Source organism: Ambystoma mexicanum, chromosome 4p, assembly GCF_040938575.1.
Source record: "Ambystoma mexicanum isolate Mex_15411 chromosome 4p, UKY_AmexF1_1, whole genome shotgun sequence".
In the NCBI taxonomy this organism is placed as follows: Eukaryota; Metazoa; Chordata; class Amphibia; order Caudata; family Ambystomatidae; genus Ambystoma; species Ambystoma mexicanum.
This window is the reverse complement of record NC_090927.1, coordinates 501,398,692-501,470,780: the sequence shown is the minus strand read 5'-3', so window position 1 is coordinate 501,470,780 and position 72,089 is coordinate 501,398,692.

The window sequence follows — 72,089 nt, the reverse complement described above, 5'->3', positions numbered from 1 at the left end:
CATCAATTCTGCCACCTGACTACTTCGGGGACCAATTTTGTATCCAGCGGAGGGTTCTGGGGACTCATTCACCCATGCATTCCCTACGCCGGCCACCAGTTCTTTCTCCCCGTTGTTGTCAACATGGTACGAGCATCCATCCACATAGACAGTGAGCATTCCCTCACACTTGTCCTCTTCAAAGACTTTGTGGGGGGAATTAAGGTATGCCTCCATGTTGTCCTTTATTTTTAGACTTTCGTCCTCGAGACAGTTTTCTCTGGCACAATCATGCAAGTCAGCCAGACTTTGCGCGAGGGGACTCTTCTTGTTTTGGCCATATCTGACCTCCACAGGAAAGCCTTGCATTGACAGAATCCAGGAAGTAATTCGGGAATTACTCACATTTCCGGCCCGGATTCTGTTACTTTGGAGATATTGCAGAGGCTGGTGTGGAGTCTCCACTATGATGTGTTCCCCCTGGATAAACGGGCGGTAATTCTTCAATGCCCACACCGTTGCCAGGAGTGCCTCCTCACAATCGTTGAATTTTTCCTCCACAGAGGATAAAGTTTTGCTCGCATAGGAGATTACTTTATTGACCTTGTCATGCTTTTGGTATAATACTGCCGTCAAGCACGTATTAGAGAACCCCGTCTCCAGGAAGAACTCCTTGTTTCTGACAGGGTAAGCTAGGCAGGGCGCTTGTGAGAGGCTTCTTTTGAGTTGTCTTACTGCCTCGGCTTGTTCTGGACCCCATTCCCACTTGACCCCCCCCTTCAGGAGATGAATCAGGGGTCTGGTGATCTCTGCGTAGCCCTCCATGAACTTTCTGCTGTAATTAGTCAGTCCAAGGAGGCTCCTTAGTTCCCGCAGAGTTGTGGGGTCTTTCAGTTTTTGAAGTGCTTCCACTTTCTTTTCCTGGGGACAGAGACCCTGAGGAGTAATCTCATGCCCCAAGAAATTAACACGGGTTCTACACCACTGTGCTTTCTGAAAGGAAAGTTTTGCTCCGGCGGCCCTCAACTGGGTCAGAACATAACAGATCTCCGCTATGTGTTCCTCCACAGATGAACTTTTGATGAGGACATCATCTACATAAGCCAGGTTAACCCTCGCACCCATGTCGGGCATGGCCTTATGTAGGAAAATGTTGAATTCATTGCCGGAGTTAAGGTTTCCCAAGGGAGTCCGGGTCCATGTGTACTGCTGGCCCCCAAAGGTAAAAGCCAGTTTGTATCGGTCCTCCCTGCTGACAGGCACGGTCCAGTATCCATTGGTCAGGTCTATTGCAGTGAATACCTGTGACCCCTGAATCTGGGCCAGCCCTTGGTCAATGTAGGGAAGAGGCCATCGGGAAGTATGGACCCGTTTGTTGAGCTCCCTGAGGTCGGCGCAGAGTCTCCACTGGCCGTTTGGCTTTAATATTCCCAGCACTGGATTATTGAGGCTGCTGTGGACGGGACGGATTATTCCCCTGGACTCAAGGTTCTTAATTATTTCAGTAAGGGACTCCATTGATGCGAGAGGCAAGCGATATTGCTTCACAAACACTGGAGTCATGCCAGGGTCCGTGGGGATTGTTGTTGTGTGGATGTCGGTGCGGCCACAGTCATACGAGTCTACCGCAAAGAGATCTTGGAAATCCAAGAAAACTTGTTTCAACTTTTGCTTTTGTTCCAGAGTCACACAGGCATCAGCTAGGTTGACTCTCTCTTCCACCATCTGCCTGAAGCCTGGAAAGACTTCTGGTTTGGCTATTTCAGCGGCCTCCTCCAGCTGGGTGGGGAAGTACCTGGTCAGAGTGCTGATTTGGACTGGAGGCTTCAGGTGGGAAAGGCAGCCCTCATGGACCTGGAAAATCACCTCATCCCTCCTGAAGTCACAAGTCACATCTTCCTTACCATAAGGGCAAGAAGTGTACACCAGGAAGTTCCCCCCGTGCTGGGTAAAAATCCTGTCTGGTGTTGTATTGTCATCCCTGTCACTGTCAAAGCAGTCCTTGGGTATTGGCCCTAACAGTTCATTACCTAAATCTATGGAAAAATGTCAGTCATCAACCGCCATTCCAATAATGGTGCCTGCGGCTAGAGTAATACTCTTTAAGTCGCTGTTATCCACCTCTATTGGAATGGTGTCATGTTCTATGTTGACTAATGGAGTTGGGTTTACCCCTAACCCTTGCAGTTGGAGAGAAGCATTTAGATGTATGTAAGCATCAGGGTTTTGCAGATATTGTCCTCTTTTAACTTTCACTCCCAGGGAGAATTGTCGGGTCCTTTCTGGGATGGTGACTTCCTCTTTGATCTGAATTTCAACTGCATAAGGTAGCAATTGAGCTGACCTAAATGCTTTTTCTGGATCATCAAAGCCCATGGGATTATCCGCTAATCGGTACCAAGCTTTGAAGTTTATTAGGTCCAAACTAATGGCAAAGAGATTGAGAATGTCACTGCCTAAGTAAAAGGCGGCAGGGACGTCTCGCACGACCCAACAATTGTGGACTATGCTCTTGTTGCCAATGGAGATTTTGAGCATACACCTGCTTGGCAGGAGATGTTTGGAATTAGGCGCTTCCAGGTCCATTTCCCATTTGTCTATCAGTTTGAATGTGGGAATGGCTGGATCTTTTGGGAGTTGGCGGAACATGGCTTCGCTGATGAAGCTCTTACCGTTGTTCACACACACTCGAGCGAGAACAGAGTCCTTCCCATCATTTAACTGGACAGGGATGAACAACTGCTCTCCAATTTGCTGAATATCAGTCAGGCTCTGTGATGATTTCACATCTTTCTGGACTATAGGAGTGGGAGTTTCTGATTGTGGATTAGTATAGAATCTCAGAGTGTTTCCTTCCAGCGTGGAGTACCACTTTAGACTGGAAGGAAGGTTGATTTTCAGAAATAGAGAGGACCCCCCATCACCAGTCTGTTGTCCTACTGCTATTACTGTCACGTTTGCAATTTGGTGAGAGGAATTTGGTAATTCTCTCCCCTTCCTGCATTCAGTTCGTCAAAGGCCCTTCTGGACAGAAGGGTAGCTTGAGATCCAGTGTCCACCAGTGCCAAAATTGTACCCTGCCCCTGTACTTGTACCGGGGCATAGTATCTTCCCTCCTTCTCCTCAAGGGGGCACAGATAATGCACATTTTTGGACAACTGGTGGGCTAACTTTCTGGTTTTTGACATCGCTAGCGAAGATATTTGGGCAGTATTCTGTGGAGAGCCTTGGGAATCTGAAAGAAAAATTTGGCAACTGGAGATCAGAGCCATTGTGGGTTCCCCTGGCTCTGGTTCTGGGCCGCCCCCCCCCTTTGTGGAGGCAGTCATCAGGATGGGTTTGAACCAGGGGATTTTGGTATTGTGGGTTCTGGGATGAGATGATGGGCGGCGGTAGCTCAGTCTCCACATCTCCCCAGTCTGGATTTGCATCCCTAGGGACCCATTTTTCTTTGGGAGGAGTTCCCCCCTCTCTGAAGGAGAAGATCCTTTTCCCAGGATCCTCTGAGGGTCCCTCTCCCTCAAATTGGAAGATCTGTACCTCCTCCTCAAACTGAGTCTGTTTGGGTCTTTTATTTCTCCTACCCCACCTCTGCTCCTTAGGAGGCAGACTTTCAGGGGCAAGAGATTTTGTTTCCGGTTCCTGGGTTTCCAGGGGCTGTTTACAAGTGAGGAAGGAAGCTTCCTCCAAGGCTTTACACCCCCCTTCCCCTTGTGCCTCCTCCCAGGGAACCGGTGAGTTATCGGGGTGCTGCCCCCGTCATTGTTCTGGGGCACCAGGTCCAGAGTTGGGTGCGTTCTGCGCCGGCATGCCGATCTGAGGGTTCTGCTGAGCCCTCAGTATGTGACCCAGATCCCGCGCCATGTTTTGAACCTGGCGCTCTAACTGGGAAACCCGCTCAGGCTGATACGGGGCCCTGTTTTCTCCCCTGGGCTGATCCCGGGAAGGGTAGCTATCCCTTCTTTGGTAGTACCCCTGGTTGGGAAGATTTGGATACCCCTCCACCCTTGGCCTCCCCTCTCCCGGATTCGGTTGTCTGGGCTCAGGGAATTGGGGAAAGAAGGGTGGAGGATTTTGGGGCTGGAAGTTGGGTGGATACCTGGGGAAAAAGTTCTGCCCAGGATTTGGAGAATTTCTGCCCTCCTGGGGGAAGTTAGGAGGGAAGTTCCCTGGGTTAGGTGCTTGGCCGGATCCCCCCCCTTGGGCTGGAGGAGTCCACACATAACCCAGGATGGGTCTGTTTCCCTTGTAACGGGGGCTTACATAATCAGGAGAGCGAGGGACCCCATTTGTGGGGCTGCCTCCCTGGCTCCCTGTCTGTGACTGGCCCGAGGACCTTCTGGGCCTAGCATTATTAGGTGCAGGTAGGTTTTTAGGCCCCCCCATCTCCAAATCTAAAACGGGGGTGACCTTTACTTCTGCCACCTTGGCAGCAGCAGGGGTGCTGTTGGTTTTGGGGTTTTTAGGCTGGTTTTTGTTTTCCACCGGTTTCTGCACCTCATAGATGCGGGTGGCTTGTTCAATGACCCATTCTAAAGATCTTTTCTCATGAAAATCTCTCACGAGCTGGGTCATTATGTATTTGGGCAAGGCATGGAAAAATGTATTAATAAATTCTCTGCTATCCGTGCGCACCCTTCTTGTGGTCTGTGCAAAAGCACGCTTTAACTCCTGCACAAATTCTTGTGGGGCCTGATCCTCCCCACATTGTAAATTGTAGGCTGCCTTGCGAGCCTCTTGGGGATTTCTGTGAACAGAAAAATGTTTTAATATGGCCGCCCTATAGGTGGACCACCTGGAATGATTTTGGTCCTCCAGCCCTGCAAAGAAACTGGAGTATTCTGGGGAGAATGTCCATTTGACGTACTGGATGCAGCTACTGCTGTCCTTCAAATGGAAAGTCTCCATCATTTGCTCATAGAGCTCCAAGTGTTCCCAAACAGAGTACTTGGCGTTCTTATGATAAGGCGTGATGACACTCCTGATTGCCTTAATCTGTTTCAATGGGTCCTTAATCAAGGCCCTTTTTTCCTTATTGGCCTTTTTGGTTCGGGTAACCCTTGTCCATTCGTCCTCTGACTCAGAGGCACTGCTCCCAGAGGTTCCCGTCTGTTCTTCCAGGTTTTCCCGGATTCTGCGAGCCTGGGAATGGCTGGCAGAATGTGGGGACCTGGTCTCCTGTGTCCTGTACCGCTCAGAGGAGTCTTCAGATCCCTCCTTGCTGCCAGGATTTGATGGGCACCCCCCCACTGACCTAACTGGGCAGAGGTTTTCAGGATGCCCTTAATGGGCCTACTCACCTGGGGTTCCCCATCAAATTGCTCTGTGCTTGGGTGCCCATACCCGGATGCCCGCCCCTCCATTCCTGGGTGGTACTGGCCTATGAGCCCCATGCTTCTGGCTGGATAGTAATCTGCCATCCCTGTGGCCCTGTGCTCATGTGCGCCAGGGGACATGGGGGTGGCAGAGTCCAGTGACTGAGAGAAATAAAGGCCTCTGGTACTAGGGCTCCTGGGGTTATGCTCAGGAGTTTCTCTTTCCCAGCGAACCTCATCTCTATCCGCCCCTGCTCCCTGTTGCAATGCAAGAGCCTGCGCCTTCAGTTCCTCAGTTAAGGCCTTACTAGCCTCTATCAGTCTCTCCTGCATCGCTACTTGTTGTTGGAGTCTTTCATTGTGCTGGCAGAGAGCCTCATTCTCTCTCTGTGCCTCCTGATTGGTCCTGGAGCACTGGGCCAGTCTTTGCTGCAGGAGGGTTACCTCCTGAGCTGTGTCCCTATTGGCCTGCTCCTTTCTTGCCAGAGCATCCTCCACCCTCCTGGTGTGTTCTAACAAGTTCTGGCGTTCTTTTTGGAGGTCACCCAGCCCCTGGAGGGCCAAGTGATTTTCTTCTGTTTTTCTTTTTAAATGGCAGACTTCCTGGCCTAAGGCGTCTCTTTCCTGGCTAAGAGCCTGCATTTGTGCCGCCAGGTCGTCCCTCTGCCTTTGAAAGGCACCAGCTTTCTGGCGTTCTTCATCAAACTCTGCCTGGGTATCCAGGTCTTTCAAAATCAGCTTGTTGCTCTCTGCCTTCACTCTATCTAGATGACTTTGCAGGGTGGCTACCTGCTCCGTGCATGCCCTGTTAAAGTCTAATTGTTGCTCCAGCTTTTTCTGGCTCTGCAGTAGGGAGTCCAAACCTTCTTGGTACTCCCTCTGCAAGGCCAGAAATCTGGTATCCTGGTCAGCCTTTTCCTGTTGCAGGATGTCCATATCCTTCTTTATTTTAATGATGTGCTGTCTACTCTCATTTTCTGACTCCTGGCTCCCCTGCAGCCTCTACTCAGAAGAGACCAGGTCAGATTGGACCTTCTCTAACGCCATCTGTCGCTTATTCGCCAGATCTTGGCTTTCAGTACATTTATCCTGCATGTCTCCTATATATAGGTACAGGTATGCCGCTATCCTAACCATCTTCTTGTTCATCCTTAGCTTTAGGAGCCATGTATAGTTCACTCAGGGCCACATGTAAGGGACCCTGATCTCTCCATATATCTGACCCTGTTTCCGTGACCTGTTGCGTGATGGCCTGCAACCAGACCATGCGGTCCTGGTGAGTCCACTCACCTCTCACAAATAACTTATGTAAGAAGTGCTCTCTGGCTATTTTCATGTCTACTAAGGTCATTCTAGAGATTGGTCTCTGTCCTGACTTACAGAAATTAGTATTTTATTTTTGCAAAACAGACCTTTTTCTTAGAGCGTTCCTTTGAGGAGTGCTTTACAGCGTAACACAGCGTGGTGATCCGACCGGATATGTGTATCTGGTCAGCTGGCACGCTCTATTAATCTGCACAAGTGATAGATCTAACCCAAACGTCCGGCCCGAGCCCCCAATTTGTAAGAGGATTCAATTCAACACTACAGCTAAGTCAATGCCTAGTCTGGGATACTGAATGGAAACCCTTATTGATATATCTTTATGTCCAGTTCATGCATTCTGGATGACTACCCCTATATAACACCCATCTCTTTGAATAACCCTGACCCCACTGAGCCAAGAAGTAGTTCTGTTTTGCAAGTTCAAAGGTTTATTTGATAATTTAAACAATAGATATATATATCACACTTTATAATAATTTAATAATTGAATTACACACCTAATCTGAGCAGTAATCAATAACGGATAGTCTGGCACTAGCACACTTCTTTATAATCAATGATGAGTGGTTATAGGATGGATAAGATAGCAACAATACTTTATGGTTTCAAATGGATGCAAGGTGGAATGAAAATGCAGTACAGAAAATACTCAATATGCGTTCAACAAAACAATGTAATCACTTTTCTCTGGCAATCCCCTCCCCCCTTTCTGCAATTCAAGGAAATGGAAGGAAAGCACACAGTTCTCAGAAATGCAATCAAATGTAATTCAGTTCACCCCAGCAAGCTTACACTACAGAAGTTGGAAACACAGGCCCAAAATGCTTTTATATGTGCTGTCAATGAAGTGAAAAATATGCTAAAAGGCTTTTAATTCCCTCTAGAGGTTCAGGGTGAGTGGTATCAAGTTAATATTAGTCCAGGCTCACTTTAGCAAGGATCTAGGGTGTAACTAGCAGGTTAAACGAATTTTTGGCAACTGAAAGCAAGAAGTTTCTGTTTTCACACGTGGAGAAATTTGCAAATCGCGGCAAATTCGCGAGTGCGTTTTTCGCGATTGCGGAGGAACTACAAGGGCTAGCACTGTCGTTTCGGGGTCCTAGGACAGCCGAGGACCTCAGCTTCCAGATGAAAGTTACTGCAAGTCTCTAGGACAAACGGTTACGGAGATATGAGCGATTAAATAAAGGTAGTTTTTCGGATTTGGAATGTTAAAATTCAAAGTGACAAGTGCAGCTTGCAACTAGAAAATGACAGGTGACAGCTTTACAAATGACAGGTGACAGTTGGGAGGCAGTTCTACTTAGATTAAAATAGATTGGATTAGATTATTTTAACTAAGAGATTGGTTCTGCACAGTCTTGCTAGGTACTCACACTATATTCTTGAATTAAATGGGCCTCGCCACGGATCTGGTCAGGTTTTCTTCACTCGCCACGGACGGTCTCTGCGCACAGCGTCTGGGTCAGCTCTACTCTGCTGGTCTGGTCTGGGTCTTTGGTTTGGTCTCTGCACTTCACAGTGATCTGGGTCAGCTCTCTCTCTAGCCTCTCTGGATTCTGGAGATTGATGGATTTGAAGTCTGGATCTCTCTGCACAGCTTTCTCTAGAGATTGATGGAGGTAAAGTATGGATTTTCCCGGCAGAGCGTCCCGTAGCAGATGGAATTGAAGGTCCCTATCTGTCCTGTCTGTCTGCTTTTATGTGTTTTGAAAATGGGCGTGTGTGCAGCATCACTAGGCTCTACCCCTCTCCACTTGTCATTGGCCACTTCATCCGCTTCCCCTTGATTGGGGGAATGAAATGAAGTGTCATCATGATGGGGTCTGTTTATGGTACAGAGAACCCACCCCTGTCAAATTACACACAATCTATATTTTGACCCAAAAGACATATTTGCACAGGTACACATTTGTTTAAAATTACATGCACCCATCACATATCACAGGAGGTATCCCCTGTTCCAACTCTGCTCTTCCTGGGAGCTTGCATTCAGAAATGGCAACATATTTCACTTTTTAACTGGTTTCGTAATATCGGACATTAACCCAAATTTACACACATGTGCGCAAGGAGTATGGACATTAAGTGATGAAGTGTCAGATTTTTAACATGCATACATTTTAAGTAATACCCTCTTAACTGCTAGTTTGCCCCCAGAACATCACACAAATTGGAGTTTGGGCTTGAATTGAAGGTACATTTTTTAAATTAAGGCTCTCAAAGTTATACATTTCTGTCATTTGATTCCAAAGAGTTATCAGTGTTTCTGTAAAATATATATTTTACTTTCAATTCAGTTCGCAGAGTGTTGGAGTCCGCCTCCAAGACTTGGGTGGGTCAGTCACATGTGTCTTCTGGCAGGCAGGCCTTTGTTGACAGGAAACAGTCAAAATCAACATATCCTATTCAATTGCAAGAGCCTATTGTGTGGTCTCCAGGAGGCTCCCAGCCAGTCTGCCTTCTATCAATCAAGAGGTCATGTGAGATTCTAACTCCTGGTGTGAAGCTCTGGAGGTGAGAGGGTTCCCCAGGCTTCAGGCCTCTGGGAACAGCATGTGGCTAATTTTTAATTAAAATGCAGCCTTTGAAGTCAGCTGAGTCAAATCCCTTTGTCAGCAACTGCACTCAGTTCTCCTGTCAGAGTTTAGACCGCTAGCGCCGCCTTGAGGATTTTGTCGGTACTGCATGCAATTTTGGGATCTTTCTTGGATTAATGCATTCTAAACAGGAATGGTTCTTACATGGTAGTAAATCCTTGCTTAACATTGTTTTGATGGGGCTCCTTACAGTAAAATGGTTATGTGGAACCCCACAAAAGGGTTGAATCTTTAAAGTGGTCCAATGAGTCACGATTTCAGCAACTTTTTGACATCAGTAACAGTGGATTTTGTTAACAAAGACCTTTCTTTACACTAGTGGGTGGCAAGTTAGGTAACCATTTTGGGTGTGCGCACAAACTGCGTGGTTCTCCTGGATTCTGGCGCACTTGTGGGCTTTTTGGCCATCTTGGATTTTCTAAGCCCACAGCACCAAATGTTGCAGCATGATAGCTCAAACGTGGGTCAGGACACCCAACAGCATCACTCTCCAAGAAATTAACCATAATCATGCCGTCACTGCCCTACCCACTGGAAGCACCGGACCCTTGACTGGATCCTGAACATCAATCTATCCACCACAGTGTTATCTATCAACCCCGTGCCCTGGATGGAACTTACTTTGATCCACTTCATCATAGCCATTAACCCCTTCAAAGCCCACAAATCTACCATCCACCCCCTATCACGATGAGACACACTCGCAAACTTACGTTTAGAGATTATGGAACCCACTACCTGCGCTTCCCTGGCTCGGATGCCTGACAGCTCCGATCCTGAAACCATCCTCTCTGCCTAGAATTCCACCCTCCTTAATACACTCGATCTGCATGCTCCCCTTAAAACCACAAAAAAGAAGCCTACAAGCACTATTGGTTCACTGAGGAATTAACCACCCTCCAAAAACTGAAACGTGCCCAAGAACACCTATGGAGAAAAAACCCTTCATTGCTCCACAAAGAGGCATTTCTCAAAACCACCAAATCCTAAAACACACACAATTATGACTACCAAAGCTAATATCTACAATACCAGAATCATTTACGCTAGTTCAAATGCTAGAGTGCTCTTCAAATTCTCAATGACTCATGGTGGCCCTGAATCATGCTGTTCCCATCTTCATCTTGTATCCTGGCTTGCAACATTATGTGTTACTACTGACTTCTGCAATTGTATTCACTCTCCCCTCTTGCTTCTCCACTCTTTTGACTGCTAACTCTCTGTTCTCTCCTCCTTTCCCTTCTCCCTTTTCCTATCTCCTCCCCTTACTTTCTTCTATGCACTTACTCTATCAGAATTGTCCATGGACCTAGTATGATAGCAGCCTCGTCTGTCTCCTCCTCCCTCCACTTACTGGTCTTTTCCTCCCCGACCCCACTCCAGCACTATCTGAAATGTCGTCAGGCCTAATATGATAGTCGCTTGTTTTGTTCCTCCCCTACATTTCTGAACCCCTCTCCCTCACCTCTTGTTTTTTTTCCGGCTCTACCAGAAATGTCGTCAGGCCTAGTACGGTAGTCGCCTGTCTGTTTGCATTTCCTTCCCACTCTCCCCCTCCCTTCCTTATCTATGTTTTAGCTCTTGCACTATCTGAAATGTCGTCAGGACGAGTACGATAGTTAATTTCACATCCTTACTCTTCATGGCCTGTAAGAATGTCATTGTTTTTTCCCTTCTTCCCTCCCTTGCCTTGAAGCGCTTTGAAACACATTGTGTATTGGCGCTATATAAATAAACTATCATATCATATCAAGGAGCTTGAATCCCCAGCCCTGCCCATTGAAAGCTTCCCAAAAGATAAAGCCTGGTGCTCTCTGGTCCAATCCGCGCTGGCCAATAAAACCCACACCATCAGAGAGAAAACGATCCTAAATAAATCAGTGCTTCTTACCAACACAACGCCCCCACAAACCCATCATTCCCCCGGTGACCACTGTCCCCCTTTTAACATCTCCCCTGTCTTGCCAGCTGATGTGTTCACCACCATCAACTGCCTTTAAACGTCCAACTGCAAAGGAGACATCTGCCCTTCGCACCTCATCAAGCTATGCACAGCCCCCCTTGCAACCATCATTGCCCAATTTATCAATGCCTCTTTTGCCTCCACCAAAGTACAGAACTCCATCAAAGAATACTGGGTCACCCCCTCCCCAAAAAACCCTTGCTTGATCCTAGCCTCCCTACCAACTATCTGCCCATGACCACAGTGCCATACCTCCTGAAAATTCTGGACCGCGCCACCTACACATAGATCCAAACGCAACTGGAAGCCTGCAACCTTCTTTCACACACGCCAATCCAGATTTAGATTTACACACAGCATGGAGTCAGCCATCCTGTACCACAGGATTCAGTTAGACAGCATCCGTGATGCAGGGGATCTTGCCATCCTCCTCCTGCGTGACCCATACATGACATTTGATCTTGTGGATCACAAAATCCTATGCCACCCCCTCACCTCCACCTTCAACCTCTCAAACGATGCTGCCAAATGGATCAACTCCTTCCTGAGGGAGCAAACCTCAAGGATTTTCACAGGATCGGAAGCAGCCAACCCTATCCCTGTCTCTTATGGGGCCACCCAGGGGTCCTGCCTATCCCCCACCCTGTATAATATGTATACCAAACCTCTCTTCGACCACCTCAACCACCTTGAAATTCCATACACTAACTTCGCTGACGACTTGCAAGTACTTCTCAAACTCACAGGTCACCATGACCTAGAGTCTGCCAACATCACCCAAGGTTACATCATCATTCAGGCATGGCTGGTCACCCATCACCTACGACTAAATGATGATAAAACTGAGCTCCTCATCACTGGCTCCCCACATCGCATTAAGCTCCTTGACATGGCCTTCACCTCCTTCTCCATTGTTGGAAACATTACACCTGTTTCTAGCTTTGTCAAAACCCTAGGAGTCCACCTGAACTCTAAACTCACCATGCACAAAAACGTCAAAGCTGTCTCCTCCTCTGCCACCTACTCTACTAAACTCATCAACCTCTCTAGAAAATTCCTATCCCTGGATTGCTGCCTCACTCTGGCTAGTGCAATCATTGTTAGTAAACCGGTTACTGCAATGTAATCCTTGCAGGAACCTCTGCCAGAAAAGTAGCCAAACTACAATAGCTCCAAAACAATGCCCTTTGGGCAGTTTGGGGCCTGAAAATATCTGACCATATCTCACATGTGAGACGCGAAGCGCACTGGCTGCCTATCAAGGCACATATTGAGTTCAAGATCCTCTCTATCGCTCACCGTTGCATTCACAACACCACTCCTATGTACCATTCCAAGCGCTTATACAAAAAACTCCATCCTCACTGCCTGCGATCCTCAACTTCCACCTCTCTTGTGACACTTAGATTCACTAGAAAAAGAGCCAGAGGTCTTAGCTCGCACCTTATGTAACGCGTCCCCACTTCTTTAGACGAAGAGCCCTGCTACCTGATCTTCCACAAAAAAACTGTCCTGGTCAATGAATATGAGTAACACGCTACCATAATGTCATCTTATCTATCGTCACCCTCACACCTCTGTAACCGAGTGCCTAATTTTAACTGTTACCCTTCAAGGTTATTGTACTAATTGTACTTTTCAACCATGATTCTGCACTACTTACTTTTTTGCAACCAATGTAACCTAGCGCTATGATACTTCTGGGTCCCGGGCGCTATCAACAAATGTAATAAATAACATAAACACGATCACTCTTTCTCTGCCATTCTCGTTGTTTACAAAATTGCAGGTATCCATTACTGCCGGCACTACTCTAGAAAAACATCGCTGTGTTTCAAAGTTGACCCTCCATTTCCACACCTGTTCCTATGTCTGTGGTGATGATCCTAACATACAGGCAAGGAGATGAACAGCGCTTCATGGTATTTCAGTGCAGATGCAAGCAGAGAATCACTGTGTGCAGCAGTCTTTGCTTGCACCCACCATAGCTCCCACCCCATAATAGCCTTTGCTTACCATCAAGTACATAGCACAACGAAGTAATCTAAACTGCCGGCACCATAGACGGATAACTGGTGTGCTCCTGTGGCATAGGATGAAAATGTTGAATCCCATCACTGTGAACCCGAAAATGAAAGGGTTTATTTCTGTCAAGTTTCTGCACTTTTGATTGCAAATATACATATTAAGTGGGGCAGAGGTAATAATTCGGCATGGGGGAAGTGGGGTGGAGGTCTGCGGGGGGCTCCCCCTGTATTTATTTGAGAGAAAAGGTGCAAAGAATTCAAAAAAGAAATTTGACATTTTCGGGATTCGCAGTGAAAAAATCCACAGTAATGGCAAATATCCTGCTCTTGTTAGGTCTGCCTCCTGAAGACATGAGCAGATATGCTAGCTGGCATTTGACCATCAGAAGGATTCGGATTTCCAGACCACAAGACCCCCATGTCCCATTATTACCAGGCAAAAGAACCACGAGGAAAGACAGCAGCAGTAAGGGTTGCTACAGAGAACCTAAAATACATTAGTACAGTACGGTTACAAAAGCCATGGAAGGAGCATGGTTAGCTAGTGTGTGGTAGGCTGTTTGATGAGTCCTTCTCTGTTGCCTTTAAGGGATAATTTCACATGCTTATGCACTGTGATCCTGTGAGGTTGAAGTAGCACTAGGGCATACGCAATGGAAGCTGTACAATGTGCATAGCGCAAAACCATCCTCTTTAATACTACCCAGCAAGTCCCAGAAGTCCCGCTTTGCCACAGGAGACTCTGCTGCCGCTTTTGGATTTCGACTCGGAAAACTTTTGGACACTTGAAACTCCATCCTCCAGAATGTGAATTATCTTAAGGATATAGACTTAAGCACTAACAGTGCTAACAAACTCTCTAACATATTCTTTCTGCTTTGTTTAGGCTTTGCTGCACACTTAGAGGCGGGCTTACATAAGGGAATCTGCGCACACACCGCACGCGTGCACCCAGCAAGTCCCAGAAGTCCCGCTTTGCCGCTTAGCCACGTAACTGCGGCTCTGCGGCCCGGAGCTCTTGTGTTTGTGGTTGTGATTTCGGTGAGCTGTTGGTAACTCTAAAGGAAAGAAAGAGTGCGTAGCTCTGTTTTTGAAATTTTGACTTAACAGTTGTGATTCATTTTGATTGCTACTTGCTGGTTGCTGGTGGTAACTGTTTATATTTGTTATAAATCAGACTACTTAGAAATAAGTAGTCACTGCTCAGGCTTTACTTTTGTAATTATGAGTACGATTCTGTACATGTTAAAATCAAACATGCCTGAGACTACCAGAACTCTCGATTCACCCTTGTCTGAAGATTTTTTAACAAAAAAAACTAATGCAAAAAACAAATTGAAAAGAATGTCCACAAGCAAATCTATTATCCTTACACCACGAGCAATGGCACAGGCATCCATTAAAGATATAAGGCAGTTTTGCACGCCTTTTCAAACAAAATTGCCAGCTGCCTTGTCAATGGTTGCTCAAATTAATTCCAACATAAGCAGCTTAATACATCAACAAACAGGCCAAAGTCTTAAACTCACTACAAAGCTCTTTAACAACAGCAGCTGCCAGTGCCAGTGCTACTCAAATGAACAATGATCAAACTAGTGATGCCACAAACAACATAACGACTCAACAAGTAACCGTAGATCAAGAGCTTCAACGTTCTCTCATAGAAACTTCAGTAAGCATTTGTAATGCCACTCAGTCCACCCCAAATGATGATTCTACAGTAACCCCTCAAGCAGTACAAGCATCACAACCTTTAGAACCACAACCAGTCTCTGACACTACCATGCTACAGACCTTTAACAAAACTGAAAAGGAGGTGGTGATACGTCCGTCATTGGAATTAATTGAAGAAATCTCGGTTCATGACCAAAATGAAGAAGTATTTTCAACAGATTTGATTCATGCAACGCCAGGCGCGATGAGATCCCAATCAGCTAATACAGACTATCGTAAACGCTGTTCAATGGATTCTCCAATCTCTCTGGCAGCCTCATATATTCTTCCGATGCCTCGCCCCCGAGCATCTTCTAGGGAGCCACAAATAACAGCATCCAAGAACGGGCTGATTGAAATTACGTTGGTGGCAGTCAACTCCACAATACAATCATTATTTAAACTTTTTGAAACTCTAGAATCGAAACTGGATCAACAATCGACAAAAGTGGATCAAATGTCTAGTTGGATGAGAAATCATCCTTATCAAAAACAACTAGCTCCTGAGGAATCATTATGTGGAAATAAAGACCATCCCGCCTCTACAAGCACAACAACCTCAATAACAACCGACTATTGATACTATCATCAGACCAATTGAAAGTAATATACCGCCAAGAGCGGATCTTCAATCATCATGGGTAAGCGTTGAAAACGACCAAACGTTACACCCTCCATAACCACAACCAGCAATCCATGACATATTCAATAAACGTTTTCGAACCAAAGGAAAACCAAGACATCTGATGACCAAACCATACCAAATGAGACCTAAAACTAATAAGAGCAATTATTTGCACCCTGAGTTCCCGGTGGTGGATCTAACAAAGGGTAGTCAAAAAAATGGAGTCCATTCTAAGCCATCAGTTCAATGCATGCAATTACAAGTGATTATACCCCCATTGGAAAAACTCTCAGAGATACCTAATAATTACTTACCTCTGGATGAATTGGTGGATCTAACAAAGGACATCCAAAAAATTGGTGCCCAGTCGGTGATTCCCAATAATCACTCACCCCTGAATGAATTAATGACAGTGTTAGAGGCAAACGCTGAAGAACATCAGGCTGACACAAACCTACATTGTGATATAGAGGCTCCCACGACAACCTTTGGTGCTACTCCTGCTCAACAAGATCAATTGCCAAAAAAGTCAAATGAGCAGGGGGACCTGATCCAAAATGTGGTCAATGCATTTTTTTCACAAAAGGCAGCTGAGTGGAAAACTGCGTCTTTAATTTAATAAAACAGGCTGATATCTTCGGCTTATCAGAGAACTTTGAAGGCTCCAACCCAAGTGCTATACCTACACAACAGAATTAGCATTCCGAAAGATCAAAAGAGATCCAAAGTAGCACTATACCTTCTTCGTATATTACAGCAACGGAAAAAAGGATATCCTATGACTCTAACGAGTCGAATGACACCATTAAGAAAATAATTGACTCTTATCTAGCACAACACCTCCAAGATATCAACCTGTCATGGCAGCGAATGGCCAAAGATACACCTCCTCATTTTCATAGTAAGGACTCAGCACAGCTCCCAGTAACCTGTCAAAAAAATCCTATTTCAGCAGCAAAATATTCTCAACAAAGACCCTTGACTAAAAATATTAACTTCCAAACTAGAAAAGAGACGACTGCCCCAAAGCAAAAGAATACAGAACACAAGAAAAATAAGTTCTCTAATTACCATACCTTGATTCTAAAATGCCGTGAGGCCCCCCACCAGAAATATGATCTTTCGAGGACAAGTGTCCTAAACATCTTTAATGACATTCCGGAACTGGAAGATATAACATCAGCTGACATCGATCAAGTTGAGTTTCTTTGTGACGTAAATCTATCAATAGTACGCCTTTGGATGAAATCGGGCCTGGTCATGAATACCTTATGGAGGGCGAAGATGAATTTCTTCCGTATGGGCTTCCTCTTAGCCCAAGATCCTGAACGAAAGCAACAAGAGTCAGGTTCAGAAATCTGCTCAACTGAATCTCTGTGTGTTCCCGAATGCCAATGCACATTTTGTACAGATGAGCATATAGCATACACAGGAAATCAAATGAATGATCGAACATAACCATCACTGAATAATTTGGACGCTAAGTCAAAATCAGTAAAACCTTTAGTCCTTATAAGCTGGAACACTAGAGGTAACACTCACCTCCAACGAGAACTTGACGTAAATCTCATCGAAGCAGACATAGTGCTCCTACAAGTAACTTGGCTAACTGTACCTCCAATAAGGGATAACCATGAAATCGCTATTGTTCCAGCAATTGCCATTCAGAAAGGCCGTCCTATGCCGGGCCTTCTAGTCGCAGTCAAAATGAGTGCAGACTTGAAGCTAGTGCCATGGGCTTCCCCAAACAATTACATTCAACTCGTCAAAATCTCAGTTGATGCACAGAATCTCGCGATTATCAATATTTATAGAAACCCTGCTGCAATAAAGGACAACATCTTTTATAAAGACCTTGCCATGTTATTTGAGATGATAGCCGAATGTGAAGGAATCACAGACACCATAGTAGCAGGCGACCTCAACCTGGACTGTGTGCATAATTTACATGGAAAAAAATCTCATGAGTCTCATAAATGGAACAACTTTATGAAAAACACTAATATGAGAATGATCAATGGATCATTACCAGGAGACATCCCAGGACAAGCAACGTGGCAAAGCGGATCTTCGATGAGTACCATTGACTATATCTTTACCTCTAATCCTCTATTTATGGTGGCAACAAGTTTAAATATCATTCCTCAACCGCTTAGTGACCATCACATTCTTAAGCTCATTTGGCCAAGAAATTCTTATGGTAATACCCAGAAAAGACAATGGATGCCCCAAGGATTAAGCATTAACAATGCTAAATCCCGCTTCAAGTGGACGCCAAATACACTCGCTTCCCTTAATAACACACTGAATGTGCTTGCGAGAACGTATCACTCTGGATCCTACCTCGATGCTTTAGCGACTTATCAAACTTTCTATATACCTTCTCACAAGAAACATATACACTCTTTCAACCTCACCATGCAACAAGGGAAAAAACTATATCGGAAAGAACTCAGAGCTGTAAATCATCTTCCTTTATGTGAGAAAATTCAAGCACGAACACGGATCAAAACCCGTTTTAGAAATTGGCCCCAAGCACATAAAGCTAAACTCTTCCAACAAGATGGGGAAACCTTTCTACTGGCCACCACTAATAAAAATTCTCCACAAATTTGGCAACTTTTAAATTCCAATTTAGCATCTGAGCAACCTTCCATCTAATTAAATGGTGTATTGGAACATCAGTGGATAGCACACTTTTCGGCCCTCTATCAAGACAAAAGATTTGATGATTTTCTCTATGACACATCACTAAATCAACCATGGACCTTGGAATGTTCGACGTCTTTAATAGAAGAACTGATCCTCAAATTATCATCATCGCGGGCAGCAGGTCCTGATGGCATCTCGAATGCTATGCTTAAGCAACATCCAAAGCAGTGGGCTTGTATCCTTAATACCATCTTTCAAGGCATTTCGAAATTACAGGACATACCAAACTCTTGGCAAACGTCGCTAATAGTCCCCATATTTAAAAAGGGGAATCGTGGGACTCCCTCCAATTATCGGCCAATAGCGTTACTAGACTCACCAGGTAAAATCTTCTCTCGCCTAGTCTTGCGAGACTTTAATCAATCGGCTCAAACATACAACCATCGGGCCCAAAATCAGACTGGTTTTGTTGCCGATATGGGAACAGCGGTCAACCTGTTAATAATCAATGCCCTTAAAGAACAAGCTTACAACACAAAATCTTCCCTGTACTTTGCTTTCATCGATCTAAATGCTGCCTTCGATTCAGTATCGCGAGTGAAGCTGATTGAAAAACTACATAAAGCACAGTGTCCATCGTATTTGATTGACATAATTTACAAGTTACACTCTTTAACATCTATACGAGTGCGATTAACGAACATGGGGATGCTCTCCACAATCATAAAATATCACGGGGCTTGAAACAAGGCTGCATCCTTGCTGCAGCCCTATTCAACTTTTTTATCCATGACGTGAGAGAGATTTTTCGTGATCTATCATCAGACTCCCCAAAAATGAACAATTCCATAATCCAAGCTCTATGGTATGCTGATGATTTGGTCCTAGTGTCTAAAACTCCAACTGGTCTACAGAAGTTGCTATCGACTCTCACCATCTATTTGGACAAAAATGAACTAACGATGAATGTCAACAAATCACAAATTATTGCTCAAATGCCCAAATCTACCATCAGAAACAAATTTGTATAGAGAGTTAAAGAATATCATTCTTAATATTGTTCCAAGTTATAAATATTTGGGTCTACCTTTTGAAGAAAAACATGCTGGAGTAATTTTGGCAGACATAATGCGAAGCAAACTAACATCAGCTATTTCGCAAACGAAAATCATCTTATATAAATATGGTAAATTTTCCATCTACCCGGCACTTTTTTTCTGGCTACAGAAAATAACACCGACCTTGTTATATGGACTAGAAGCGAGAGATATTATTCCTACCGTCAGCTTAGATAGACTGGAAGCCATATTTTGGAGGCAGATTTTAAAAGTTCCACACTCCACCCCTGGTCCTGTCCTGAGATATGAGCTGGGTCTCACCTCATTAAGTGCCAAATATCACTGGCAGATGTGTGCGTTGCTTCGCAAATGTCTGGTAAATTCCAATGAAACATCTCTCCTTGCTGTTTTGTCAACTTACCTTTTCACTTCAACCCATAAGTTTGACATCAGGTGGACTAAATATGTATACAGAATCATGACTCTGGCAGATGTTAGTCTAGATACTCTGATCATGAATCCTGTAAGAGCGAAAAAAAAATATTCCTGCATGATTGGATTGACACTCGCGCTAAATGTTTGCTCTATAAATCCATGAATACTGCGCTTTTGGTTGAAAAAAAACTAGGGGTTGCAGAATCATACTTGTATAAAGCCCCTTCCCCACAAATGCGCATGGCAATCACAAGGATGTGTCTAAATTTATGGCATACAAGAGAGTTGTTATGCCTACGCAAACAACTGAAAGTGAAAACATTTGTAGATTCTGTAATATTCAGTCAATCAAGGAATCTCTAGAACATCTGGTTGTCGAATGTTCTGCATTGACCTTATTGAGATCAAAATATTATGGGAAACATATGGTGGTGGTAGCATGTGTTTCACCTGAGCTTAGATGGTCCTTTCTAATTAATTCTGCGAAAATGAGCCTAAAAATTGCTACAGTTAACTTTCTCAATGCGTTAGCCTTGTCGGAATGCCATACCCTAAACTGAACTGTAATTTGTATAATGTAAATAATGAACCTAAAACCTTTATGATGTTGTGGTCCAATAACCACACTGTATAGGTTGTGTTTAAACTTTGCCTATGCCACAGAATATGTGAAAAAGGGTGGTACGTTATTTTAATAATGTCTTGCGTTGTGTGCACAATCTAGGTTATTTCACCTCCTTCTCTGCTAAGTGTGTATTTTTGCAATCTTTGTAGTTCTGTAACATAGGTTTTTTTATGGAGAAAAAATATTAATGAAAATGTTTTAATTTTTGTTTGGAAAACAATCAAATTTTGTTGAAAAAAAATTGATTAAATTCAGCTAAATTTCAATAAAGAAAAAAAAAGAAAAATACTACCCCCTTGTAGGATCCAAAACCATCACAAGTTCCCTCATGCACAGAACCAGAAGAATAAATGCAGCATTGTTCTTCATCTAAGTCCATCCATCAGTAACAGTTATATTTGAGTGTTTTAATTCATACTGGATGTTATTTTGTTATTTTATGTGCAACTATAACACCTTTCTCCTTGCATTATGATAATAGTGTGGTCATGTTGTGGAAATATGCCTAAAATAACTCCACAATCCAGGTCCTTAAAGTATCAATGGGTGATGGCACAGGCTTGTTGGACACTTGCTTTAATTTCTTGTCACATTCCCACTTTTCCCGTGGCAACAGCAATGGTGCAGGGAGGTCAGCCAGAGTAGGGATTGAACAGGGACAGGAGAGGCCCCTAGCTGGCTGGATCCCCAGGTACAAGCACTCCTGCTTTCAAAGTTCACGTGTGTGTTGAATCTCCACTTTTCTGCACATGAAGGTCCACTTTGGTTTTTGAAGACCAGCTCCTCCAAAAAATACGGTGGAAACAGTGATAAAGGAAAACATTAAGGAGGTTATTTTAAAGTATATAATTGCATGCAGGGGAGCACCAACGCTTGCACTTACTCGTTGCTGGTAAGTCACCTGCATGACATGTTCAACACAAAACGGAGAGTAATTGTGAAGAGTAAATGAAGGCAAAATGTACTTTGATCTTCACTTTTACTCTCCGTTTTGTGGGAAATAAAAAGCAGCCTGCTAATTGTGCTTTGCAAGTGGTATTTTATAATGGATTTCTATGAAATTTGGCTTCTATACACCAGGCGTAAATGCAAGGTGTATTCGATAGGAACCCTATGGTTTCATGCCTGCATGAAAATCCCATGCAGGCGTAAAACTGTGTGCTCTACCACGATGTAAGGGGATAACAAAGCAGAGATACTGCCCTCCATGCCTTGTAACTGCATTCCCCAGGGCCAAATGCATGCTGCTTCTCGCCAAGTAACACAGGAAATATGCCCCTTGTAAATCAGGCTGTGGGCCTCATTACACGGATGGCGGAGAACCATGGCGCTGTTAGCGCCATGGTTCATGCCGGTAAAATACCGGCACCACCTTGGCGGAAAGGGGAATTACCGCCTCATTCCAAGGTTGGCGGGGGGGTAATTCCCCCTTGCACCATTGCCCTTCCCCATTCCCATTTTTGCCCAATAGGGCATAATGAGAATGGGGAAGGCTCTAATTACGGTACCGCAAATTGCAGTACCGTAATTAGCTCCCTGGGTCCCTTTGCGGGTTGGTTTTTAACGCCTGCAAAAAGCAGGCGATAAATTCCCCAACCCGCAAAGGGACCTCGTAGTAAGGCGGTAAGGATTTACTGGTACCGGTAAAATACCGGTACCAGTAAATCCTTACCGCCATCCGTGTAATGAGGCCCTATGTCCCTCATGTGCACTCTGTTAAAATTCCGTTCACTGGTTGCACTACAATCGCAGTCCACGACCTCATCGTCGATCAACACCTGTACATCCTCACCACCACTGAATCTTGGCTCCATAGTGCCTCTGGCCCTCTGCTTTCACTAGCCATTCTCCCAACTATGCCATTTGCCATTTTGTAGAGTAGACCACCCTATTATCCCTGCAGGCGGTGTTGCCCTCATTGTCAAAGCATCCCTCGACATCAGACAAATCCCTACACCACTGCTATCTGGCTATGAACTACTTCTAAAACTCACTATCAACCCCCAAACTACCTACAACTCACTTCTTCTCTATCGACAACCCAATTCCCACATCCCACCACTCCTCGTCACCCCACTCATCAAACTAGCCACCAAATTCATCATACTGGGTGACTTCAATTGAGGTTTTAATGACCCTGCAGACACTAAAGTAGCGGCCTCATTCACGCTCTTGGTGAAATGAATCTCACACAAATTGTTTACTCCCCTGCCCATGCCAAAGGACGCATGCTTGACTGGATCATTATGACCGATTTCCACATCAACGTCTCACCCATCAGTCCTGTCCCTTGGTCTGACTATTCCCTTACCGAGTTTGGACTATCTCACGCTTCCCCTCCGTGGCTACCTTAGGCAACCACCCTCCATCCCCCACTCAGAAATTGGTCCGCAACACCTGCAAGCACTCACAGGGGATCCTCTGGCCCATGCTTTAGACTTTACTCTCCCCCGTCATGATCACTAACAAGGACTTACAAATACTAGCAACCTCTACCATCAGTGCCTGGACATTATCATGGACCTGCATGCCCCTCAAATATATAACACCCAAAACACACAAACCTGCCAGCATCTTGTTCACAGAAGAACTGTGAACAAGAGTGCAAGAGTGCTAGAACACTTATGGAGGAAACTCCCCACCCCATCAACTATGAAACCCTCAATAACGTCACCAAGTCATACATAAACGCCATAATTACATTCAAAGCTAACTCCCACAATTCCAGAATTTCCAATGCAAGCTACAATATGTAATAACTATTTTCCATACTTAAAGAGTTTCAAAACCCAGTTCCCACTAGCATCCAATCTCGCTCTGACACGGCTTGGTGTTCTACCATCCAACCCGCCCTTTCTAACAAAGTCAACACCTTATGAGACAAAATTGCTGCAAAAAAAGCTCAACTCGCCAAAAAAGCCCTGCCCTCAAATGCGCTTTTGCTCCCAGCCACTCTCCCACAGCCCTCTCCCCCACTCTTCAGCTTCTTCCAGATAACCCAAGTGAATGTGTTGGAAACTATCTAATCTCTCAAACCCTCAAACTGCAAGGGAGATTCCTGCCCTGCTCAAATTGTCAGGCACTGAGCAAACCACCCTGACTCCCACCATTACTGACTTTGTCAATGCTTCCTTCCTGACAAACTTGGTCCCTACCAGAATCAAATCAACTTGGGACACTCCAATCCTTAAAAAACCTTTGCTCAACCACACTCTCCCCATGAACTGTCACCCCATCACCACAGTCCCATCCCTGTTTAAAATCCTGGACTGCATGGCCTGCTCCCAAGTTCAAATGTTCCTAGAATACCATCACCTTCTAGGGTTAAGACAATCTGGATCCTGCCCTAAACACAGTACAGAAACAGCTTTGCTTGACCTAAAAATCCAGTTAGACAATATCTGTGTTGCAGACAACTTGGCCATGCTCCTCCTCCTTTATCTCTCTGCAGCGTTCAACCTAGTTGACCATGACACCCTCATCCAGCACCTCAGTCCAAATTTCCACTTTTCCACCACATGGGTTAAATCCTTCCTTTGTGATCGCACCTCGAGAGTTGCCATTGGTGACTCAATGGCGGACCCATTGCGGTCCCTCTTGGAGCTTCCCAAGTCTCCTGCCTCTCACTGACTGTATAATACCTACACCAAGTCACTATTTGACGTCCTGGATTCCCTTAGTATTACTTATACAAATTTTGCTGATGATACTCAAATCCTCATCCCTATCACAGCAACCACACCACTGATATCATCGCCATCAACAGGGTGTACAGCATTCTCCAAAACTGGATGGCCACCCACAATCTCTGCCTCAATGAAGAAAGAACAGAGCTACTCATTGTGCGCTCACCCTACCGACTCAAAAACCTAGACTGCTTTTGCCTCCCTCTCTCAGTGGCACCATCGCTCTGGTCATGAGACATGTCAAAACATTGGTTTTACACTTGGATGCAGAGCTCTCTATGAACAAACATATGAACTCCTTGGACTCATCAAGGGCCTATACTGCGAAGCTCATCTCCTTGAGTAGACAATTCCTCTTTCAGAGCAACTGCCTATCACTAGCAAGAGCCATCATCCTTAGTAAATTGGATAGTTGTAATGCCCTTTTCATAGGTGAATCTACCACTAACCTCACCAAACTGCAGCTTTTCCAAAACAAAGCCCTCAGGGCAGCCCTTGGCATATGCCGTTCAGACCATATCTCAGCAACCAGATGAGACGCCCATTGGCTATCCATAATGGCCAGCTTTGAATTGAAAATCCTGTCTATTGCCCATCGATGTATCTAAAAAGTGTCGCCCCTCTACCTCAACAAGAGCATAACCCTGGGACACCATGTGGGCCGATTACGATCTTCCGCCAAACTCACACTGCACACCCCTCGCTTCAAATAGCAAGAGAGCAAGGGGCTCAAGCTTAGGTGTCACAGCACCCTTCTTCTGAAACTCCCTACCACCCAACATCGGAAATGAGTTATCCTCCACAACATTAAGAAAACTAGTGAAAACGTAGCTGTACAAACGCTGTGGTACCTCAGTGTCTGAGTGTTACATAAATGTCACAAATACGGTAGACAATGTTGAAATACGCATTTGTATTTTTTATTTTATTGTTAACGTGTAAGGCACTTATACAGGAAGCAAATACTGTTTCAAAGCACCCACCGGGCAAAAGGGAGGGGGCAGGGGATGATAGACAATGTCATTACAACAAAGTTAAATAATTAAATACAACAAAAGCAGAGACAATCGGGAGGGGAAGACAAACCTACTACGCCTTATGGGTGTTCAGAACGTGCAACTGCAGAGGGAAGAGGGTTATGGGATAGGTGCTGTGGTGCTGATGGAGTGCTATGAGGAAAGGTAAGTGAAACATGCAGTGGTGGAGGATGAGCCAACGAACATTCAGACAGCATCTGGGATGATAAGATGTGGCAGGTCAGGGCCCCGAGGATGCTTAAGGACCCTGCACACCAGTCAAGCTACTGTGAGATTAGCAGGGGAGAGATTAAGGGAAGGAAGAGTTCAAAAGGAAGGTCTTGAGGCTTTTCCAGAACTTAAGGAGGTCTGGCTCAAGACGAAGAGGGAGGGGGAAGCTGTTCCAAAGAAGGGAGCCCGCTGAGGAAAGCAATCGTCCACCTGCTCTCTCTTTAGCAAACCACTTCACATGCAAGGAGTCGGTGCCAGAGGAATGCAGGTGTCTAGAGGGGGAGTATTTGGTCAGAAAGAGTTGCAGATAGAGTGGTCCCCAGCCCCAGACAGCCTTGTGGAAGATGCAGAGGGATTTTAATTTAATCTGTGCTGTGGTAACTAGTGAAGTCTTTGTAGGGAAGGAGAGATGCGGTCCCTGGGCCTGAGGCCAAGGATAAGTCTTGCTGCCCTATTCTGAATTAGCGGGAGGGGTCGTAGAGTGGACAAGGGTAGATTAAGGAGGAGGCTATTGCAATAGTCAAGCCTAGAGAGAACCAGAGTCCCGGTAACATTGAGTCTATGGGGGAAGGTGAGGAAAGGTAGATTCCTTTCAGAAGGAAAAGCTGAAAGTGGGACTTCTTGGCAATGTCCTGAGTATGAGGTAGGAAGAAAAGAGGAGTTGAAGATGTCCCCAAGATTTCTGGCATCCGAAGTGGGAGCAGGGAGAGAGCCCATGGAAGAAGGCCAGAGGGAAGGGAAGAAGTCGGGTGCTGGGGTGCCAATAGGGAGGATCTCTGTTTTGCTGGCTTTGAGGCAAATATCATTAGAAGTACACCAGGCCTGGATGGCTGGGAGTGAGGTAGTCAGGGATGAAGGAGGGTGAAAGGGTGCCTGTAGAAAGTTTGAAGAAGAGTTGTGTGTCATCAGCATAGCACTGGAAGTTGGGCAGGAAGAGAGGAAGGTGCCCGAAACTCCATGTCCTTATTCTCCTTGGTTACCTGAATGCACCCAGTGCTGATTGGCTGGCTGGCTGTCCTTGGAGGACAGCCACCCTGCTTTGTGAGTGACAGCTAGGCTGTACATGAATGGTAGAAACCTGCATAAAAGGTGAGGTCTCTTGAACAGAAGGCAGGGATGACCACTGGAAGAAGCATCCAACAAAAGAACTTGGAAGAGAAGATTGCTCTACCCTCCTGGACCGTTGAACTGCTTGGTGAAGGCCTGCTGCAGTGCTGAAGCTCCAACTTTGTATCCACTAGAGAAGCCCGAAACAGATGACTTCTTCTCTTGGGTTGGTGGGACCAACTGACCCCAAGACAAACTTTGCTGGAACCCCTCTCCCTGCTGGCTGTACTTCCTTGCTGCACCTGAAACTGAGTACCAGGGGTCAGGAACACCGGAAATGAGTGCATTGTCTTTAAACGAGACCTGAGCTCAAGGGCGGCCCTGAGGTCCCTCCCAAAGCAGGACGACACAAGCCTGAGCCACCTCAACAGAGTGCTGGACCCCAGAAGCAAGGGAGCCCATGAGGTGTCCAAGAACCGTTGTGGTGCTATTTGCCGGTAGCTGAAACCGCAAAGTGCCGCTGATTTGGAAAGAGACCATTGCCTCCACCAACCTTCAAACTACAGTGCAGGAGTCCTCCAGATGTCCTCCCTCTTGTCCCCATGACTCCAGATGTCCTCCCTCTTGTCCCCATGACTGAGGCCCAGGATCTCAAGAACTGCAGGACTGCAACCTGAACAGAAGCCAGCTGGATCCTCTTCTTCCAATCTAAGGTACTGTCTTGACTGAAGCAGTACTCACCTCTTTGTTCTGTAGCTTGCTTGTTCTCACAGGAGACTTGCAGTAGCTGTCTTTTGCAGAGTTGCTTCTAGCTTTGCCTTTCACAAGCCTAACAGCTTGTGGCCCAACAGTGATTCTTTTTCTACAAACTCTCTAAATAACATTGTGCAATACTTTTGTGCTATCTGAAGAAGTGCCTCAGCTCCATAGACATTGTTTCAATTGACTTTGGCTGTCCTGGCTCCCTGCAGACTCTTCTGACCCACTGGCTTTGGTTTTAACTGTCCCTCATAGGTGGTACATAAGTTTAACTTGTATTGCTGGGAAAAGTCTAACCTGGACTTCATTGGAAAGATTGCAAAGTATTCACCTATTCTGAGAACCTGTTAACCTTTTTGCTTCCCTAACCTTTTCCTTTTCCTCCACCTCATTATTGAAATGTCAAAAGTGATATATCAGTGTTCACAGTGTCCTAGTAATTAAAGTCACCTGAGGGTGTAGGAAGTGTGTGTGTGATATCCCAAAAGGGTATCTACTTGCTTAACTTAAATCTGAGGAAGTGTTATGAAGTGTATTTGTATTGTTGCATATTTCCCTTTCTAAAGAAGGCTTATTTAAAATCAATCATTAAATATATAAATAATTATTTTACAATAATATTACATGTATACATACGTGTTATTTGGATACTTGTAACTGTGAAGCTCTATGTTGCATCTCTACAGCTCACATATACCCCTCTTGAGATAAATCTGGCTGCTCAGTCACTCTACCAACATGTGTAGTACAGACCTATACCAATAGGTGGGTTACCTATTGCCAACAGGATAAGGCTGGTGTAGTCTCCCACAGGGTTACTACATTCAATCTTGCCTAACACAGTGGTTCTTTAACAGTTCGTAGAAAACGATGAATACATGTTTGTTTTTTAATATAGCAGCTATATATTTTGGAACATAAATAGATAAATACTCAAGACATTCTACCTTGGTATAATCAATCAGAGAGATCGCCACGCAGCTGAGTACTCAAAGCACGTACCGAAAGCAGAAAGCACGAAGATTTCACAGGTTGCAGTTAGAAACAAGGCCAACATGACCAAGACCCAGATGCAAACTCCATCTTTAGCTCAGCATGTAAGTTTAAAACCAACTTCTCCGACAAGATCAGTAAAAATAGGCACTGCAGTGCCTCCCACGAAACTATCTCCACCACGGAACTTGTGGGCATGACTTCCAAATGTGCTATCTAAACAACAGAAAAGATAGCAACCCCTGACCCTCAAGCATGGCAATCCCCTTAATCAGAAACAGAATCCAACGAAAGATATAAAACTATGCGCTTGGAACACTAGGGGTCATGGCCATTTGACAGCACCTGGTGACATAAAATTAATGGAATATGACATTCTCTGTTTACAAGAGACCTGGTTGACCGACCTCCCATCGCTTGACGGTTACAAAGTTTTCCTTGCTCCAGCAAAGAAGGGTTTGTTTGGTCGACCCACTTCAAGAATCCTGACAGCCATACACTACAGCTGTGGCATGTTCGCTGCAGAAGTTTTGACAAGCAACCAATTCCTTCTAATGGTCAAAGCAGAGCTGCCAAAATCTGAGGCTAAAAACAAGAAGGAGGGAAAGTTGACAATAGTGATCATAAATGTTTATTGGAACCCCATCTCCATGGATACCAATACCTTTCTTCTAGCCATCGAACAAGCAATTGACAAGGCAACCTCAGTGCATCTAGCATCTCATTTACTGATCTGCGGAGACTTAAACAGCTTATGCTCCACGAAAAAACCTGATGAGTGTGCTGGAAATAACTCCTTGCAATCTGATCAGCGAGGAAAAGCCTGGTTAAAGTTAATGAAATCACGTAAGCTGCACAATCTTAGTGAGGTGCTCCCCAGCAAAAACATTGTGCCAACATGGGAGCGTGGGGCACTTCAAACTACGATCGACTATACTTTTGCCTCCAGTCATTTAGCACAAACAATTCCGGCATTTGAAGTGACACGAACTCAGGCTAGTGACCACAACTTGTTATGTGTCACTTGGCCATTAAATAAAACCCTGACAATAAAATCGATCAACCATCTGGAAACAAACTTCGAAGGTTTAAGGCTAAAAATGTCGATAGCAGCAATAAAAGACCTAAAGCTGACCCCGTAATCACCAGCCAGATTGATTACTTACCTCTACATGAGATTTACAAAAAGAAAAAGGGCACAAAGAAAGCCGTCGAGTCTAGGAAACATGTGTTCGACAAAATTCTGGTTGAGAAAAGGAAAGAATTAAGAAAAGTGAGGAGAAATGCCAAATATCTTGGACCACTAAAATCAAACCTGTTAGTGATGGAAGCCTCTCAGAGTTATAAATAGTGGCTAAATTACCATCGGTAGTTGCGCTCCAAGGAAATAAAAGCTGGGAATTTTGGTCACTCATCAACTCAACTAGTCCAAAAGAAGAATTCACTATTCTGAACAACATCGGTGAAACAGTATGGACGGACTTCTTCAAAACTTTGTTCTCTACACCAATCACAAACCAGATTGTCAAACAGAATACAAAAAAGACTGACCAGGTGGAGTGGGTTCCTTTGGATGACCATGAAGATATCATCTGGCAGATCAAGTCCCTCAAGAAATCTCGCGCGCCTGGCCCTGACAGCATTACAAACTTGGACCTCAAGGCTTGCCCCGAAGAGTGGGCGGCGCTTCTAAGTGAAATTTTCCAAAGATGCGCTGACCTTAAATCTGTCCCACTATCATGGAAATCAGCGACGGTGGTACCCATATACAAGAAAGGAAACAAAAGGGACCCGGCAAACTATCAGCCGATAATGTTACTGGACTGTATTGGAAAGGTATACGGGTCCCTTCTGTTAACCAAATTCAAAGCTTGGGTAAAAACAGCACCATGCGAAGTCTTTTTGCAAACAGGGTTTAAAAAAAACTGCGGCACATCAGCTAATATTTTGACACTGAACATCCTGAAGCATAAGGTCTTAGAGGGTGGTCCACAAACATTCATAGCTTTCGTATACCTCACCCGGGCATTTGATAGAGTGGACAGGTCGCTTTTATGGGGAAATCTATCAGCCTGGAACTGTCCACCCTCCCTGTTGGAGCTGATTAAAGCTTTGTATTCGACACCAACATGAGAGTTCGTCTTGGTCAACAGGGACTCCGCTCTGCCAAAATCGAGACGGAAAGGGGGGTCAAACAGGGATGCCCACTGGCACCAGCCTTGTTTCTGGCAATTTAGGGGACACCAAAGATCCAGAAACTGAATTCCGAAGTTTCCCTCCGAAAAACCTTACGTTTACAACCTGATCATGCAAGAAATAAAAGACGCTGGCTGTAAAATGCTAACTAGATGGGCGCAGAGAAATCAAGAGACTCTTCATGAGTTGGCCCTGGACGAGGAGGTCCTTAAGAATAACCCAGTGAAGGTGTTGAAATATTTTAAAGAGCTCGACTGGATCAAGACTGGGGAGAAAGCTTTGGCGAACAAACTGACGATCCACCTGCCTTGGAATTTTAAAAAACTGAACAAGATACAACCATTCATCAAACTATTTCCATCAAAAAAAGCTTGAAATCTGTTACTGAGAGCAAGATTGAATCTGTTATCTACCAACGAAATCCTTTCTATACGGGGGCTCGCAACAACAGACGGCTGTAGATTTTGTGGTTCTGTCGAAGTAGTGGAGTCTATTCGCCATCTACTTTTATCTTGTCCTTGTACTCTCAAGTCCAGATCTCTCTAATTAAAGCACCTATTTTCACACTTTGTGCTGCAAGACGAAGACCTTTTCTGGTCACTGCTGATGACGGGAGAAAAAAACACTTGGATGTTGGCAACATACAACATCCTACAAGACATTCAAAAACGCTTCCCCTCACAAACAGCACAGAAGATCGAGCAAACTATTTAACGATGCGTTGATCAATGGTACCCAGCTCAAACTGTTACTCTCCAACTTTTGCTCCTTTTATGAAATTCAGTTACTTTTTCTAATTGTAAAATTCTGATTAAAACATATAACATATAAACATAAAAGCACCCTACACCCCTGGGCATGTCCCGCAGGCAGCCCATCACCCCTGGCCATGCCCCGCAGTCAGCCCATCACCCCATGGCATGCCCTGCAGGCAGCTCATCACCCCTGGGCATGCCCTACAGGCAGCCCGCATGGCACCATGCACCTGGGAGCCTTGACACATGTCCCTTACCCCACCCACCATTGACGGGTACCTGCCAGCAGGCCCCAACTCATGCCCCCACCCCCAGTGACAGGTACCTGCCAGCAGGCCCCAACTCATGTCCCCCCACCCCCACTACCAGTGACGGGTACCTGCCAGCAGGCCCTGACTCATGTCCCCCACCCCTACTGACGGGCACCTGCCAGCAAGCCCCGATACGTGGCCCACCAAACACCATGTTCTCTCAAAACAGACCCATGGACCTAATGCCTACACAAATCCCCCCTGCACCCCAGTCCAAGCATGCAAGCATCCACTGCCCCCACTCACAAATTACCCATGCAACCCTCAAAAGAACCACCATGGCCATGCATAAATGTACAACAGTGCCACAAAGTGGCAACACATGACCGAGGCAATGCTCATTGAGACATGCCCAAAACTAATGAGAGTACACAACACCAATAATGAAGAAATATGATGTGTATTAAAATACGTAATTTAAAAACACAAAGAAAAATCAAACTTGTAAATGAAGAAAAGTCGAAATCAAAAAATGATGATGAATCCAATGTAAAACAAAAAAACACAAGAGGAAAAAAGGGAAGTGGTCCATTCCAAATGTCCAAATAAAGTACTTGAAAAAATGTTTAAAAAATCATTGATCCATGGGATGACATAACAACCAAAGTATGTACAAGTCTTGAATTATATAAACTGAAAGTTTGAAGGGTCCATGATGGCCAAACAAAATGAAACCTACTAAAAAACCCTATAAAAATAACTATGTACATAAAGTGGAGCAAAGTCCATGAACCCCAAAATAAAAAAAAAACAAAGGAAACCTAACACTAATGAACTATATACAATGGCGGCGGGCAAGTCCTATGGCTCACTAGTTGATTTCCTAGGCCAGGGTATCATCAAACTCCTGTTAAATGTCCTAGAGGTGGGCCTGTTCCCTGGCCCTGAGGTCTCACAGGGATAGAGCCATGTCCACCTCCAACTCCCTGCGAATTCCTTAGAGGCACTCAGCCCGCCTCAGCGCCCTGCGCATGGAGTTCTCCGCCCTGACCATAGTGAGCCGTGCCTCCTCCGCCTGCCGCCGCTCCGCATCTATCCACTGGCCCAACCGTTGCCAAACGGAAGACACTCCCATTCCAGGGTCCTCCTGCCCTCCGGCCGATGCCTGCCCCTGTGATGTTGATGGCCCCGAGCCATGATGCCTCCCACGTTCAGCCTGCTGCTGCCTTTGACGCAACTGCCTCTGCCAGCATGACGGCATCCAGGCTGATGCAATCTATCAGCGCTGTTGTGCACATGCCCTGCCCGATGATAACGGCACATCCTCCATCTGCTGGGGTCCAGTTGCTGGGGTGTCCACCCCTGCTGGATATCCGACTCCAGACTGTGGCAGGGATGGGATCTCCACCTAGCTGGCTGTGTCGGTCAAGACAGGTCCAGAGGGGGCCCTGGTGGCATCTGGGCCGGAAGACGGCATGGAGAATGACTGGCACATAGTCTGCACAGAGGAGGAGAGGGCCGCCAGAGTGCCCCACACATGTAGGAAACCCCCGACCATGGCCCCTCCCAACTGGGCCACGTTGGCACGCAGCTCTTCGTGACCACATGCGTATTCCCCCCAGGAAGCATGCACGTCATCACGTATGTCACGCGTGCATGACGCAACACCAATCAGGACAGTCTCCATACAGTCACGGTTCCCTCGTCCACAGGTAGAGGAGTGTCAGATGCCGTGGACCTCCCCCTACCTGCGGATGGGCCTGGGATGGGGCATCCCTGCTGGTGCATGGTGGTGCAGTCACAGTGTCAGGGACAGTGACATGCACAGGCCCCTCCACGGCGACCTGTGCTGCCTCCTGCCCCTGCCCCTGGACTGCACCACTTGCACCAGTGGTACCACCCCCACCAGGCCCCATGTGCGGCTCATTAGCGGCCTCCTCCTCCTCTGTGCAAACCACCAACCTGGATGGCTCCACACCGTCTTCCGCCGTTGCAAGCCCCTGTGGGGGCTCACCCACCCCTTCCGCTGCAGCGGTAGTGGCAGATGCGGCACCAGTCCCCTCGCTCCCGGATGATGGTAATTCCTGGGAGGGTGACTGGGCCTTGCGTCGCTGGCCGGTGGAGGCATCCCCAACGCCTTTGCTCCACAGCGCCGTCTCCGCCCTCTTCTTCACTCGCCGCTGTGTAGAGGGAGACATAGAACACAAGCATCAGGGTACTGTACAATAGTCCCCTAGACAGGAAGCAATAGCACATGAATGACACTGTCAAACGTCACTTCCATCATGTCCCTCCACAACACATGGGTCAGTGCAGGCAACGCACATGCAGAAACAGGCATGGCACATGCGACGAACATTTGCATACATGTCCAAGGAACTGTTGAAACATACAATGGTGGTTTGAAACTCACATGCATCATGGGTCATACTGATCACATGCACACACATCACCGTAGTTTCATCCATCTGGCCTCGTACACCCCAGACACAGTGGACACAAGGATGACTAGGCTGCATTAGTGAATCAGAACACTGTCACGGACATGTGTCATGCATCCATGGCGTTTACAAGTCATACACACGCTACTCAGACACACAGACATGTACACCATACATGTCCTTGACAGCAGCACCCATCTCTCACACCCCATCCATGTCCAAGAACAGAGACAGGCCTGCATTCATGTGTGCATTCCGCATGCTGCTCCGCATGTTGCATTGTAACACATGCACCATCCATGTGGTTCACTCATGACTGGTCTCACATGCAGCACCATAATGTCCCTGCACACACACATCCATAAATGGCCTATGTAACACATACAGGCAAGTAGCTGACTACCAGCACACTGCAACATGCCCTGTTTCACACAGCAATGCATGGCCACTTACCGCTCGACTCCAGATGGGCCTGCATCCTGAGGATCTGGTGGTGAAGCACTGGGTGAATGTGCTCCAGGACCCTCATCTGCTGCTTGGTAAGCTGCCCTGGCGCCCACTGCATCTGCTGCGTCTAAGAGGTGCCAAAACTCGTTGAGGGTCCTGGACTTTTAGTCCTCCCAGCGCTTCTGGACGTGTTTGATGTTGCGGGGTGCCACCCCCTCCTCGTTGATGGCACCCACTATGTCCGTCCAGATCCTCCTCCGTCATTCCTTGTCAGCGTGCAATGGTGTGAAGAGGGCATCATACTTCCCCAGGACTGGCTCCACCAGGATGCCAACTTCATTGGAAGTCAAGCTGGCAGCCCTCTGCCTCTCTGGCTGGGGGTTGCCACTGGTGTTGGAAGGTGTTGTGTCGTACATGGCAACCCCCGAGGCAGGTGTGGGTGGGCAACTGAGTCCTGGGGCTGGGCTGTGGAGTGATGGAACACCAGTCGGGTGTCTTCTGTTCCAGCAGGGGTGGTCACTGCAACTGGACCCCTGCAGATGGCAGATATGCAGGCACCAAATGGCAGGGCACAGTGGCAGCAGGCAGGCAGCAGCAGCTTGGGGCTCTGGGGGGCAGGAAAATGGCCTTCTGGACAAGAGCATGATCTTCCGTGTGTTATTGCGTGGCCAGCTTTATACGTATTGATTTGGCATGTGAAAAAACTGCACGTCAGCATGCAATTCGGGGAAAGGCCCTTAGCGACGTGACGCATGTGGGCGTTTCCCTCAGCACGGGTTAAAGGTGAGCGGGGCCAGCAGTTCGTTGTACCTGCCTTTCATGGAGACCGACGTCTGTATTGCTACTTCGTGTTGTTTCGTGCGCCATCACTACTTCACAGCGGATCAAGGACGTATCTCTTCTTTTGGCGGGGGTATTGGCTACGCGTGTTTTTCATTATCACGCTAGTCAGACAGTGAGTCGCGCACACTATTTTTCCCACTGTGTATCGTGTAGCGTTTTCGAGGTCATAGTAGCCTGCGTGTCCCATGTGTACGCGTTTTTGGTGTTCCTGGGTGCCACCACGTACTGCGGGAGGTTAATTCCACGCACATGGGCTGCCGGGGGTTGTGTGCATGGTTTTACAGCAGTTTTGGGGTTCCCGTCCCTTAATCACCAGGGTCACATACAGCCTTGCAGGTGCAGGGGTGCTGTTAACATCTTGTATCCCACCCCCTTCACCCCAATTGCCCAGGACAATTGGCGTGTACACCTCCCATTGGCACCACTACATCTGTGCCGGCACTAATCCATCTGTGCCATGGCTGGGAGGCCACGAAAGGTGAGGGGCACCTCAGTTGGGTGTCCTCCCCGTGGTGGGCATGGTTAGGGACGTGGGCGGGGTGACCAGGGAGTAGGGGGACTCCAGGTGTCCAAGGTGGCTGCAGAGGGGGAAGAGGCAGGGGTGCTCCCCTTCGGCACGATGTTGTGCCACGTGTTGGTGCAGTCATGCCACTACCCCCTGCAGATCCGGGAGGTACAGTTCTTGCATCTGGCACTTTCACCCATGTGACCCGGCACACCGTTTCATCGACTGCCACGGGCCCAATGGAAGTGGTAGCTGCAGTGCTGGCTGCGTTGGCACCTGAAGAGTACATGGAAGATTTCCAGGAGGTCAGTAGGCACACCGTAGGTGCACGCAGGGCTGCCCTGACCGAGGCACGTGTCCTTGGGGCAGTAATGTCATCTGCTGCCCCGATCTGCCGGGAGTTGGCAAGTGCATGGGCAGATGCAGCCGACACAAGCCCGGTTGCGAGTCTACCATCCAGGACAGTCCCGGTCAATGACCCTGGCACAGCGGATGTTGCTGCGCAGGGTCCATTCCAGGGCACCCAGCAGCCACTGACACAAGTCAGGGCTTCCGTCCTTGTTCCACCTTCCACTCCCTCGGTTCAATCCACCAGTGCCACTGCCCATACTGATCAGGGTGGCAATTGACCATCAGGGTCCGCACCACTGTCCAAGAGGAGGAAGGTTTCACCTGCAGTAGAGGCTGGGACCCCAGACATAGCTCCGGCCTCTGGCATGTCGAGGAAGAAGCCTTTCTGCAAGCAGGAACTGGACTTCCTTGTGGACTACGTGCGGGACCACAACCGTGATATGCTAGTGGAGCCCAATTGTGAAACTACGGCTGCCAATCATATGTCCCACTGGAAACAACTTGCGGATCATGTGAGTTCATTTGGCCATGAGGTGCGCACAGCTCAAGAGTGCAAAAAGCATTGGGATGACCTCAAACGCAGTACTAAGGTGAAGCGTGCCTCTAATTACAACATGACTCTGGTGACGGGCAGTGGGCCACCACCTGAGGAGGAAGACCTCAGTCCGCAAGAGTCTGTCGCTGCGGAGTTCATACCAGCAGGAATGGTCGAAGGAGTGGGAGAGATGCTGGACTTTGATGCCCCGTCCAGTGAGTGTTGTAGCGTCTTTGTCGATGACATGTGTGGTTTGCTTGTGTGATGTGTTGGGCTTGACTGCCACTACATGTCATGTGTACATGGTTCTCATGTGCAAGTCATGCAACGCTTCAATGATGCGTGCCTGCTGTGCAGGATACTGGACATGTAGAGCAGATGGGGACTGTCCTCATGGCCGCACTTGCACCCTACTCACATGCTACACTCCCGGCTGCCCCTCCGGTCCATGTTCCAGCTCACTGGCGATTCTGCATGTAGCCTGGGGTCACTTTTCTCTCAGCACTGGGACTATGTCATTGCATGATTGACATGCATCTGTCTTTGGGCTGCATGTTGGTACTCCACGTAGGCATGCTCCCCTGCCCCCCAACCCTCCTGCACCACAATTTCCCCATGGCACTGGTGTGTATCATGTTGGCATACTGCAATGGCCAGTTGAAGGCTCCTGTCTCCATGCAAACTTCCACCAGCCAACCTGCCAGACACATGCAGTGGGGTACATCCTCTGTCCTTGATGCAGGGTGTCTCACTTGGACTGTGCATATGGCAGATGCTCCACAGGGACATGAGTGCCCATTCATGCTCCATGTGCATTCCATGCATGCCCCTGTGTGTCCTTGACAGGATGATCACAGTAGTAAGTGTCCAGCCTGACTTACATTTCCTGGCATTTGATAATCAATTCCATGCCCACTCTGTCTCAGGCCGGCATCACACACAGGTTTAGGGTGTAACAGTCTGTGTGAGGCAAAGGCCTCACCCTGTTTCTGGCCCACTGACTCTGTTCAACTGGTGTAGTGGCTTTTGAACACATGGCTGTACTACTGAGGGTTCATCATGTGTCCTGCTTACTGTCCCATCATCATCTGCTGTGTCATCAGTTGAGTCAGATGATGCAATTGACGCTACTCAACACTGTCTGGCAATACACAGGTCTCAGGTCACCCTTTACTACCATGCAATGCCTCCCTGCATTTTCAGTTAGGGGATGTGGGGGGTTTGCTTGTAGCCATTCAACACATTGCATGCACATTGCATGTGATGCCTGAACTTGCCCTTGCACTGCCTTCACGTCTCTTGGTGTACTTCATGATGTACTTGTTCATGTAGATAGTGGCTCAAGTACACATGTCCTGCACTGCATCAACCCACGTCTGAGCAGGGTTTCACCCTTCTACATTAATACTCACTGATGCATTGTGAAAGTCACCTGGCATGTATGGACTCTTTTTCATCCCTTCTCTGTCATGTATGCGATGGGCACAGGTGCATCCTGTGCCACATGTACTCAGTATTTGAACTCCCTAGTGGTTGTTTAGATGGGTGTATTGGTCAATGTGCAGCCTATACCAACTTGCGTAGGGCAGTGATTGGGTGTAGCCTGCCAATCCTGTTGTGATGACTGTGCAGCATCCTTCACGTGTGTATGTGTGCAGTTCCACATACATCAAAGCAACCAGCGTAATGACTGCTTGCTTTGGTGTATTGGATGCTGGTCATGTTCACAATACAGGTGTAAGGGGAAATGGGTGTATCTGAACACTTTCACATGTACATATGCAGGCAGCTGCAACGTTGTGTGGTGCAACATTGCAAGTACTCACTTATGTGTTTGTGAAAGTGTCCATTTACACATGTGTCTTCTGCAGCTTTCTTGTTGACTGACTAATATGTAGTTGATAGACGTTTATGCTGTAGACATTTATGCATTGCACACGTTATGTGGAAGTGGCAGTATCCCAAAGGTTCAATGTTGTGCAGTATGTGTATGGCCAGGGCCACTTAGCTCCTATGGTGCTTCCTGGCCATGAACATTCCCAGAAGAAATGATGTAATAGGCACATTCATAGACCAATGTGCACAATCAGGCCGTGAGGAGTGTTGTGGAGGCCTCATGTGCTGCAGCTGGGACGGTACAGGGCGTTATGGTCCCTCATGCCTGGTTGCAGGCCCTTGCTTTGCTTGTGACATTCACTACGTCTACATGGCCCATGCCACCCGGTAAGGGGCGAGCTGCAGATGGATGTGGCTATATTGATGATGATGCTTCAGTGATGCATGCCTACATGCATGTAACTTGTGTCATTGTGTGTTTGTATTCACTTGCAACAGTGGTCAATTTGCCGTTCAGGCATGGTTATGGTGTGTTGCATCTCTTAGTCGCCATCTGTCTTTTCTGCCTGTGACATGTGCCTGACAGAGGCGGTGTCTGATGGAGTTCATATACTACATTTTGTAATACTGTAGGCTTTGTTATTTGCACACATCCATTTCTGCTTTTGGGATGTGTATGTATATCATGGCCACTGGATACATGCCAGGTTCTCCTTTGTGTGTGACATGTCTGCTTCATGTGTTGACTGTGTATGTGATGTCTATGTGTGTGTGTTTAATGTGCTTCTGACATGTGTAGTAATGTTAATCTTTTCTTCCATTTCCAGATGATGACGCAACGGTGCCAGAGGATGGTGTTGTCATGCCAGACACAGGGTTGCTATCACACCAGCAATCCAGCACAAGTGGAGGTCATGGGGTGGTAGGCCACAAGAACCCACTTGTGTTACAGACCATCTTGTCTAGGGCTGGCAATGAGTCTAGCTCAGATGATCACTCTGACGACAATGTTGAGTTGGATGTGCATCAGGTCCATTCGTCAGGGGTGGGTGATTCTGATGTGGACGCTCCTCTGTCCGTGACACCTGCACTGAGGGGCCAGACGGTGGTGGGACCTCCGCCTGTGGTGGATCGCGACGCAGGGTCACCCTCCACTCAAGTTGCTGATGTGCCTCGGGCATCAGGTCGACGGAGGAATGTAGTCCTGCAGCCGCGGGCGGTGCCAACCCAACAAGGACGTCAGCGCCTTGGGCCCCGCAGGTGTCAAGCCCAGCAATGCAGCGGCCATGCACCACTGGGGTATAATGAGTGGGAGCAAGCCATGGTTGACAATTCAGAACACCAGGGGGCAGCAATTGATAACATCGCTGAGAGCATGGAACGTGTGGCCAAATCCGTGCTATCCCCTGCTAGGCAGGTGGAACTCCAGCAGCCGGTGGCACAGTCCACGGCCCGTTCGCTCAGGCTGGGCATGGCGGCCTCAGACAGGGCACGCCGGGCTGAAATGGTGTCTTTGCGTCAAGCAATTGCTGCTCACGCAGAGGCGCACATGGAGGCCATGAGGGTTGAGTATGAATCCCTCAGATCTACTCTGGGTTTGCTCTTGATGTCCCAGAGGTAGCGGTCAGAGGAGAGGCTGGAGCAGCTAGAGAGTACCACCTCGGTTGAGCTACGTGCTTGCCGGGAGGTATACCAGTTGTCCAGCCATGCCATGCAGGAAGAACTCTGTGTTACATGTGCTAACTTGCAAGACGAAGCGCACTTATCACGCGAGGTTCTACATGCTGACCTATGTGTCATCACGGCACAGAACCAGGCTCGCCCGTCCCTCAGACTTGCTGCCGACGATGGGCTGGCTGCGCCTAGGCATGGTCATGGTACTGTGCCACGTCAACCTTTTCAGTAAGCGGGTGACTCGTACGACGAGATATCTCCCACACACGTCGGGCTGTGCAGGCGCTGAGCTCATGGAGGTTTGCACCCTGTACCTCCCCACTCCTGGGTGCCTCCCCCCCTGGGTGGTATGTGGCCATTTTTGATTTTTCATTTTAGTTTAGTTAGTTAATGTAGGTTTTTTATAGTTAGTTTAATTAGTTAATATAGTTTACAATTGCTTGTCTATTGTGCGTTCATGTGACGGTGTGGTGCTTTGTGGCTTTTGAAAGCATCCACTGTCTGTTCCAGCTGGGCCCTTCAAGCTTGTCTCGTGTATGTGTTTGCAGCTTGGGGTCCTGACTCACATAGGCCACTCTTACTTCCCTTATCCATGGGCTCGCAAGGATGGTTCGGTGTTACAGTCATTTACACAAGAGCTTTGGACTGTCATATCTGTGGCCTGTCTGCTGCTGTACTACTTGTGTTAACACCCCTAGTGGGGATTGTGGGGGTTTTATCCGCGGCATGTCTGTATTAAATTTGGGTGGGTTCATGATTGATGTGTCCATTAATTGATATACATTGTGATGTATGTTTTTTTCTTTGCTGTAGATGTGCTTGATGCACTTCATGCTGTAGACAGTGGCCTGCACCCTTTGCCTTTCAAAGTCACACTAATGGTGGGAGGAATTCTGATGTAGGTCTCTAATATGGCCCAGTCACAACCAGCATGAAGAGACACACACAGGGAACTTTCCAACATTAATTATATGTTTTGTGCCCTTTCTGCAGGAGAATGAGCCTCCAGGCCACCTTTTCCAGCAGACATGGGGCATAGTACTACAGACAGCAGGCCACGTTCGGTGGGGCAGACGTGCGCATGTGTGCGCAAGCAGTGGCACAGGGCTTGTGCTCAGATGTCCAACAGAAGCAGACATGTTCCCAGGAGCTCCAAACAAGGTGAGCAGCACAAGGGGGACACACTGCAGCTGACCTTCCACCAGGCCACTTGCACATGCATGCTAAGTAGCGCCACTAATGGGGAGCTTGGACAGATATTGTTGTAGAAGTGCACAGTACAGCTAAGATGCGTTGGGGGAAATATGGCAAGTTGCTTTACAAGTTGTCAGGGGCACACGCAGGGGCTGTCGCATATATCCTCCGGTCCCCCCTGCTCCATAGAAGCTGACTTATTAACGCAGTAGAGTTCCTAGCCAGATACTTACACAGCGCACAGGGACACACAGCGAGGCACAGACTTGTGTGCAGTGCATATCATTTGCATGTGCTAATTACAACTTGCACTGCAGATTTTAATCCACGGCTGGCAGGACACGACTTGTACTGAAGTCGCACCTTGCTATACACATCTAGCAGCTCGCCCAGGGACCATTCTATCATGTGTGAATCTTGAGGCATTGCTCTTCCATTTACCGCTTGGCCACGTGCGCTGCCCTTACTGCATTGACAGTGTATGAACCATCACGATGGCAAGCTAACATTTACGTTCATAGCACCAGACAAGAGTGTTTGTTTGTGTAGAGGTCAGTGACTTTGGGGCATTGATGGTGTTGTTTGTGTGTGTGTGTTGTAAACACACACGGATTAGTGAATCTCGCTCTCTTTGCAGTATGGAACTGATCCTGTTACCGGACCTGGGAGTGCGCAGGCAGGAGGCCAGCACTCACCCCAGATATAAGTCTCTCTTTGACTTGCATTTGACTCATTTAGTACAATGTGCATGTAGAACTTGGTTTCTCTGATTGAGTATGTTATTGTGAATTGTGGTGTTTTGTATTTGGCCTACTTTCCCTTGCCATTCCAACTCCTCTCTCTTGCCCCACTTTCCGGTTATCCTGAATAGCAATGCCTGTCCAACCAACTGATCCCTGACCCTCTTTTCCCATCGGGGTCTCGGCAGCCTGTGTAAGATTTAACTTGCAGGCACCTAGACCACGTAGGGGGTGGTTGGTTCGTGTCACTCCTGCGCCAGGAGACCGGAGCTGTGACACTACCCATCAGTTGTTGCATCCTCATTGGATGTGGTTTCCAGAAAAAGGTACCCATCCTGTTGGCCCATTGTTCAACTGTGCTACCTTGGTAGTTGTATCATTGTGCTTGTACATGTGCCTGGTCTTAATTTTGCACTTCAAGTAATCTACTGGACACTCTTCAAGGGGTTTTTGGTGCCTGGAGCCTCTTCCGATGTGTTTGGGGTTTGAGTCCTTTGAGTTCTCTGCAATTTGGTATTTGTACCAGTCAAAGAGCCCTCTGAGGGGGCTGCACACTATTTACATGCAAGGTGGAAATGAACACCAAGTGGTAGGGGGATCCTATAGCCAGGTAGAGTAGAAGGAAGAAGGCTACATACCACAGATACAGTTGTTCAGAAGGTCATGGTGATGTGTAAATGAGGGTGGGCCTTTTGTTGTTGGACAATAAGCCTGGCCTACAGGGTTTGGGCACTTTCTGACAATGTCATTGTGTGGTACTATTTACATGATGTGTTGTGCTGGTCAATGACTGTTCCTGTGTTGTATTTACTTTTCAGGTGTCAGGGGATTGTTGTGCTTTGACATGCTGGGGTGTACACATGGTCAGTGTTCACATGTGATGTGTACAGGACACTGAGGGTCACTTTATTTCACATACATAAATTGAGTGCATGTCCCTACTGACACACACAGTTGCACAATGCTCAACCACACGCGCAACCACCCTTCCATGTCCACAGGTGCACACATATTGCCTTCTCGGGCACGCTGTGTCCCTCCAGCGCATGATGAATTGCCATTTGGGGATCCTGTACATGCATCAATAGTTTATTTTTCACCTTAGTCCTTTTCATGTGATGCTGAAGGTGTATCCCCAACACAATGGCTGCTCACTGTGCTGTGTGCTGAGCAGTTGGTAACAGGAGAGGCACACAGCACACGGGTTGGGGAGTAGCGATGTTGCCTTGCCGAATGTGCATGTGACCAGGAATTCAGTGCTGTGTTGAAGCTACCGCTGGTGCAAAGCATTTGTGTATGACTTGGTATGTTTGGGAGGTTGTTGGTCAGTCATTTCATCTGATTCCATGTCAGGCGTCATTGTCTCAGGCCACTTTCCATTTCTCACATGTCACTCCGTATCTTATTGGTCATGTATTTGGCTTTTGCTTTTGCATGCCATGTCATGGTGTGGCAGACAAGGGTGATGTGGTTTGGGAGGGTTTGGGTGACATACCAGGGATGTAATGGCCTGTTTTGCGGGGGGTCGTGATACAAAGCTTACATGTGTTCCTTTTGGTCACACAAGATTGGTTATGTTTAAGTAGCTAGGGATGCACACAATGTAGCACTTCCATGGCAACATCCTCAGGGTGGTAAGGTTGTGACAGTTGATTGTCTCTTTGTCATCATCGGTTGCCACCTGGTATGTGCCAGGCCGGTGTGCACTCCGCAGGGGTGGGAGTTTAGGTGAAAAATGTGGCCACAAGCTGGGTCCGGGCTGCCTCGCCACTTGCCCTTTCCCCTCCCATGGGCAGCGCCGGTGCGTGTGGTTGGGGATGTGGACCGGTACGCCCTGCCGTGTTGCAACATTGTGCAGGACACATGCTGCCACAATGATTCTGCACACTACTGGGGGTGCATATAGTAGCTGTCCGCCAGAGCGGTCAAGGGAGCGGAAGTGTGACTTGAGCACTCGGAATGTGTGCTCCACTATGGCCCTGGTTGCAATATGGGCAGCGTTGTATCTTACCTGGGATGGTGTGGTGGGGTTCCGGTTTGGCGTCATGATGTGGTTGCTCAAAGGGTAGGCACTGTCCCCTGGGGAGGTGAGGATGGTTGTGATTAGTTGGGTTTGTGTATTTGTCTGTGTGTGACATGCATGCATGTGTATAGGCATTTATACTCACCTAGGAGCTATGTGTTGCCATGCTTCCAAGCTTCCAGGGCTCGGCTCAGGACGGACATTCTGTATATGAAACTGTCATGGGTTGAGCCAGAGTAGTTTGCATAGACAGAGGTGATGATTCCCTTTGCATTGCATACAACCTGCACGTTGATGGAATGCCAGTTCTTGCGGTTTCGATAGATGTGCTCAGTGGCCCTAGGTGGACGTAGGGCCACATGGGTGCAATCTATGGCACTGATAACTTTGGGGAAGTGTGCCAACCTGTAGAAGTCCTGGACCACGGCCTGCCTTTCTGCTGGTGTTCTGGGCATGTATATGTGCCTGCGGACTGAGGGGTGCGCAGTCATGATTGCCAACACCTGGTGTAGGCAGTGTGACTGCGTGGCCTGTGAGACCCTCCCACTATGGCAGTTGTCTGTTGAAATGACCCAGTGGCCAAAAAATGCAGGACATTGAGCACCTTCTCCAAGGGGCTCAATGCTTGGGAGCACAGGGTGGGGGATGTAAGGTCATCTTCCCACTCCCTGACAAGGTCTAGGATGATACGAGGTGGAAACCTATACCTGCCATAGACCTGGTCGTCAGGCATCCCAAAAAGGCTGGTCCGGGTCAAAAAAATGCAGGGCCTGGCTATTCTCCTCCTGCGGTGTCCCACGTTCAAATGGGGCAATCATCATAGCTATGTATACGTGTTTGTTGTTGCGCGCACTTTTATAGTGTGCGAAGGGACGCTTCCGCCTGCCTTCCAGTGGCGGACGTGTTGACGCCTGTGCGCGTCTATTAGCGTGCGCGTGTTTCCCGTATTCGATTCCATGAATATGTGTTGTTCGCGTGTGTGTGGGCATTCCGTGTATTTCCCTGCAGTACTTCCCCAGTCACGCCTTCTTTTTCATGCGTTGTTCCCTATTCCGTGTGTTACACTCCATGTCCCGCCCCCTTTTTGGTGTGTGCGCCGACGCTGTGCGCTATCGCTGTGCACGTCACGCACGGCGTTCGGGATGTTGGAATGACGTGTGCGCCCGTGTCCGCCACGCAAGGATTTGGCGCACATCCCACAGTAAACACGTGCAGGCCCTTCCATGAATCGCACGCGCATTCACGCTTGCGCCAGCTTGCGCCAAGATTTTCGGCGCACATTTGTTCCATGAATCGGCCCCTATATCTTCGTGTCAGTTCCCTTCTTTGCATCAGTGAAGCGTCCTGTTACTTTCTGTTCTTCTTTCTTGCTTTCTCTATTTACTTTCTCTCTTTTCTTCCTTGTTTCTATATTCCCTCCCTCCCCCTTCCTCCCTCCCTGCCACCCTTCCCCCAGCCCTCCCTCCATTCCCTCCCTCCTTCCTTCCTTCCTTCCTTCCTTCCTTCCTTCCTTCCTTCCTTCCTTCCTTCCTTCCTTCCTTCCTTCCTTCCTTCCTTCCTTCCTTCCTTCCTTCCTTCCTTCCTTCCTTCCTTCCTTCCTTCCTTCCTTCCTTCCTTCCTTCCTTCCTTCCTTCCTTCCTTCCTTCCTTCCTTCCTTCCTTCCTTCCTTCCGGAAAAGGAGAGAATAGCTGGCAAAGGCTCAGTGACAGGGGGTTTGTCTTTATGGCGGCTTTCTTAAAGCCTGATTTTCAAAGTCCTTGTTCAATGAGAATATCCCATTGAAAAAGCCTTTGTAAATAAGGCCCTTAGATTGTCTGAAACCTGTGACGCAGTATTGGGGTGCTTGGAATCTTGCAGGTTTCTATGTGGACTGACCATGGGAAAAGTACAGCTGCGCAAAATTGGATGATTGAAGCATAAGTGTTATGTAGTACTGTGCGATGTTTGCACATCCTTTTTGACATTGGAGATTTAACAATATATTTGATAAAATCCTGAGATATTCTTTGTTTGGAGTAATACCCGATTTAAGAGGCCATTATGTGTTGGCTCATTTGACTAATGAAAGTACTCGTTCGTGGAGTGTTTACCTCCTAATTCCAGCACCGAGAGTCTGTTGAGAGGTCCAATTTGTTTGAAGAAAGTAAAAATAATGTTTGGTGAGTATCTTAATAAGATTTTAGATGTTTAAAAATGGACAGGCCAGAGAATGCAAATTAAGTTTCACTGAATGATCACAGAAGGTTGTTCTGTCATTGAGTAATATGGCTAATCTAGTGGCGTGTTTAATTATGTAGCCCGTGACATCCTTCACAGCTCTATTGAGCTGTTTATCGTACACTTTCCTGGAGTTGCCCTAATGTCTAATGAGATTCTGCATGTATTTCCTGAAGCTGACATGTGTCAAACTGTAATTTCTGACCTGAATTCGGAAATGTATGGCAAGCAAAAAAGCAAATGGAAGCTGAATAAATCCTTGATGCAAGAGGACAAGTGTGTCAATGGGGTCATATTGTGAAAGTGTTACATGCATTTTGTGCACTGGCAACATACATTCTGTTGGGTCTCCTACATGCAGTGTTCAGCTTTTACAAAATGGAGTGCAAAAGTAACGATTAGAAATAAGCCAAATCGCCTTTAGTCTTTGTTTTTACAGTGCACTGTTTAAAAAATAAATAAAGGCCACCTGCAAATTACACTCTGCAGACAGCATTTACAAATGAATCCTAAAGACTTCTAAAAAATCCTAAAAAATCTAAAAGAGGGTTGTTTGCTGGGAATCCATCCCTTTATCCCTTGTATTCGGGGTTGGTGCTACCAGTAGGCAAGGTTAGTCGCTTGCCTATAATGTGAAAATGTTAGAACAGCAAACGTATTATTTTTTATATAATATTTATTATAATGTATTTGTTCTCGTAAGGTGGGTGGAACTCTCAGTTGCACCGCCTTCAGCAGCAGCAAGCAACACAGAAGGGCCTTCTGAGCAAGTACCATGAGGTTTGGGTCAGACTCGGGAATCTGGTGTGGGTGTGAAACGCTGTGCTGTGTGCAGGGCCTCAGACGGCCCATGCCCATTAGCACTGCACGTGCCCACTGCCCTGGTGACTGAGGCTCGCTCGTGCAAATGTTCTTTCTTCTTCGACTTCTGGACCAGTGGACGTGTTCTTTCTTCTTTGACTTCTGGACTAGTGGACGGTCTTCTGGTGTGTGGACCATCAGTGGTGACCTGCTGAACACTAGCTGAAGCCTTGTGTATCACGACAGGAGAATTTGAGGGTATGTGATACTCTGAAATGTATGCTGTCCACAGAGTACTGCGGAATGCCTTCAAGATTAGAAATGTTTGCAGTGCTGGAATTGGGAATCGTGTGAGAGTTCCAGAACGGCACAGGAACGGCCATTGCCTTTGGATCCAGACCTCGGGGAGTCCTCGGGAGTGGCGGGACGCAGTACCCCCCTTTTCCAATGCCCCTATCATTCATATTTTTGGGGATATTCCAATTTTCCAGATTCCCCCCTGTTTCCTACACAAACACTAGGCCGAGGAAGAGTAGGTCTAAGGCTGAAAAGATTACCACCCATACAATACATTGGATATGTCCCTCTAACAAGATCAGACAGGGTCAGGCACTTGACTTTAATCACGTACACTTAATACCTATTAACTCTCCCCACATGGTTAAAAGGTGGAACACTGAGACACACTTTGAGCAAGGCGGTGCAGTTCCTCCAGGGCTATGGCATACTAGGTGAAGTAGAGTGACAAACTGACGGGTTAATCCGAAGGGGCAGGAAGCCAGAGACCCCCCGGCAAGAGATTGTTATTTCCAAAAGACTGTGAGGGATGCGCATGACTGCCCAGCTGGAAGGGAGAAACAGTCTTCCGAGTGCTACAAGGTTACCAGCCACCCTTCCAGGTGAACAACAGAGTAGTAACAACCTTGACTTCTACATCAAAGGTGCGAAAGACGGAAAGCATTTTAACATGACCGGTGAGTTGAAGGAGGCATAGAAAGAGCGGTCTGTGTTTAACTGAAATTCTTACGACAGTTTCCGAGAAATGAAGGTTGCGCAAGCCCCGATAAGCTGCGAGAGAAAGTTAATCCATTGTTAAGAACTGTGAATACGAACTACAAAGTAGCAGAGTGATCCGGTGAAGTGAGATTGCCCAATCGAAAGTCTCTGTGAAATGTTTTAAAGCTGTAGAGGCAGCAGGAAGTAAGAGATGAGCGTTAAGTGAAAAGCTCAGGAAGTGTTGAACTTTGTTTTGTTGAATTTGGCAAGAGAACAAATGGAGGGTCTGTGCTTGACTGTGGGAGACCCATGTGAAAAGCAAAAGATGGGTCTGAGCCCGACCGAGGGAGACCCATGTGTGAAAGCAAAAGGAGGGTCCAAGCCCGATCCATGTGTGAAAGTAAAAGGAGGGCCCGAGCCCAAAGGAGGGAGACCCATTTGAAAAGCAAGTAATACATAACAAGTACATTTTCGAAAAAGACATTGGAACTGAAGGAAAATGTGCGAAGTAGAAGAAAGAAAGGAGGGTCAAAGTGGTCATGTGGAGGTGAAAGCGAAAATCCTGACAGTTTTGAAAGTCTTTGACAGAAAAATCAAAATACGAAAGGAGGTTTGAGCCTGACTGAGGGGAAATTATGGTGTGGAGTGTGAAGAAAGCTTGGGGAGGGGAACCCCCAGCAAGGAGAAGAGGTTTGAGTCCAATTGAATGAAACCTATAGTGAACTGGGATCAAATACTATACTTAGAAACTGTTCTGCTGAAACTGTGTAGAACTTGAAGGATGACCTGACTTGGGTGAGAGGAACCCGAGAGGTTAAACCCATGAACTTGTGACTCAGACTTGAAGGGCCAAGAAGGCTCTAGAGAGCAGAGCCAGCTGCCTAACTGTGTTCGCAAGCCAAAGTGTATTCATCCATCAAGTGTTCCACCTAACCCTGTGCTGTACAACATGGGGATGAGAATTAATACTAATTTACGTTGCCATTCTGACATTTTGTAGCCGGTCAAGTGGCACAGCGAGTAGAGCGCTCGCTTTGACATCAGTGCAGAGCCTGTTAATGCAGGTTCGAATCCCGGCAGCGCCAAACTCAGCGTTTCATCCTTCCGAGGTTGATAAATGAGCACCACACACCGTGGGTAATAATAAGCAGCGCTCAGATACCTGAGGGTTCGTAGCGCTATATAAATGCCAAATTATTATCACTGATTTTTCCTTTTGTAGATATATATCCCTTTATCACATTGGTTTGAGGACAGGTATTAGGTTTGTGTTAGTTTAGGCCTTTATTGTTTGACTCAGACTGACTAGGACGGTTTATTTATTATTTGATGGTCGTGATTACTCCCATCTTAGTTACGGGGCCAGACAGGAGTTTTTCCAAACCCCTAGAATTTAACAATAAAGGTTTTGAAACTCGCAACTCTTGTGTCAGTGTCTACTTGTGACAGCATGCCTCCCTTAAAGCATGCACAGTGAACGCTTTCCTTGCTGTCTGTGTGGGTCAGCTATCTTCAGAATGCCAGAGGGAATGTAGAATGTTGTGTATGGGGGATTCTACAGATGACTGTTGTTGAGGGACTTGGAGATGGGAACCTGCAGTAGAAGGATGCCTAACCCTATCACTTCCCTTTAAACTTCTACCTGAGGTCTAAGCAATGAAGTCAATTTCCAGTTTGTACTTACCTGACTCCAGTATTGTTCCTGTGTGCTGGGTGCTTACCGGTACTTACCTGACTCCAGTGTTGTTCCTGTAAGCTGGCTGCTTACATGAGGTTCCCAGACACTACAGACGTGTTACAGGTATTCAACATCATGGGTTGCCCTGTGAGTTTCGGTAGTATGAGGAGGGTCGTATGGGTAGGTATTTACCACTAATAATCAGCACTCCTCTGTGTATCCTGTGATGGTGGGGGGATTGAAAGAGACTGTGATAGGTCTCAGGGGTAAGGGAGGATTTTTGAAGGGATCACTCTCACATACCAACTTCCTGAATAAACAGCTCTCCCCAGCAGGGGAGGTAGACAGGGCTCTTCAAGTACTCTGTGTTTACTTAATCCTTACTTGAAGTCTGTGCGGTGGCACAGGACAGCTGTTAAGAGTGGCAGGGGGCTGCAGACACCAGTGCCTGCCTCTACTATAGCAAGTCACAACATTATTTGAAAGCAGGATTGAGCTGCTTCCTTGGACAATACAACATTTTCTGAGTGAGGCTAGGGTGTCACCTCCCAAGCCCCTGTGATGCTCTTAATACAAATATACCCCCCTCCCAGTGGCCCATCAAAAGTTGCGGGACCCACAATTACAGTTGATCACTTTCTTTCATCTACTAGAGATCTTAAAGGGTGAGCGATTTACAAGTGATGGCACATTTAAGAGACCATTGTTGTGGACAAGACTTTCGTAATGTTTCTGTGTTAAGAAATGCAAAGGTTCATTTTTATTCTAAAAACACACACAAACCACCAGTTAGCTGCCCAAAACTACGCCCTTCTCCAAGCCACTTAAAATATAGTATACAAAGCAGTTTTAAACTAAATACATTATTTTCAGATATTCATATTTAACACACCAAAATTGTTTATTTTTGATAGAATGTAATATTTTCATCACACCAGTTATGAAACGATGGGATGGCAATCGAGTCATTTATATGCCACCGAAGGATGTCATAAGATGTTGCAATCTTGGAGAGGTTGCTTTTGAGGCCGCAAACTTGCTCAAGTGTTTGACTGCAATGATTTCACCCAGGTTGTCATGTTCCAAGTGCATACACTTACCTGCAAGACCACATAAAAGTGTTATCAAAACACATGTCTTGTATTGGGATTTTGTTTTCTTTTGAATATTTCACTATAGATTGTTGGGATTAAAAGATGGGCACGTTTTTATACTTTGACAGTGTACTTATCGGAAAATCTCCCCTCTGAGGTCATTTTTCTGGGGTTGATATTTTTTAAAAAAAACTCTATGCTCTTTTGTCTTGTGCAATTTCTTCTAAGGCGAAAGGTCATTTGAGCCAAACTTGTATATTTCACTTTAACATATGTAGACGTACTGTGCATATATTCATAGGTGCCAGCTTTTGATTTTAGCTTTGGAGGAAGAAGTTCCCACACCAAGGACACTGTGGGAGTTGTATCCATCCTCAGGGCGAAACACCACATATTATAGCACATTTTGCAACAGGAATAGGAAAAAAAGTCATATAATGTTGGAATGTAGAAACATATCTCAGCAACAGTTACCTAACCTGCTCAGCTGCCGTTGCAACATTCGCTTAAGGATCCCCTACTAAACCTTTTGATACCTGCGCCCTTCCAAAAAGTACTGCCCTGCTCACCCCCTCCAGTCAAGGCTCAGGGGGTACATCGGGGAGGCTCCCTTCTCATTCTGAAGTGAGCAGCACTTGCAGAAGAGTTGGAAATTCCTGCATGCTTTGAATCTGATCATACTGTCAGTGTCCGAAGGAAGAAAAAGCAGTTCACATATGAAAGTCCCAAGGAAAAATTAAAAGTGACTGTTCTCTTTGCCATCATTGACACAGCCCTCCAATGTGTACAAGAGAGTCTTACTCTATTGTATCAAATTAGTTGTGTGTTTGGCTTCCTCTATAACATACACAGTATGAATACTAAGGCGGCACATCAAATCTTTGTCTCGGGAGAATAGCTCAGGGGTAACGTGCTCGCCTTGGAAGCAAGACGGCTCGGAGCAACACAGGTTCGATCCCCGGGTCTGCGCTTAGAACCCTCTGGGTATTAAGCACGTTATAAATAACCTATCATATCATATACCACTCCTTGAGGATAGAGAACGCTTTACAAGATGCAGACTCAAATGGCATTGATGCTTCAGATGTGTGCAATGCAAAAAGTGTTCCAAATTGTTCATCACCACAATATGTACTGAAATGTGTATAAAATAATAATTTGGCAGAGAGTATCCTCAACATGTGTATTGCTCTCCAGATTCTCTAGATGCTGCCTGTTTCAGTGTTAAGTGGCGTAAGGAGATTTTAAATGCTAAAGTTGATCAAAAGTTATATTAGATCTTGGATGATGCAAGAAAGACGTGTTGGGGTAACAACCCTATCAATAGAGCATGATATCGCTCAAAGCACTGATATCAAGAACCTTGTGTCTACATTTGCGAAAATTAAAGCTCAGAAAGTTAATTTCCTATATATGCGCATTTCCACTTGTTTTAACACATCTGGTATGAAGCCACATGCATGCCTAGATATGTGTGTTTTAAATGTCTGGGTTACCTAGGGCATCATGTATCATACATGATGGCTTTGGGGACACAGACACATATCTTTCATGGTTCATTTCAAAAGGTGGCCCATCACTTCTGCTCCAGTGTTTTGTTGGTTTTTGGATGGTTTTGGAGAGTCGCTTACCATTTTTTTCACTTTTATTAGGTGTTTTAATACTATTACTAATAGAGATATTGGAAATTATTGTTGAATTTATACATATCATACTTAGCAAGTATTGTGACCCTACCGGTTTAGTATTTTGCACCAGATAGTGATGCTTATGTGCTTACAGGTGTTCTAGTATGTATTACCAAAATAGTTTTCCTACTGACTGTATTGTATTGTCTAAATATAATTTACAGAAATCTATAGATCTGCATGCCTCAGTATTACATTTGTTGTTGCTATAGTATAATTAACTTGTTTAATAAACTTGTATTTTTGAAACAAAGAGGCTTTAATTTGACGTCTGAAACTTAACACTGTGAGTAGACGTGAGGGAGAGGAAAGTGTAATGGGATGAATACACAGCAGAAGACTTGAGCAATGTGTTAGGTGGAGGTAATGGGTCTCTGCAATTGGTAACAACGTGGGTATGGTTGGTTGAGATGGGTTAGGACCCAAAGTGGGGGGCGCCAAACTGACAGTTTGCCTAGCATGGCAAAAGTCATTGCACCGGCCCTGCCTGCATTAAAATCGTGTGCAGTTGTAAAAACATGTTCCCTTTGAAATTGGAGAATGACTGCATGGCAGAATTCCTAACCTCGTTTTGTGCTCCTTCTTCACATCCAAATGCCTCTAAAATGTCATGTGGCATAAAAGCAAGGTGTACATGACTAATGTTTTGCTTTTACGCCTTACCTTTCCATTCTGGGGCCTATAACATGATCCCCACTTAGTCAAAGGAGGGTAGATCAATTTTGAAAGTGAATGCTAATCAGTTTTTTAATACATTTTAAAAAAAATATAAAGGGTTACCTCCTATAGAGTAACACAAAACAGCTGTGACTGAATAGTAAATATATCAAGACAATGCAATACAAGATGTGATTGGCAGAATACTTGTGCACAGTGAAATGGCTAATTGGATATACAGGCCAGATAGGAGTCGTAAGGGGTCCTTTTGATAAAAGTGCCACCCCTGGTGCAAACTCACAGTTATGCTAGGACTAGTCTGGGATTATGTGTTTGAGAGCTGGAGTCATGTGTGGTATTGAACATATGAACTCCCAGAAGCCTATATGCCCCTCCCTTTAGCAGAGACAAACTGGAACAGACTGGAGTCTAGAGGGCACTGTAAGTACCTGGTTACCAGTCTGAAGACACCACTCCACCAGGCTACTTTGCGTATGCCTTTATTGTCTTGCCAATTAATACATTAATAATGATCACGTATAGACCAAGTGCAGTAATCATTTCCAGTAATTGGTGGTTTGCTGGGACATTCAGGGTGGCAAACAACACTACACCCACCAATAGAAACAACCAAGTCATGGGCAAGTGAATGATTGCTAATGGCACCCCACGCTGAACTCCAATGTGTCAGAAAGCATCAGTACATGAACAGGACGCATGGAAGAGAGGCCGATTCCTGCCAACAAAACTAACATTTAGCTTTAGGGCCCAGTTTAGCTACGAACACATTTTGCGAGATTTGTCATGTAAAAAAGATCAAGCATTAAAGAGCCACATTCATTGCTTTTTTGTTGAAGTTAGGTTGACTGTTCTATATTAAGATGGAACATTACTTTCTCCAATAATCTTTGAACCTGTGGATAGATTATCAAATTTGGAAAGCCACTGAACTTGACATATCCAACCCAGTGTGCTATTGGTGAGAATGACCTCAATCAAATGTTAAAAGTTGAAAAAAGATATGTATTACTTTTTTTATTATGGAGATCTCCATAGGGAAATGGAACGTTTAAAACCCGATTTTCGAGTTTTTTGGCATACATATACACGTCACTAAGTGGTTGTTTACACTAAAATATTGAATATCACACCAGCCAAAGGCAAGTTATGAAGAGATAAAAAAGGCCAATTTATCGATATTTATGACAGGGTTACAACACTCGAAATGCATTATATTCAGGGTCGGACTGGGTCATAAAATTGTCTCACGTACCAATGAAAAAGTGGCCCACAGCTGCAAATGACAATTAATTCCTTTTGTAAAATTGTTTGAATTGCAACCAAGGTGGGGTTTTTTGATAAAGTGTGATGCAAATAGTGCATTTAAAGAATATTTATTGAGCAACACTTGTCAAAACTACTAGCTGCATGGTGAAGTAACTCATCAAACCGCTCCAAATTGGCTTATATTACCAACAAGCAGAAGTATACGATTAAACAAAACACTTGTAATGTGAGAAGCAGAAGCATATGAATGCGCAGAACAATAGGAATGTGTAATATGAGCTATAAAATGCAGAACAGAAGAACACTCAAATAGAGACGCATACAAATAAGCTAAAGACTCAACATTCTACTAGCAGAAGCATATGAAAACAGCAGAAAAGTGGTAATGTGTAAGTTTGTGAATAATCAGAAGCCCTTGAATAAGCAGAAATCTCGGAATGCAGAACAGAAGAACTGTCAAGGAAAAAGGATTACGGAAAAATACACCCTTAACAGAACCTTGGCTGACTTGTACAAGGGTTAGCGTGCTGATAATTCACTAAAAGACTTCCCAGCTTGCAAATCGAACTATGCATTTGTTTCTCTCTAAATGTTAATGTAGATAAGTAAATGTACACATCACTCATGGAGCCTGCCTCCTCACCCCCATCATATTGAAAGAACAGCAACAAAGCACTTTGCCTGACACCTGGTATCGTCCCAATAAGGTATCGAAGATATGAATGACGTCATGCGCTCAGACAACCGTACCGAATGTACCCTCGAACTGAACTGGTAGAAGGAGGTCTGCGGACACCGTTGGGCATAGAAGAACTATAACTAAAGTCTGACATGTGTAAAGTGACATCATGAAGAGAAAAGACAAGGATGCACTGAAACGATATACACATATTTAAAGAATGAAGATGTGACTGAAGTAACAAAGTAAACAAACATGCGAATACGAAGAAATCATATATACTGAGAAAAGAAGTAAGCAGAGATGAAGTAGATGTATATACACAGAAATGCAAGGTAGGTAAGATATATGGACGCTTGCTGCAGTAGAACATTTAACATGGTTAAAGCAGCAATGATGACAAGATGGACATCAACTCTGTATAATAGTAAGAAACATGTCTGAAGAAAGGAGAGCAAGGCAGCAGAGCTAACAGGCACCGGAATACAGATTCATGCAAGAACAACAAATGTTTGTTTGGCTAAAGATCAAGGATTCTGCTGCAAGGAGCAACTACAAAGCACAAAAGGAGTCAAAGAGGATAAGCCATGTACGTAAGAATTATTTCTCTCAGATAAAGTAAAGGAGTCAACGTTTGTGAGTACCAAGTATTGTACAATTAAAGATGCAGAAAGCATAAGCAAGATGGGGCAACCAAGTCTCCAGAATACGAATAGAGTAATAACACTCAGTATAGTTGAATCAAGTAGCACTAAATAGGAGGATACGATGGACAAAATGATGGTTTCATCACATGTGGTTATCACCAGAAAACAGGGCCTCTTCATATCGCTCCAGACGAGGATAGCAATGTACCTTCACTCCCTTTAAAGTTCAGAGGAAGAGAACAGTCAGCAAGGTCAACTACAAAGAAGAGGCCTTGGCTTAGGACCTAACTGATGAGAGATGGCAGGCTAATTGGCCAAGTGGACAGTTGTCTGATGTTGCTCCCTGCACCAGTTTTGTTTTTTTATGTGCTGTTAACAAGCTGAATGTCCAAGGTTGGAAGAGAGTGCCAACCAATCACGAGGGCCTTTGCAATAGTGGACTATACATTGGTGCAGAAGCCAATTTGCTGCTGTTATTCTGCTATTAACTGTATCATACGTAGTAAGGTTGTTCCAGGCATGCCTGCTAGATAGGTGGCAGCCAATGATGTTTATAACACCTAAATAAGCAATAGGTATATATGTCCCCTCCGCCTAATAGGTTTCACTATTCCCCACGTAGGATGACATCATAGTTGACATACATTGGGGTACAGAACCTTTGTGTAACTGAAATGAATTAGAGAGTGTGTGAGCTACAATTTGTTTGCCAGGTTTCCTTACTTTATTGAACTGATAATAAAGTAGTATTTTGCCATATTATTTGAGTCTGTCCAGTTATTTGGGCCTGAGATCATTTATTGTGGTAATCCAAATTAGCACTAGGTACACTCCAGATGGTACTGCATATTTTGGTAAAAGTGCGGGTGGTTCAATTCAGACCCTCAGATTCTTGACATCTTCCACCATCAACCGGAAGACCGCTGTGAAATGGATAACCCAGCCCTTCAAGATGAGTATCAATTACCCTGGAGATGGATGGGGATGCAGATTTTATTCCTATATCAATAATAGAGACGACTCAGGTAATTGGCAATAGGATGACTGTTTTAATATCAATTATATAAAACAGGGAGCATAACGAACCTCAACGAAATCGCTCGATCCTCTTACTCAAACATTCTTAGTAAAAACTGAGATTTTATACAAGAAACTCGTCATCAATGACGTTAACCTACATATGTACTAACGTCATCCTACATGGCAAACTACAAAAACCTATGAGTCTGGTTGATTGGCTATGAGTGAATATCTAAGTATACGATCCATACTAGTCTAAAAAAGTGTGAATATGTGATTGGTTATCTAACATCAGGTGGGGCACCTAAGCCCTCCCCTAAAAATGACCACTACGAAAGTCACTAAATACATAACATCCCAATAGTTACACAAACTATAGGACCCCTAATTACACAGTCGTCTACAATTGGGTGGCACTCTAACATCCATCAGTACTTTTCCATCTATGTCTAGCAGCATGCAGGTTGGCCATCCAGGTGCTGGTGAGCTCGCCTTAACCATTGCTTCCCACCAATTAGCATATCAATCCATCACCTCAGTAGTCTACTGTCAATAAGGTCTTTGAAGCTCGGCCTTGGGAGTGTTCTTAGCTCTGAGAAATACAGGGAATGAAAGCATGCGCTCTGCCCTCGTGCGTAGGTGTGACCATCTTGTTCGTCCAACTTCATGCTTACATGTGACTAGAGCCTTTAGTGCATTTAGTACTATTTCTTAACAGACCTCTGACGTCTTCCTTGTTATGTTCATGCCTTCTGAACAATAATTTTGTTATTTCACATGATTTTGTATCCAATGTCAGTTCACTCCAGTTTGATAAGACCTTGGCTTCTTGGCTCATCCAACTCTGTCTGCTGAGATCACTTTGTAATTCAATTTGCTTTCTAACTGAGACACAGTAGAAATTAGGCTTTCTCAGCATTCTTGCTAAAGTCCAGCACTGCTATAATGAGTAGTGGAAACATTCATCCTTTACTTATCCCTATGCATATATATATATATTGGTGCTTGCCGCAATCTATTCAATATAAAGCTAGCCTCAAGATTACTTTACCTGCTTGCGTTTCTTTTGCATCTGTACACTTTACTACACCATTACTACAATGTGTACTAATTCACACCAGCGGCTACACCCATCCCTCTCACCTCCATTGTAAATAGATACCACCAGTTCATACTATGCTGATCACCTCTTTCTCTATCGTTCAACTTTCTATGTGTATATACTTGTTGTACATAGTTATCTTACATATTTATTTTACTATTATTAGTACATTACTATTGTAATCTAACTGTCATGTTGTAACTATGTAATTTGTAACTGCAAGCTGACAATATTCATGTTCCTGCGCCCTGATACCCTCGGGTCTAGCGTGCATTATAAATAAATAAACAAACAAACAAACAAACAAACAAACAAACAAACAAACGTATAAACTAGCTTGATATCTTCATCTGTTTCAATGGCATAAGCTTCTTCACCTTGATCCCAAGATGTCAATTATCGTTGGTACTTTCTTGATGCTTATAGAATATCTGCATTCTCTAGTCTCTTCATCTCTTCTATGGACATCAATTCAGCTCTGTGTGATGTTTGCTTGACGATGGTTGGTGACGTCACTATTTGTCTTGTCCATTTATTTGCTCTGCTTCTTCAGGGATTTCATTCAAATGGTCATCATATTTTCTTGTATGCAGGTATGGTTTTCTCAATGAGTACCGTGCATCCCAGATTCTCTTAGGTACCAGCACCCTAACTTGTATTGCACAGAGTCCACACTCTGCCCTTTGTTGGTTCAGCTGTTCCGTGTATGTCACATACTCTGGTTTCCAGCACACAGGCAATATGGGCGAGGTGGTTGAGGTGGGGGTTCTTGGCTCCTTCACTACCTCTGGGTGATTCATCGACCACTCTCCTATCATCCTTCACATCCAGGCATTCCGTCAGCCATCCTGCTGATTTGACGTGCTCATCTTTGGTCCATGTAATGTGACTACATTGTCCACTTGGACTGCAATAGATCCATCTTCCCACCTACTTCTTATGATTCTTTGGATACAGGAACTGTGTTTTCTCAGGTGCATGGATACTGGCCTTCACAAAATCTCTCATTTCTTTATCTGTCAAGTCTATGGCTTTCCATCCTGATTTGACATCGATCATGATCTTCATCCCTATGGCTTTCTTTGCTGCCTTCTTGCATTGCACGATTATTATCTTGATCACACAGAATCCAAGCAATATCATCACTATCAGGGCTCCAAGAAACTTGAACATATCTGCTATCCATTGTGGAACCCAAGAAAAGAGCATTCCAAACCAGCTATCATCAGCAATGTCTTCTACTTCCTCTATCATTTTACCATGGAGTTTTGTCAGCATCTCTAGGGCCTCTCTCGAAGTTCCATTTTCGCCATCATGAGAAGGTATAAATGTGCAACATGATTCTCCAATTTTCGCACAAACACCTCCATCCATTGTTGTGATCATGTCCAAGACATATCTGTTCTGAAGAGTCATCACTCTTATGGCTCTCATCTCTTCTCTGATAGCATTTAATCACTTTATAGTTGTGTTAATTGTCTGCAGCAAATACCATCTGGTAATTTGAAGCCACTTTGTATTTGCTACAACCTGGATTCTCGGCATTAAGATCAACGTTAACACTGTCGAGGTCTGGCTGAACAGCCTGTGTTCATAAGGAATAGAGTCAAAAGCTTCTATTGATTTGGCTGCAAAATAGTTCTCTCCCTTCATCCTCTTTATCAGCTCCACAGATCTCTTCTTCCTCAGGTGAGCATCTGCTTTCGGAAAACTGTCAAGATTCACATCGCTCTATGGAATCACCAATACTGGAACATGGACATTCACCAATGTGCATTTTCCTCCCCAATCCTTGGGTAACTTCATCTATGCCTTGGATCCACAAGCCCAATAATGATCCATGATCACTGCTGTCCCATTGTTCATCCTGGTGCTTCAAATATTCTCCAAAAATTCTGGTTCTCTCCAATTTTTCTTGTGCCATTGTTTCTGAAACACAGTTTTGCACTCTCCAAAGGCACTATCTACAAGGGTTCTCCTCTGTCTTCGACCCATGTCAGTAGCTTAGCAAGTGCCGACCAATGGAGGCTTACACAACATCTCTGCATTCTGAATAGTTGGTTTGTAGTGACCCATTGTCTCCCAGTCTCTGCAGATCACTACACCTTCTTCCCAGCCATCTGGTGATAACACAGTTCCCCAAATCTGCATCTGGACTCTGTTCTTCCATCTACGAATATCTTCTGAAGATTTTCTTGGAACATCCAGCTTTTTATTTACTTCCCATCTGATTCCAGCTTCTTTTGCTCCAAGCTTTTCGTATCTGAACACATGATTCTTAGTATGGGCTCTGTTTCTTGTCTTTGTCTCTTGAATATAGTCATCTTAATCTGGATCTGTCCATTCGGTTGCCCATTTGAGGTATGCTGTTCGACCCATGAACTGGCCTCTTGTACTACAGAATTCTAGATGTAATATGCAGTGTGCAGTCAGAACATCTATTTCAATAGCTATAAAGATCTTAGATTTCCCCATACTGTATGGCAGGAGTGCACATACGAAGCATTCCTCCTTCAAAGTACATCTTCCTGCTTCTTTCATATGCTGATACCATATGTTATTTCCCAGGTGAGCTGTGCTGTCCAAGTAATCATTTCATTTGAAATCATCCTCTTTAGTGCTTCTTTTTGGTCTCATTCTTCTCATGTGACCTTCCATAATCATGTCATGAAGCGTGTTAGCATAGCTCCTTCTGACTGGATCAATTACAGGAGCATCTATCAGCGCTCCCTGAGTAGGAGAAAGTTCAGCAAGTTTCATCCTCTCAACATACCATCTAGGAGTGAAAATGTCTCGCAAAATCTCCAAGTGTGACTGTCTTTTAGGGATCATCCTTGGGTCATTTATCACAGGACCAGGTGTACTTGCATGCATTATTTGTATGGACTCACCATCTAACAACCTTTTGTCCTGTCTGTCTTGCCAAGCCTGTCTTTTAGGTCCTAGAAGAGTCTCTAAGACACTTTTTGCATGTGAATGATTATTAGTGACACTTATCTCAGGCTCGGGCAATGTGTCACCTTTCTTTGGAACAGGAATGACTACATAGCATCTTGGTTTCCTAGTAGTTGCCATGACTACACCTTCCTTCTCCTCAGGAAGATTCACAGGAGTCCTAGCTCCATGTACATCAAGGTAGTACTATGTCCGTTCTGCGAGTGAAAGCAATATGATTAGAAACACAATACAAGCATAAATAACACAGAGGTATGTTAATATAAAGCATCTACTTCGTGGAGAATGTGGACATCTCTCTGCATCTGTCATTATTGTATTACTGCTGATAATACCCATTTATATTGTCTAAGGAATGAAAAAGTAATCTTTAATACATCAGCATTATGTACTGCTTCTTGAAGCTGCTGTCTTGATTTAGCAAGTCATCCTCGATCAGTTGTCTGCTTACTGGATGACAAGAACAAACTCTCAGTCTATCCCTGGAACCAGTTTTCTAAGCAGACAAAATGTGAATGCCTCTCCAGTATGAAGAAAAACAACTTCAGTAATTCTAGACAAGTTCAACGACATACACCAGCTCCCAGTCTGATCCTTGAATTTGTCTTAGACCAGATGACATAATGAAGTTCTTTAAGCATGAAACAAAAGTTCTGTCTGACCAGCAACCTCTTGATCGGTCCCTCGAAGGAAAGTTTCACTCTGATCTCGGATTTCATGCACAATAAGCATTCACTTGTAGTATGATGCCTCTCAGAATTTCATTTAGCTCTACAGTGTTTCTTGGATCCCTTAGGAACTTGCCCAGATCAGTGTGTCTTTCAACAAGATGTGGGTATTCTTCAATCAGACGGTAGAACACCAAGCTGACTAGTCTATAAGCATCATCAGGTGATAGGGGCATTTGTCCTTTCCTCACTATACCCTGGCAACTGCAGAATTTGCTCAATAATTGCTGTGAGCAACTGTTTTATGATTGGACCATTCTTAGGATTGTGCAGAAAAACATAAACACTAGTAGTTCTCCAAACAATAGCCGGATACGTGCTCAGAATGAAGAGAAAAACTTCAAATACGATCCTTGAAACGTTGTTATTGGGAATCACCATGGGCAAATCCAAACAGAAACTCACTGTGAAATAAATCAGGCTACTGCACCCTCTTCCAATTGTCGAAAATGAACTCGGAATTTGGCATATTTATTCTTTTTCTTATCAAGGCTTCAGCATGCCTCAGTCCAAGGTTTTAACAAGCTCCTGTGGCTTTAAGAACAAAGGATCTTCCTTTCACCCTAAAATGACTGCCCGTGTGTTCGCATCAGCTTCCCTTAACTCTTTCAGGTGTAGCTAAAAGAGTTTCCCGAACTAAGCCACAGTCCAATGAAATCTTTTCTTTCACACAACAGCCTCTGCGTCCTTCTTCCTCGTCATAGACCTTGTCTGCTTTTGCTGAGGTTCTTCCCCAATGCTTGCTTCTGTAGGGGGTGGGGGCAGAGGGTTTCTCCAGTGTAAACTTTGATGTCGCCTAAAAAAGTCAAGGAACGTCTGCCTTGCACTCTGACTGCAGACGGCGTGACGTCTTCTACAATGAAGGGGTAATTAAATCTGGGCTTGTGCCACTTTCTTGTGAAATTGCGAATTAGGACTGCATCTCCAGGGAATAATTTGGGAACACAAAGTTCTTGAACACTACTTGTTGACGCATCTCCTTCTGTGTTCTGTACTGTCCCAGAACCATTTTGCTATAGCTGACCTGAAATGACAGAGATTCTAGAAGTCATACACATAAAATACTCACGTAGCTCCATTCCTAACAATTCTGCTGTAGGCTGAACATCACTTCTAACTCTGGATTGTGGCGTGAGGGGTGTCCTCATCTGTCCCCCTGTCACTATCTCATGGGGGACGAGATGGTGGTCCGAAACTGGTTGGTGCTCAATGCATACAATGCCAGTGGTAGGCAATGCAACCACCCTTTCTTCAAGGTAAGCTTCAACTGGGCTATCCTTTCTTTAAGCAAGCTGTTGAGCTGTTTACAGATCCTATTTCCTTGTAGATGATAGGCCGAAGAGAACTTGTGCTTTATACCAAGCAACAAGCTAATCTGTTCAAATGTTTAATTCACAAAATGTGGGCCATTGTCTGACCTCATTACTTCCCATACTCCCCATCTGGTAACCACTCCCGCCCTAACAATTTGGCTGCAAAGGGAGATTCTGGGTGTGCACACGGACCAGCCTCAATCCATCTTGAAAAAGGACAAACTACAACAATCATATATCTATATCCATTACATACTTGCAGAATGTCGACATAGTCAATATGCAAATGCTGAAAGGAGCCAGTGTGCAAGGTGTGCCCAGCCGTGTATGTTTGACAGACAATGCAGTTCACTACATAGAACGCAACATGCTCTAACAAATTTGGTATGAACCAATCCTCTGCAATAGTTGCAGTAAGGTTCTCCCGAGTTGTGTATGCAGGTTAGTGTAGCTGTTCCAGCACCACCCTTAATAAGGCTACAGGCATTACCGGTTTACCAGTGTTGTTTTGTCACCACAATGCTTCAGAGGGGTTTAAAGAACACCCTCTTCGTGCCCACAAATCCTTCTCATCTTGAGGTGCTTCCCCTTGAATCTCTATTAACTGTGTCTTTGACAAAACACTATATTTTTCAGACACGTTCATCATTACAACCATTTTCTCATTTACATCAGGCGTATCAAATATCATTACATTTGTTGGAAATGCAACGAGTTTTGCTTCATTGCCTCATGCTTGATTTTTGTGTGAGATAAAGTCTGGCCATTTAGTATGCGCTGTGCATTTAACGACTGCATTGCCTAATGGGAGTTGCAGTGCCTTAATAAGCCTGTCCAATAACCCTGCGTGCACTGTTGATGTCACATTGGCAGAGTCACTGTACACTGTTACTTTCTGGTGTGCATGATTCTCGAGCGCGACAATCAGCGCCACTAATTCTGCAGCCTGTGCTGAATAGCGAGAAGGGAGTCATGCACTTACAAATGTCTGGAACTCCCTATTGGCTGTGTGTTTCACTACAGCAGCACCTGTATATCACTGCCCATCGTCCTGATCAATTCTTGAAGAACCATGAATAAATAAAATGTCTCCACCTGTCAATGCATTTTCTTCTCTCGTCATAGAACTCTTCATAGTTCTAACTGTCATGCGCATGCTCGTCCTCTGCCAGTGGTTCAGCTACAAACATGGCAGGATTCACTATTCTGCATCAAACTGTTTTAATGGCTGGATTTGATATGACTACCTCGTAGGGAGAAACCCTTTGAGAAGTCAATGTCCCCTTTGGCTTCTCCAGAATGGCAAATAGGGTATGCTCAACAAATAACGTCATGGAACATCCCATCACTATGCTTGCAGCCTTCTCTATGGTGAATGCAACAGCTGCCAACGATTGTTCGCACAGAAAATGACCTCTCATCACTGGGTCTAAAATCCCACTGTAATATGCAAGGAGCTGGTACCCCAATGTGGTTCTCTGCGTAAGACTGCTGTCATAACAGTGTTGCCCATGTGCAAGAATAATAAGAATTTCTCAGCATAATTAGGAATCCCTAAAACTGGAGCTGTGCAAATTGCTTTTTTCAACTCTTCAAACCCTTCTTCCGTTTCCTCAGTTCACACAATCATTTCCTGTGTCACCTGTGCTTTCTTTAAAGCCTGCAATAAAGACCTTATTTATGAGCTTTAGTCAAAAATCCATACTCTGACATAATTACATAATCCCAAAAATCTCTGCATGTGCTTTATCGTGTGTGGCTTTGTGGTCTTCAAAATAGGCTCAGCTATCTCAGGATTAACCTTCTTTCCTTCATGTGAAATCAATTGGCCTATGTATAACACTTTCTGTTGACAATACTGTAACTTATCTTTGTCAACCTTATATCCTTTGTTAGCAAGTGTTATCATTAGCTGAACAGAATCATTTCTGCACTCTTCTTCTGAAGTGCTGCAAACTAAAATGTCATCTACGTATTGTAACACAACACTTTCTAAATTGATATTGCTCAAGTCCATCTGCAGGACTCTATTGAAAATCGATGTAGACTCACAATACCCTTGAGGTAATCTTGTGCGTTTTAACTTAGTCTGTCTGAACGTGAATGACGTCAGATCCTGCGAGTCTTTGTGCAATGGGATTGAGAAAAACACATTTTCAAATTAAAGTGAATTATCGTGCTTCAACAGGTATATTACATAAGATTGTAGCAGGATTAGGAGCTAGAGGGAACTCTGCCTCTACAATCTGGTTTATCGGCCTTAAATGTTGAATTTGTCCCCTGTACCCCCTTTCCCCTTTTTCACAGGATAAATTGCTGTGTTACAGGGTGACTCTGACGTCACTAAGATACCCTGATCCAACATGGCAGAAATCAACATAAAAGTACGTTCATCTGCCTCTCGAGACATGGGATACTGTCGTGCTCAAGGTAAAATTGCTCCTGGTTTCAATGTAATCTTTACCTCTCCAACCCCCTTTTAAAAGGCCACATCATAGGGGCTTGAGGTCCATAATGAAGCTGGCACTTTCACCATATCTTCATCAAAATACTCAGGACGTTTTTGTTCTAGCATCATTTTCTGAGGAACCTCTCGTTTGATTGCTCTCACCCAATACGTAATACTCATATCAAATATCACTTCGTCATCAGATGGATGATCTCCAAATAGATCATCATCAGTGACGTCTGTTAATCTGTAACCTTCCCCGATCGCATTTACTGAGTCCCATCATCTGCCTTTATCATCATTTCCATCAAACAAAGCCATTTCACCTCATACTATGGCTGCTTGCAGCTCTAAGGGAAAAATGTGTCAGTCTTCTTCATGCATAGGTATTTTTGGTCTGAACAGGAATTCATCCGGTATCTTCATAGTTCTGCCTACTAGGCCTGGCAGCCATGTCAACAAAATACGTACTCCATAATGGAGCACCTCTGGTTCTAAAGGCGTTGCCCGCATGGCCATTTGACCTGTAAATGCCATGATAAATTTGTTCACGTTTAAGTAATGCATTCCTGGTGATGAATACACTGTGCCTTCATCGGTAAACAAAATTGTCATGTTCAACTTTGTCATTAAATCTCGACCCAATATATTAACAGGTGTCTGCCTTGAATATAGCAAAGGCACCTTCATGTCACATTCTCCTATATAGACTGGTAATTCTTCAGTAAAAGGAACTCTTCTTGTAGCTCCGGAAAAACCTTGAGTATTCATGGCATTGCCAGACATCGAAAACGTTCCCTCTCATATACATGAGCGAGTTGCACCCATGTCTACTAAAAACTAAAACGATTTGCCTCCTATGTTGACATCTACCCTCGGTTCCTTGTGAGGATTTGGCGTCACAGATAGCACTGAACACATCAAGTCTCCCAGTGAGCTGTCCTATTGCGGGTACAGCCTCATTCCATTACCTGTAAAAGGATTCCCTCCCTCAACAGTAACACCCCCTATTCTAGGGTAATAAGCTGTCCTGTACTCGTTCTCTGCTGAATCTGCACAGGTGACTGCTGGGACTGTCCTTGTGGTGGATTGACTGCTACCTGCTGTGCATGCAAGACGTGCTGCACTCTCGGCGCTTGCTGCTGTGGCATCGTTTGATTCTGGACAAACCCATCTTCACTCTGTTGTGAATATGCAGGCGGGTTTGAAGTCCACCCTCTTAAGAATTGGCCTCCTAATCTGCCCATTCTGAATACTTTGACCGTCATTCTGCGTATTTTGAAACTCACCTTGATTATTCTGGAAGCTTCCCTGATTATTCTGAAAACCTCTTCCTCAAAATCCTCCCCTTCCTCGTGGAGCAAACCCATTATTAACCTGATCAAACTGTCTTTGGTTATTTGTCTGCGGTATGTTTACGATCTGCTGTGAATCTGATCCATCTACACTAGTCAACATTGCCCCTTCAATGCCATATTTGGACAATTTCTTCTGCACTAACTTTGTTTTTACACCTTTCCTAGCATCATCGTTCTTGTGATTCTTTTCTTGCAAGAGTCTACAATAATGCGCAATGGTTAGCCGAATCTCCAACCACGGTTTGGCTTCCATACCCACTAACCTCTTGAGCTACTTTTGTGCAGGGTCTGGCAGCCCTTGGCACAATATATGAGAGAACACAAGTATAGATTTTCCACAAGATTTGCGCGTCTCCAAGGCCCACTGCTCCTGGAAATTCGGAATGTAAACAAGCGGATCACCTCCATCCTGCATTTTTTTCATCATCGTCATTATAGCTCCCATATCAGACATGTCTGGATACAGTACTCTAAGCGCTTTCCAGATTGACACCCTACAGTTATTGAATGGTGCTCCATTGTGAGCAGTGTTAACTGTAGTAACACCAGCATATCCTGCTCTCGACCAAACGTCATCAGCTCTCTCACTATGTAAGGCAATCAGGAGACCCTTAATGTCCCCTATAGCCAACGTGTTTCCACCTGTAATTTTTTCTTACTCATGTATCAATTTCCCAGAACCAGAAGTTAATCTCGGGAGTTTACACCTTAAATTATCCTTGTCCATCTGAGGCCACTGTGGTCTGGCCCCTCCTTTCTCTAACAAGGGAAACTGTGAAGCCCCAAACTCATTCTCATCTCTCATCATTTGTCTGTCCACCGCAGGGAAAATATTCCCACATCGCCTTCTTCCTGGTAGGGATCTTAATCTGCTCACATATGGTGGCGACTCCCTCCTCTCACCATGGAGTTGCCCTTTAGGTTGGCCTGACTGTGTCAATAGTTCTGACGTGCTAGGTATAAATGCGTTTAAATCTGAACATCTGACTTCTTTCTCCATTGAAAAACATCCCTCAGGACCACCGACATCCCCTCTATCTTGACCACGGAGGGTGTCTCTGTCATCGTCTGACATTTTGTGTTACCAACTTGTGCAATTTCTCTCCTCCTCATCTCTATTCAGAGTCAGTATATCTAAAGACAACTCCATATGCCTCCAACTGCATGAGGCTCCCTCTGTGTCGTACAATTGAGTGCTCTTGAGTCGATCATTTTTTCCCTTCCACTTTGATTCTTTCTGAGCCTTCATTTCATGATGTACTTTATCGAGCGCTTCCCCAATGCTCCTAGAGTCAAACTCTTCCTCTAGATTTACTCTAGACGGGCCTGTTAATGACTCATATTCTGGGAAGAATTCCTCTATGTCCTCCCTTGCTACTTCTGGTTCGGGATCCCTTATCTCTTTTTCCAGGTGATCGATATCACGTGCTCTCTATCTTCTTTTATTTTTATCTCATCGTCAAATGCTCTTTGCTACTTTGCTTCCTCTCTTACCTGTCTTCCTCTTTTTTCTTCATATCCCTTCTCTCGTTTGCCCTGCGTATCTCCTCATCCTTTTGTCTTTGTATTCTTTTGTCCCTCAACTTTTTTCCTCCTCTTTCATTCTTTTTTGTTCTAACCTTTCTCGCTCATCGATTGCTCTTTGTCTATTGTCACGTTTTCTTTGCTCTTCTGCTCTTTCTTGTTTTCTCAAATGCTCCTCTTGATATACTTGCTCTCATCTTTGCCTATTCTCCCTTTTCGCTCCTTTGTCTTTCAATCGTTCCTCTCTTTCTTTATCCTTTTTTCTTTCTCGTCTTAATCTCCCCTTTGTCTTACATTCTTGATGCCTTTACTATTGAGTTTGAGCAAAATCTACCCAACCATCCACTCGTTCTGTAAGAGCACTATCTCATCAGCTTTATCTCTTTCTCCCTTCCATCTCTTTATTTCTCTTCCCATATCTAGAGATGTGCTTGCTCGATCACTTCTCTCTTTATCTCGTCTCTCCTTGTCCCTTGGGACCTTAGAGTTTACATCTCTCTCAGTATTTTTGTCAGGACCCTCGTCACTACTTTTTGTAGGCGACTCATATGCCGGGTTGCTATACCCTTTTGCTGCCTTGAGCTCCCTCAATGGGTATAACTCATCGTCTTTCTTGTTCTCGTCTTCTATTTCAGCTGGGGCAGGGGGGAGCAGAGGGCTCCTCACTCCTCGCATACATTAAGTATCCAATCACAGGAGTGGCTCATCTTGCTCCTCCTGGTACATCTTCCAAAGCTCTAAGCTAGCTAGTCGCTTGTCTAGCTTTTTTCCTGTGTATGCTGCATGCAAATATGCATGCAAATATGTCTTCATATGCTGCAGGACTGCTTTCGATAGTGACGCTCCTTGTGGCCATTGCATGAACATGTTATCTGCGGTTCCTTTAACCCATTCCATGCTATACTGTCTAAGCTTAGGTGCATGTTTCGGTGACTGCTTGCACAGATGCATAAGTGGAGTAAAATCCTCCATTCTCAACTCGTTTACTATTAATTTGCTAACACTCACTTGCTTTACTCACATATGTAAAAAAGTTTGTTTCAGAAAAATAACACAATATGAACGTGCACCAATCCCTTTAATCACAATTTTTACTTTAATCTTTCTAAAAAACAACCATCAAGTTCAATTTAAAACAATCAATTTGTTTTTTCCGTTTATGATGTCATCATTTTCAAAATCACATAAAACAGACAAACTCGACCGGTCACATATATCTCCTACGATCTTCTCTTTAAGACTCGTCTTGCCCTCTAAAATATGACATATGGAGTGTAAATGAACCTCTTTAGATTTGCCTTTAATCGAATACATCTTGTACGTCATCCGCTACAGGATTCTAGGTTCAAATGTCTTCTGATATGTTGTTATAAAATGCAGGCAAGGGCGTATTCTCTTACTGTGGCCTCTCTCACGATATTTTATTGCTTGGCCAAACTCAAGTCAATATCACATTACTATATACAGATAACACCCTTATTCTCACGTTATGTTTTATCCCACCACCCTCCGTTACATTTTTCTTCACTCATCATCTATACGTTTTTCCAACTCACTCGGTTTTTACTCATTGCTCTCATTTTCGTCTTCCAACTCTCGGGATCGTATGCCTCTTTAACTGCCTCTTCAACTTTCCGTTCAATCAGCTTCTCATAGATGTGAGAGGGGATTCTGTCTGAAATCAGGCGAACTGTAACACCGCGCTTGCAAGCTTTTTCAAATTACCCTAACCACTATCTACGGGGAGCTTCACAACCTTTCAGCCGAATGGCAAAGGTCGTCCGATATTTCCAGGACTCTTGGTTTACTCATGTCGATGGCTCTGAACCATCCTCTCTGCTATCAAGTGAACTGGATAACCCAGCCCTTTGAGATGAGTAGCTATTACCCTGGAGATGGATGGGGATGCAGAATGTATTCATACTTCAATAATAGAGACGACTCAGGTAATTGGCAAAAGGACGACTTTTTTAATGTCAATTATCTAACACAGTGAGCTTAACGAAAATCAACGAAATCGCTCGATCCTCTTACTCAAACATTCTTAGTAAAGAAAACAGAGATTTTATACAAGAAACTCGTCATCAATGACGTTAACCGGCGTATGTACTAACATCATCCTTTCTGGCAAACTACAAAAACCTATGAGTATGGGTGAATGGCTCTGAGTGAATATCTAAGTGTACAATCAATACTAGTCTAAAAAAGTGTGAATATGTGATTGGTTACTTAACATCAGGTGGGGTACCTAAGCCCTCCCCCAAAAAATGACCACTACGAACGTCACTAAATACACAATATCCCATTGGTAACACAAACTATAGGACCCCTAATTACACAGTCCTCTACAATTGGTTGGCACTGTAGCCTCCGTCAGTACTTTTCCATCTACGTCTAGCAGCATGCAGGCTGGCCATCCAGATGCTGGTGAACTCGCCTTAACCATTGCTTCCCATCAATTAGGATATCAATCCATCAGCTCACTGGTATTTGAAGCTCGGCCTTGGGAGTGTTCTTAGCTCTGAAAAATTCAGGGAGTGAAAGCATGCGCTCTGCCCTTGTGCGTGGGTGTGACCATCTTGTTCGTCCAACTTCATGCTTCCATGTGACTAGATACCATAAAATCGAGCCTTTAGCGCATATAATACTTTTTTTAATAGACCTCTGACATCTTCATTGTTATGTTCATGCCTTCTGAACAGGAGTTTTGTTCTTTCACACGATTTTGTATCCAATGTCAGTTCACTAAAGTTTGATAAGACCTTTGCTACTTGGCTCATCCAACTCTGTCTGCTGAGATTCACTTTGCAATTCAATTTGCTAACTGCAACACACTAGAAACAAGGCTTTCTCAGCCTTCTTGCTAAAGTCCATTACTGCTATAATGCATAGTGGAAATATTCATCCTACTCTTATCCATATATATATATATATATATATATATATATATATATATATATATATATATATATATATATATATATATATATATATTGGCTCTTGCCACAATCTACTCCTTATAAAGCTAGCCTCAAGATTACTTTGTCTGCTTGCGTTTCTTTTGCATCTGTACCCATATAAACTAGGTTGATATCTTCATCTGTTTCTATGGCATAAGCTTCTTCACCTTGATCCCAAGATGTCACTTATCGTTGGTACTTTCTTGATGCCTTATAGAATATCTGCATTCTCTTGTCTCTGCATCTCTTCGTTGTACGTCACTTCAGCTCTGTGTGACGTTTACTTGACGATGGTTGGTGACGTCACCATTTGTCTTGCCCATTTATTTGCTCTGCTTCTTCAGGGATTTCATTCAAATGGTCATCATATTTTCTTGTATGCAGGTATGGTTTTCTCAATGGGTACCGTGCATCCCAGATTCTCTTAGGTACCAGCACCCTAACTTGTATTGCAGAGAGTCCATACTCTGCCGTTTGTTGGTTCAGCTGTTCCTTGTATGTCACATTCTCTGGTTTCCAACACACAGGCAATATGGGCGAGGTGATTGAGGTGGGAGTACTTGGCTCCTTCACTACAACTGAGTTTCCTGTAGAGAGCGGGAGAAAAAAAGAAGTGCAGATGAAACGGTCGGCAGGTGCCCCTTTGAAGAAATTCCTGAGCGGTCCCCACGGGCGTATCACGGACTAAAGGCGAACTCCGGCGATCGAGGAAGAGTCAATACCGAAGGGCTGGAACTGAACAATGGATGTAATTAGAAACATCAAAAATGGCAAATAAAAGGGGAGGGATAGTATTGTATGTGTATATAGTGGGGGAACAAAATGGGATTTGATTAAAGAGAGATACCTTATTTCCTAATCTCAAGGAGTTTAGAAGGGACAGCATCAAACTCCAGAACAGAGTCTATTTGAGCGGTTCCTATGGCTAAACCAAAAAAGAATGCGTGCCGCACTGCAAAAATGAGTAAAATAGAGATAAGGTACTTTTTACTGGACTGATTGAGAAAGACGATTGCAGAAATTGTTGTGCAATTTTGTTTGGGATTTTTAAAAAATATTAGCGTAAAAAGTTGATGTGTTTTTTTAGTAGCTGTG